Genomic DNA, 60,948 nt, shown 5'->3' on the forward strand with positions numbered 1-60,948 from the left:
CGCTTGAGCCCAGTCAAACCACTGCACTTGAGCCTGGGCAATGGCGTAAGACTCTGTCTCAAAATAATAGTAATAAAGTTTGAAATACAATAATAATTACTGAAATGTGACACAAAGACACCAAATGAGCACATGCTGTTGGAAAAACGGCACCAATACACTAGCTCAACACAGGGTTGCCACAATCCTCTATGTTAAGAAATAGGCCAGGCATGGTGACTCATGCCTGTAACTCCAGCACTTTGGGAGGCTGAGATGGGAGGATAGATTGAGGCCAGAAGTTCGAGACCAGCCTGGTCAACGTAGTGAGACTCCATCTCAATTGTTTTAAATATTATTATTATTATTATTATTATTATTATTTTCATTATTTTGAGATGGAGTCTTGTTTTGTCTCCCAGGCTGGAGTGCAGTGGCACAATCTCAGCCATTCTCCTGCCTCAGCCTCCCGAGTAGCTCGGACTACAGGTGCCCACCACCACGCCCGGCTGATTTTTTTTTGTATTTTTAATAGAGACAGGGTTTCACTGTGCTAGCCAGGATGGTCTCGATCTCCTGACCTCATGATCCACCCGCCTTGGCCTCCCAAAGTGCTGGGATTACAGGTTTGAGCCACCGCGCCCAGCCTATTTGTATTTTTCAATTAAAAAAAAAAAAGTTAAGAAATGCAATATATGTGAAGTGCAACAAAGTGAAGTTAAAAAAAAAATGAGGCCAGGCATGGTGGCTCACACCTGTAGTCCCAGCACTCTGGGAGGCCAAGGCGGGTGGATAGGCTGAGGTCAGGAGTTCGAGACCAGCCTGGCCAAACATGGTGAAATCCTGTCTCTACTAAAAATTCAAAAATTAGAAGGGCATGTTGGTGCATGCCTGTAGTCCCAGCTACTCTGGAGGGTAAGGCAGGAGGATCTGTTAAGCCCTGGAGTTTGAGGCTTCAATGAGAGTTCTTACCACGTCACTGTACTCCAGCCTAGCTGACAGAGTGAGACCATGTCTAAGAAAAAAAATTATAAAATGGTGTATTAAGGCTGGGCGCAGTGGCTCATGCCTGTAATCCCAATACTTTGGGAGGCCAAGGCAGGTGGATCACAAGGTCAGGGGTTCGAGACCAGCCTGGCCAACATGGTGAAACCCCATCTCTACTAAAAATACAAAAATTAGCCAGGTGTGGTAGTGCACGCCCTGTCATTGCCACAGCCATCTCAACCTTCAGGAACCACCACCTTGATCAGTCGGCAGCCACCAACATCAAGGCAAGACCCTCCATTAACAAAACTGTAAAGACTTACTGAAAACTCAGATGATCGTTAATATTTTTAAGCAATAAAGTATTTTTAAGTTAAGGTATGTCCTTCTTTTTTTTTTTTTTTTTTTTTGAGGCAGAGTCTTGCTCTGTCGGCCAGGCTGGAGTGCAGTGGCACGATCTTGGCTCACTGCAACCTCTGCCTCCCTGGCTCAAGCAATTCTCATGCCTTAGCCTCCCAAGTAGCTGGGATTACAGGCATGCGCCACCACGCCCAGGTAATTTTTGTATTTTTAGTAGAGATGGGTTTTCTCTGTGTTGGCCAGGCTGGTCTCAAACTCCTGCCCTCAGGTAATCTGCCCGCCTCAGCCTCCCAAAGTGCTGGGATTACAGGCGTGGGCCACCGCGCCTGACCTGTACATTGTTTTTATAGACATAATTTTATTGCATACTTAAGAGACTACAGAGGCGGGCAGATCATTTGAGGTCAAGAGTTCAAGACTAGCCTGACCAACATGGTGAAACCCTGTCTCTACTAAAATATAAAAATTAGCCAGGCAGGGTGGCATGTGCCTGTAATCCCGGCTACTCGGGAGACTGAGGCAGGAGAATCACTTGAACCCAGAAGGTGGAGGTTGCAGTGAGCCAAGATCAGCCAAGATCAAGTGACAGAGCGAGACCCCCTCTCAAAAAATTAATTAATTAATTAATTAAATAATAAAAGACTACAGAAGAGTGTAAACATAATTTTCTTTCTTTTTTTTTTTTTCCAACAGAGTCTCACTCTATCGCCCAGGCTGGAGTGCAGTGACACCATCTCGGCTCACTGCAAGCTCTGCCTCCCAGGTTCACGCCATGATTTCGCCTCAGCCTCCTGAGCAGCTGGAACTACAGGTGCCTGCCACCATGCCCAGCTAATTTTTTTGTATTGTTTAGTAGAGACAGGGTTTCACCGGGCTAGCCAGGATGGTCTCGATCTCCTGACCTCATGATCCACCTACCTCAGCCTCCCAGAGTGCTGGGATTACAGACTTGAGCCACCGTACCCAGCCACAAAATATATTTCTTTTCTTTGAGATGGAGTTTTGCTGTTTCACCCAGACTGCAGTGAAGTGGCATGATCTTGGCTCACTGCAACCTTCACCCCCCAGGTTCAAGTGATTCTCCTGTCTCAGCCTATTGAGTAGCTGGGAATACAGGCACCTGCCACCATGTCTGGCTAATTTTTGTATTTTTAGTAGAGATGGGGTTTCACCATGTTGGCCAGGCTGGTCTCAAACTCCTGACCTCAGGTGATCCACCCACCTTGATCTCCCAAAGTGCTGGGATTATAGGCATGAGCCACCACACCCGGCCCCAACTTCTCTTCTGCAGCTTCCTCACCCCTGTTTGCCTTCATAGAATTCAGGAGAGTTAGGGCCTTCCTCCGGATTAGGCTTTGGCTTAAGGGAATGTTGTGACTGGTTTGATCTTCTATCCAGACCACTCAAACTTTCTCTGTATCAGCAATATGGCTGCTTTGCTTTCTTCTCATTCGTGTGTTCACAGGAGTAGCACTTTTAATTTCCTTCAAGAACTTTTCCTGCCAGGCACGGTGGCTCATGCCAGTAATCCTAGCACTTTGGGAGGCCAAGGCAGGCAGATCATCTAAAGGTCAGGAGTTCAAGACCAGCCTGGCCAACATGGTGAAAGCCCATTTCTACTAAAAAATACAAAACATTAGCTGGTTGTGGTGGCACGTGCCTGTAATCCCAGCTACTTGAGAGGCTGAGGCAGGAGAATCACTGGAACCGTGGCAGCAGTGGTTGCAGGCAGCTGAGATTGCGCCATTGCACTCCAGCCTGGACCACAGAGCAAGACTCCATCTCAAGAGAGAGAAAAAAAAAAAACTTTTCCTTTGTGTTCACAACCTGGTTAACAGGTACAAGAGGCTTTGCTTTTGTTCATCTCAGTTTTCAACATGTCTGCCTCACGATGTTTCCATCTTTTGACATTAAGTGAAATACACAGGACCCTTCCTTTCACTTTAACACTTAGAGACCATTGTAGGGTTATTAATTGACCTAATTTCAATATTGTCCTGTCTCAGGAAATAGGAAGACTCATGAGGGCAAGAGGGCGTGAGACGGAGGCACAGTTGGTCCGAGAGGCAGTCAGAACACACACATTTGTTGATTGAATCACCATCTTATTTGGGTACAGTATATGATGTCCAAAACAACTGCAGTAGTAACATCAAAGACCACTGATCACAGATCACCACAGCAGATAGAGTAATAATGAAAAAGTTTGAAATATTGCAAGAATTAGCGAACCGTGACACAGAGGTATGAAGGGAGTATGTGCTGTTGGAAAAATGCCACTGACAGACTTACTCAACACAGGGTTGCCACAAACCTTCAATTTGTAAAAAATGCAGTTTCTGTGAAGCACGATAAATCAAAGTGCAGTATAACAAGGTGTGCGCGTTATGTGCTGTGTCTGATTTATACTAAGTGTTCAATAAATAATAGTTGCTATGATTAATACATAAGGGCCTAGTGGGTCAAGATAAAGCTGGTTTGAAATAATAACAATTAGGATTGCTATGTTTTTGTTTTTGAGATGGAGTCTCACTCTGTTCCCCAGGTTGGAGTATAGTGGCACAATCTTGGCTGATTGCAACCTCCACCACCCAGGTTCAAGCAATTCTCCTGCCTCGGCCTCCTAAGTAGCTGGGATTACAAGTGTCCATCACTACACCCGGCTAATTTTTTAATTTTTAGTAGAGACAGGGGTTTCACCATGGTGGCCAGGCTTGTCTCGAACTCCTGACCTCAGGTGATCCACCCGCCTTACCCGGAAGTGCCGGGATTACAGATGTGAGCCACCACGCCTGGCCAGGACTGCTATGTTTTCAATGTTTTTTATGTGCAAAGTACTATAAGTGTATACCTGTTGTCTTTTGCTGTGTAAGGAGACATCCCAGGTTGTAAAACAACTGTCACAATTATTACCTCTGATAATTCAGGGGGTTGAATTAGCTAGGAGGTCTTGCTTATGGTTCCTCATATGGTTACAGTACTGGTTGAGATCCTGTCTCAAAAGGAAGTGAGTCATGAAGACCAGACCATGTTTTTATTTTTATTTTTTATTTTATTATTATTATTTTTTGAGATGGAGTCTTGCTCTGTCACCCAGGCTGGAGTGCAGTGGTTTGATCATAGGTCACTGTAACCTCCACCTCCTGGGTTCAAGCAACTCTCCCTCACCTCCCGAGTAGCTGGGATTACAGGTGCGCACCACCACGTGGGGTCATTTCAAAAGCTTCCTCAGTCACGTCTTGTATTTAGACTAGGAAGACTCAAATGACTGAGGGCTAGAACAGACAGGACATCTCACAGTATAACCGTGTGGTCTCTCCATGTAATCCCTCCAGCATGGTGGCGTGGAGGCAGCTGGGCTTCTTATAGGCTGGCTCCATGCTCCAAAGGCCCATATCCCCCAGAGCCAGGTCGGAGCTGCGTTACCTTTTCTGAAGCAGCCTCAGCAGTCATGCAGTCTCTTTGACCACATTCTACCTCTTAGAAGTGAGTCAGGGCCAGACATGGTGGCTCACACTTGTAATCCCAGCACTTTGGGAGGCTGTGGTGGGCAGATCACCTGAGTGAGGTCAGGAGTTCAAGAGCAGCCTGGCCAACGTGGTGAAACCTCATCTCTAGTAAAAACACAAAAATTAGCTGGGTGTGGTGGCACATGCCTGCAGTCCTACCTACTCGGGAGGCTGAGGCAGAAGAATCGCTTGAACCCGGGAGGTAGAGGCTGCAGTGAGCAAAGATCGCACCATTGCACTCCAGCCTGGGAAACAGAGGGAGGCTCCATCTCAAAAAAATAAAAATAAAAATAAAAGAATTAGAAGAAGTGAGTTGGGCCAGGCGCGGTGGCTCAAGCCTGTAATCCCAGCACTTTGGGAGGCCGAGACGGGTGGATCACGAGGTCGGGAGATCGAGACCATCCTGGCTAACACGGTGAAACCCCGTCTCTACTAAAAAAATACAAAAAACTAGCCGGGCGAGGTGGCGGGCGCCTGTAGTCCCAGCTACTCGGGAGGCTGAGGCAGGAGAATGGCGTGAACCCGGGAGGCGGAGCTTGCAGTGAGCCGAGATCCGGCCACTGCACTCCAGCCTGGGCGACAGAGCGAGACTCCGTCTCAAAAAAAAAAAAAAAAAAAAAAAAGAAGAAGTGAGTTGGCCAGGGACAGTAACTCTCGCATATAATCCCAGCACTTTGGGAGGCTGAAATGGGAGAATCACTTGAGCCGAGCACTCTTGCATTCCAGCCTGGGCAACAGAGCAAGACTCCGTCTCAAAAAAAAAAAAGAATTTGCAGACATATTTTAGAACTGCATGTTTATGATCACATTTCATAATTTTAGTGTTACCAAAACAGCAGGGTTCAGCCTAGCTCCAGCTGCTGGCCGCACAAAAAACCAGGCTGTGCAACGGTGGTGAAACTCCAATCTTTACAAAAGAATACAAAAATCAACTGGAAGCAGTGACTCACACCTGTAATCCCAGCACTTTGGAAGGCCGAGGTGGGCGGGTCACCTGAGGTCAGGAGTTTGAGACCAGTCTGGTCAACATGGTGAAACATCATCTCTACTAAAAAATACAAAAATTAGCCAGGTGTGGTGGCAGGCACCTGCAATTCCAGCAACTTGGGACCCTGAGATGGGAAAATCGCTTGAACCCGGGAGGCAGAGGTTGCAGTGAGCTGAGACCGCGCCATTGCACTCTAGCCTGGGCAACAAGAGCATTACTCCATCTCGGAAAAAAAAAAAAAAAAATCAGCTGGGTGTGGTGGTGGGCACCTATGGTCCCAGCTTCTCAGGAGGCTAAGGTGGGCGGATAGCCAGAGCCCAGGAGGTCGAGGCAGCAGTGAGCTGTGATTGCACCACTGCACTCTAGCCTGCGAAACAGAGTGAGATCCTGTTTCAAAAGAAAAGGAGGTGAGTCATGAAGACCAGACCATGTTCAAGGTGGGGAGGAATTAGACTCCACTCCATGAGGGGTGTCAGAGAATTTGCAGACATGGGCTGGGCGCGGTGGCTCACGCCTGTAATCCCAGCACTTGGGAGGCCAAGGCAGGCAGATCACAAGGTCAGGAGTTAGCAACCCGCCTGACCAACATGGTGAAACCCCTGTCTCTACTAAAAATACAAAAATTAGCTGGGTGTGGTGACAGGCAGCTGTTATCCAGGCTACTCAGGAGGCTGAGGCAGGATAATTGCTTGAAACTGGGAGGCGGAGGTTGTGATGAGGTAAGATCACGCCACTGCACTCTTGCATTCCAGCCTGGGCAACAGAGCGAGACTCCGTCTCAAAAAAAAAAAAGAATGTGCAGACATGTTTTAGAACCACTGCATGTTTATGATCACATTTCATAATTTTAGCGTTACCAAAACAGCGAGGTTCAGCCTAGCTCCAGCTGCTGGCCGCACAAAAAGCCAATCATTGAGACAGTGATTATTGCCAAGGAAGATTTTAATTGGGTGCTGCAGCTGAGGAGATTGGGAGATCAGTCTCAAATCCATCTTCCTGACTACTAAAATTAGGGGTTTATACAGCAGGGAAGAAATGCAACTATGTGTGGGAAAACAGGAACTCAGGAGGGGTAAGGAAGCAATCATGATGAATGAGGGGTCTGGAGTCTTATTGTCAGGATGCCATGCTGGTTAGTTTCAGTTCTTTGATAATCTTTGAAAGGTCTGGGGATCCCTTCCTGAGGAAGGAACTCAGGTAAAATAAATATACGTTTCAAGCTTTATTACCAAAAGTGTCCATTTCTTTTTTTTTTTCCCGTTTCTTTTTTTTTTTTTTTGAGACAGAGTCTTACTCTTGTCACCCAGGCTGGAGTGCAGTGGCGCGATCTCAGCTCACTGCAGCCTCTGCTTCCCAGGTTAAAGGGATTCTTATGCCTCTGCCTCCTGCGTAGCTGGGATTACAGATTCCCACCACCACGCCCAGCTAATGTTTGTATTTTTGGTGGAGACAGGGTTTCACCATGTTAGCCAGGCTGGTCTTGAACTCCTGACCTCAGGTGATCTGCCCACCCCAGCCTCCCTTAGTATTGAGATTACAAATGTGAGCCACCCACTCGGCCAGGACTTGTTTTCTTAATCCTTATGCTATAGAAATTATACTAGACAGAAATATAAAGGCGATTTGTTTCTGTGTTTTGTTTAGTTTTGAGACGTAGTGTTGCTCTGTCACCCAGGCTGGAGTGCAGAAGCACAGTCTCGGGTCACTGCAACCTCTGCCTCCCAGGTTCAAGTGATTCTCCTGCCTCAGCCTCCCAAGTAGCTGGGATTATAGGAACCCACCACCACACCCAGCTAACTTTTGTATCTTTAGTAGAGACAGGGTTTCATCATGTTGACCAGGCTGTTCTGAAACTCCTGACCTCAGGTGATCTGCTCGCCCTGGGCTCCCAAAGTGCTAGGATTACAGGAGTGAGCCATTGTGTCCGGCTGGAATTTGTTAATAAGCACTTTTTTTTTTTTTTTTTTTTTGAGACGGAGTTTCGCTCTTGTTGCCCAGGCTGGAGTGCAATGGCACAATCTTGGCTCACTGTAACCTCCACCTCCCGGGTTCAAGCAATTCTCCTGCCTCAGCCTCCCAAGTAGCCGGGATTATAGGCATCTGCCACCACACCCAGCTAATTTTCTGTATTTTTAGTAGAAACGGGGTGTCACCATGTTAGCCAGGCTGGTCTTGAACTCCTGACCTCAGGTGATCCGCCAGCCTCAGCCTCCCAAAGTGCTGGGACTACAGGCATGAATCACCACGTTTGGCCTTCTCTTTTTTTTTTTTTTTTGAGATGTGTCTTGGTCTCCTGGAGTGCAGTGGTGCAATCTCAGCTCACTGCAATCTCCACCTGCCAGGTTCAAGAGATTCTCCTGCCTCAGCCTCCTGAGTAGCTAGGATTACAGGCACGTGCCACCACAACCGACTGATTTTTGTGTTTTTGATACAGACGGGGGTTTCACTATGTTGGTCAGGCTGGTCTCGAACTCCTGACCTCAGGTGATCAACCCACCTCGGCCTTTCAAAGTGCTGGGATTACAGATATGAGGCACTACGCCCAGCCTCTTTTTTTTTTTTTTTTTTTAAGAGACAGCATCTCGGCTGAGCTCAGTGGCTCACGCCTGTAATCCCAGCACTTTGGGAGGCCGAGGCGGGCGGATCATGAGGTCAGGAGATCGAGACCATCCTGGCTAACATGGTGAAACCCTGTCTCTACTAAAAAGATACAAAAAATTAGCCAGTGTGGCGGGCACCTGTAGTCCCAGCTACTTGGAAGGCTGAACCAGGAGAATGGCGTGAACCCAGGAGGCGGAGCTTGCAGTGAGCAGAGATCTGGGCCACTGCACTCCAGCCTGGGTGACAGAACGAGACCCCATCTCAAAAAAAAAAAAAAAAAGAGAGACAGCATCTCACACTGTCGCCCAGACTGGAGTGCAGTGTTGGTCACTGTAACCTCAAACCTTAAGGCTCAAGTGATTCTTCCATCTCAGCCTACTGAGTAGCTGGGACTGCAGGCACATGCCACCCTGCCTGGCTAATTTTTTGTAGAGACATAGTCTCACTGTGTTTTTCCAGCTGGTCTTGTATTCCTGGGCTCAGGCAATCCTCCCACCTTGGCCTCCCAAAGTGCTGGGATGACAGGCATAGGCATGGCCTCTGGCCAATAAGCATTCTTACGCAGCGTTTACTAAGTGCCAAGTGCTATCTCAAGCACTTTTCTGGGGACTGCATATGTTTATGGGAAAAAGCCCATGGCAGAGGCCCCAGGAGACAGGCCTGCCTGGAGGGCTGGGTTGGGAGTGAAGAGCAGGCCCCCTCAGGACCAGGGAGCCTCCAGGAAAGAGTCTCTCCTCCCAAGGGTGCAGAGTTAAGGCTCCTGCTTGGTTGGAAGGTCCAAGGGGCAATCCTGAGTGGAACACTGTGACTGTCACTCTGATTGTCTCCCTACAAGGCCCCACGGACTCCAGCAGGCAGAGAATGAAAATACTAATAAATTAAAGCAGCTCAAGGCATCTGCAGACACGGTGTCAGGCAGGAGGCCATGCCTCAGGGCACAGGAATAACAGCAGCCTGGCCTGCTGCAGCAAGGTAGCAGCCCCTACTGCAGAGGCCAGTGGCAGCCACCATTGGGGGCACAGACTCTGGGGGTGCTCGTGCATGCGTGTGTGTGTGTGTATGTGTGTGTGCGCGGGTGCGCATATGACATTTTGAGACACCTGGATCTATCTAGGAAGTATCTGAGGGGTAGTCGGCTTCCTGCAGAAAACGTAGGGACAAACCTGGAGAAGTAGCATTTTGTAACTTTGGACCCTGAGTAAGCAGGAGACAGTCTGCACAGAACAACAGATGTGTATGGGAATATACTGATTTTCTCTTACTGCAGTAACATACTACTGCACAAAACCCCACAAATTTATTGTTTTAAAATTCTATAGGTTAGAACAAGGGTCCCCAAACCTTGGACCACAGACCAGTACCAGTCTGTGGCCTGCTAGGAACCACGTCGCACAGCAAGAGGTGAGTGGTAGGCGAGTGAGAGGAGCTTCTTCTGTATTTATAGCAGCTCCCCATTGGTTGCATTCCCACCTAAGGTCTGCCTTCTGTCAGATCAGTGGCAGCATTAGATTCCATTAGATTATCATAGGAGCATAAACGCACATGCGTGGGATCTAGGTTGCACGCTCCTTATGAGAATCTAATGCCTGATGATCTGTCACTGTCTTTCATCACCCCCAGATGGGACTGTCTAGTTGCAGGAAAACAAGTTCGGGGCTCCCACTGATTCTACATGATGGTGAGTTGTATAAATATTTCATTATCTATTACAAGGCAATAATAATAGGAATAAAGTACACACTTAATGTAATGTGCTTAAACCATCCCGAAACCTCCCTGTCTCCCAGTCCAGAAGACAGTGGAAAAACCGTCTTCTACAAAACAGGTTCCTGGTGCCAAAAAGGATGGGGACCACTGGATTAGGAGCTGATATGGTTTGGATCTGTGTCCCCACACAAATCTCACGAAGATTGTAATCTCCAGTGTTGGAGATGGGACCTGGTGGGAGGTCATTGGATCATGGGGGTGAAGTTCTCATGAACGGTATAGCACCATCCCTTTGGTGCTGTTCTTAATAGAGAGTTTTCACGAGATCTAGTTGTTTAAAAGTGTGTAGATCCAGCCCAGCGTGGCAGCTCATGCCTGTAATCCCAGCACTTTGGGAGGCTGAGGTGGGCAGATCACCTGAGGTGAGGAGTTGGAGACCAGCCTGGTCAACATGGAAAAACCCTGTCTCTACTAAAAATACAAAAATTAGCCAAGTGTGGTTGTGTGTGCCTGTAATCCTAGCTAGTCAGGAGGCTGAGGCAGGAGGATTGCTTGAACCCTTGAGTTGGAGGTTGCAGTGAGCCAAGATTGCCCTACTGCACTCCAGCCTGGGCAACAGAGTGAGACTCTGTCTCAAAAAAATAAATAAATAAATAAATTGGCTGGGCGCAGTGGCTCACGCCTGTAATCCCAGCACTTTGGGAGGCCAAGGCAGAGAGATCACAAAGTCAGGACTTTGAGACCAGCGAGTCCAATATGGTGAAACACTGTCTCTACTAAAAATTAGCTGAGTGTGGTGGTGCATGCCTGTAATCCCAGCTACTCAGGAGGCTGAGGCAGGAGGATCGTTTGAACCCCGGAGGTGGAGGTTGCAGTGAGCCAAGATTGTCCCACCGCACTCCAGCCTGGGCGACACAGTGAGACTCTGTCTCAAAAAAAAAATTAAATAAATTGGCTGGGCGCGGTGCCTCATGCCTATAATCCCAGCACTTTTGGAGGCCGAGGTGAGCGGGTCACGAGGTCAGGAGATCGAGACCATCCTGGCTAACACGGTGAAACCCCATCTCTACTAAAAAATATAAAAAATTAGCCAGGTGTGGTGGCGGGCGCCTGAGGTCCCAGCTACTCGGGAGGCTGAGGCAGGAGAATGGTGTGAACCTGGGAGGCAGAGCTTGCAGTGAGCCGAGATCGCACCACTGCACTCCAGCCTGGGTGAGAGAGCAAGACTTCGTCTCAAAAAAAAGAAAAGAAAAAAAAGAAAGAAAGTAGTAATAATAAAAGTGTGTAGCTCCTCCCCTCCTCTCGGTCGTGCTCCCCTTCACCTTCTGTCATGAGTAGAAGACCCCTGAGGCCTCCCCAGAAGATGCTGCCTTACTTCCTCTAGAGCCTGTGGAGCTGTAAGCTGATTAAACCACCTTTCTTTATAAATTATCTAGTCTCAGGTATTCTTTTTCTTTTTTTTTTTTTTGTCTCAGGTATTTCTTTATTTTTTTCTTTTCTTTCTTTTCCTTTTTTTTGAGATGGAGTCTTGCTGTGTTGCCCAGGCTGGAGTACAGTGGAACAATCTCAGCTCACTGCAAACTCTGTCTCCTGGGTGAAGCGATTCTACTGCCTCAGGCTCCCCAGTAGCTGGGATTACACATGTGCGCCACCACACTCGGCTAATATTTTTTGTATTTTTTTAGTAGAGATGGGGTTTCACCACATTGGCAAGGCTGGTCTTAAACTGACCTCATGATCTGCCCACCTCAGCCTCCCAAAGTGCTGGGATTACAGACGTGAGCCACCGTGCCCCGCCTTCAGGTATTTCTTTTTCTTTTTTTTTTTTTGAGACGGAGTCTGGCCCTGTTGCCCAGGCTGAAGTGCAGTGGCCGGATCTCAGCTCACTGCAAGCTCCGCCTCCTGGGTTTATGCCATTCTCCAGCCTCAGCCTCCCGAGTAGCTGGGACTACAGACGCCCGCCACTTCGCCTGGCTAGTTTTTTGTATTTTTAGTAGAGATGGGGTTTCACCATGTTAGTCAGGATGATCTCGATCTCCTGACCTCGTGATCCGCCCGTCTTGGCCTGCCAAAGTGCTAGCATTACAGGCTTGAGCCACCGCGCCCGGCCAGGTATTTCTTTTTTTTTTGAGATAGAGTCTTGCTCTGTGGCCCAGGCTGGAGTGTAGTGGCACCATCTCAGCTCACTGCAACCTCTGCCTCCTGGGTTCAAGTGATTCTCCTGCCTCAGCCTCCCGAGTAGCTGGGATTACAGGCGCCCGCCACCATGCCTGGCTAATTTTTGTACTTTTAGTAGAGATGGGGTTTCGCCATGTTGGCCAGGCTGGTCTCAAACTCCTGACCTCAAGTGATCCACCCGCCTCAGCCTCCCAAAGCGCTGGGATTATAGGCGTGAGCCACCGCACCTGGCCGCCTTCGGGTATTTCTTTATAGAAGTGTGAAAACGGAGTAATACAGAAGTCCTACATGGATCTCACTGGGTTAAGATCAAGGTGTTGGTAGGGCTGCAGTCCTTTGTTTTTGTTTTTTTTTTTTTTTTTGAGTTCGAGTCTCGCTCTGTCACCCAGCCTGGAGTGCAGTGGCACGATTTTGGCTCACCACAACCTACCCCTCCCAGGTTCAAGCGATTCTCCTACCTCAGCCTCCCAAGTTGCTGGGATTACAGGTGCCCGCCACCACACCCAGCTAATTTTTTTTTATTTTTAGTAGAGACAGGGTTTCACCATGTTGGCTAGACTGGTCTTGACCTCCTGACCTCAAGGGATCCACCTGCCTTGGCCTCCCAGTGATGGGATTACAGGTGTGAGCCACTGCACCCAGCCAGGCTGCAGTCCTTTCTGAAAGCTTCAAAGGAGAATCTGTTTTCTTGCCTTTTCCAGCCTCTAGAGGTTCCTTACATTCCTTGGCTCATGGTTCCTTCCTCCATTTTCAAAGGCAGGAACATTGCATCTCTCAGACCATTCTTCCCTAGCCACACCTCTCTTGGGCTCTGACATCAGGGGAGAATGATTCTATGCTTTTAATGACCCATGTGATTACACTGATACCATATACAAAATCCAGGATAATCTTTTCTTTTCATCCCAAGGTCCATACTCTTAATTGTCATGGTGATCAGCGACTGTCCAGGGCCAGAGGTGCAGACAGTAAAAAGAATTTTTACTCAGCTCACTGTAACCTCCGCTTCCCGGGCTCAAGTGGTTCTCTAATCTCAGTCTCCTGAGTAGCTGGGATTACAGGCGCCCGCCACCATGCCTGGCTAATTTTTGTATTTTCAGTAGAGATGAGGTTTCACCATGTTGGCCAGGCTGGTCTTGAACTCTTGGACTCAAGTGATCCACCTGCCTTGGCCTCCCAAAAAGCTGGGATGACAGGCATGAGCCACCATGCCCGGCCTAGTGGGTACCATTTGAACACCCAGCTAACTCCCTACACTAAGTCACACCTGAGCCATTTTATCTTGGGGGCTGTCAGAGGCACTGCTCTTTTCCACTGAAGCCTGTACCCAATTCCTAGATCTTGTGTACTTTTCCCCTCACCCAGTTCAAAGGCCCGTGGCTTTGGGACGCCTCTCCACCTCATTAGTCATTCCCTCCCCTGCCCCATCCCGTCGAAACACAATGCATTGTAGTTATTTATGTCCAGAGCTGGTTCCCCAACTAGGCTGTCAGCTAGCCAGTGCAGAGGGTGTGTATTAGTCACATTTGTATCATCAGCCCCCGATTGGCCATGGCTACATTATTGGTTGAGTGAGTAACACAAGGAGCATCTTTAGCGTTTCTTTGTGGGATCTAGTCTCCTCAATGAAGGTACAGGGAATTTTCCGCACTAACCAGGCCAGCTGGGTCCGGGTGGCATTTTATGTACTTTTTTTGTTGTTATTTTGTGATAGAGTCTCGCTCTTTCGCCGAGGCTGGAGTGCAGTGGCGTGATCTGCAACCTCCTCCTCCCGGTTTCAGGCGATTCTCCTGCCTCAGCCTCCTGAGTAGCGGCGATTACAGGCGCGAGCCATCACGCTGGTTAATTTCTATTTTTTTGGTAAAGATGATGTTTCGTCATGTCGCCCAGGCTGGTCTCAGACTGGGCTTAAGGGATCCACCTGCCTTCATCTTCCAAAGTGCTGGGATTATAGGTGTGGGCCACCACACTTAGCCAAGTAAAAAAATGTTTAACAGCTTTATTAATATAAGACTCATATGCTGTACAATTTGCCATTTAAAGTGTACAACTCAATGTTTTCAGTATATTCACAGGGTTGTGCTACCACCATCACCATCTATAATACTTTTTTTTTTTTTTTGAGACGGAGTCTCGCTGTGTCGCCCAGGCTGGGGTGCAGTGGTGCGATCTCGGCTCACTGCAAGCTCCGCCTCCCGGGTTCACGCCATTCTCCTGCCTCAGCCTCTGAGTAGCTGGGACTACAGGCGCCCACCACCACGCCCGGCTAGTTTTTTGTATTTTTAGTAGAGATGGGGTTTCACCGTGTTAGCCAGGATGGTCTCGATCTCCTGACCTCGTGATCCACCTGCCTCGGCCTCCCAAAGTGCTGGGATTACAGGCTTGAGCCACCGCACCTGGCCCATCTATAATACTTTTAGATGATTTTTGTTTCCCAAAGAGAAACTCCCTACTTATTACCAGTCACTTCCCATCCCTGCCCCCAACCTAGCCTTTTGTCTGTATCCATAGATTGGCCTCTTCTTGCACATTCCATATAAAGTGAATCATACTATATGTATTCTTTTTTTGTGGGGGGGGGGGGACAGAGTCTCGCTCTGTCACCCAGGCTGGAGTGCAGTGGCGCAATCTTCGCTCACTGCAGGCTCCACCTCCTGGGTTCACGCCATTCTCCTGCCTCAGCCTGCCAAGTAGCTGGGACCACAGGCGCCCGCCACCATGTCTAGCTAATTTTTTTGTTTGTTTGTTTTGTATTTTTAGTAGAGACAGGGTTTCACCGTGTTAGCTAGGATGGTCTTGATCTCCTGACCTCATGATCCGCCTGCCTGGGCCTCCCAAAGTGCTGGGATTACAGGCGTGAGCCACTGCGCCCGGCCTTTTGTTTTGAGAAGCAGTCTCACTCTGTCACCCAGGCTTGAGTGCAGTGGTGTGATCTTGGCTCACCGCAACCTCCACCTCCTGGGTTCAAGCAATTTTCCTGCCTCAGCTTCCCGAGTAGCTGGGATTAGAGGTGCCCACCACCACGCCTGGTGATTTTTGTATTTTTAGTAGAGACAGGGTTTCACCATGTTGGCCAGATTGGTCTTGAACTCCTGACCTCAGATGATCCGCCCACCTCGGCCTCCCAAAGTGCTGGGATTACAGGCATGAGCCACCCGGGCAGGTGATATGTATTATTTTGTGTCTGGCTTCTTTCACTTATTAATAGCACCATGTTTTGGGAGGTTGTCCATCTCACAGCATTTATCTATCTATCTATATATTTTTTTGCAACAAGGTCTCTCACTCTGTAGGCTGGAGTGCAGTGGTGTGATCATAGCTCCCTGCAGCCCCGACCTGCCGGCTCAAGCGATTCTCCCACCTCAGCCTCCCCAGTAGCTGGGACTACAGGTGCTCACCACCACACACCTGGCTAACTTTTCGTAGATGGGGGTCTGGTTATGTTGTCCAGGCTGGTCTGGAACTCCTGGTCTCAATCAATCCTCCTGCCTCCGCTTCCCAAAGTGTTGAGACCAAGCCTGGCCTCATTTTTATTTTTATTTTTATTTTTTTTTTGAGACGGAGTCTTGCCCTGTCGCCCAGGCTGGAGTGCAGTGGCACGATATCGCTCACTGCAAGTTCCGCCTCCTGGGTTCACATCATTCTCCTGCCTCAGCCTCCCGAGTAGCTGGGACTACAGGCGCCCCCCACTACACCCAGCCAATTTTGTTTTGTATTGTTAGTAGAGATGCGGTTTCACTGTGTTAGCCAGGATGGTCTCAATCTCCTGACCTTGTGATCCGCCTGCCTCGGCCTCCCAAAGTGCTGGGATTACAGGCATGAGCCACTGCGCCCGGCGGGCCTCCTTTTTAGGTAGTTTTCCATTGTACAAATGTAGCACATTTTATTCATCCACTCATCAGTCTCTAGTTAATGCATCCCTAGTATTTGTTCAGATTGACGGGTTCAATACCCACTGGACAAGTTCCTAGATGAGTGACTTTTGGTAAATCATAATCTCCCCAAGTCTGCCTCAGTTACTTCGATTATAAAATGTCAGTAATAATGGAATCTACTTCATAGAGAGTCATGGTTGTATTGCCACAGTAATTAATAAAGTGCCAGACACTTTATAAGGATTGTGTAACACATTTGGCTATTGCAGTGGCTCACACCTGTAATTCCAGTACTTTGGGAGGTGGAGATGGGAGGATCACTTGAGGCCAGGAGTTCAAGACCAGCCTGGACAACATAGTGAGACTCCCATCTCTACAAAAAAAATTTAAAAATTTTCTAGCTGACCCTTTGGACAATAAAGAATTTTATTTTAGAAAATTAGTCAGGTGGCTGGATGCGGTGGCTCACGCCTGTAATCTCAACACTTTGGGAGGCTGATGCGGGTGGATCACAAGGTCAGGAGTTCAAGACCAGCCTGGCCAAGATGGTGAAACCCCGTCTCTACTAAAAAATACAAAAATTAGCTGGGCGTTATGGCGGGTGCCTGTAATCCCAGCTACTCAGGAGGCTGAGGCAGGGAATTGCTTGAACCCGGGAGGCAGAGGTTGCAATGAGCCAAGATGGTGACACTGCACTCCAGCCTGGGCAACAGAGTAAGACTCATCTCAAAAAAAAAAAAAAAAGAAAAAGAAAATTAGGCCGGGCGTGGTGGCTCAAGCCTGTAATCCCAGCACTTTGGGAGGCCAAGACGGGCGGATCACGAGGTCAGGAAATCGAGACCATCCTGGCTAACACGGTGAAACCCCATCTCTACTAAAAAATACAAAAAACTAGCCGGGCGAGGTGGCGGTCGCCTGTAGTCCCAGCTACTCGGGAGGCTGAGGCAGGAGAATGGCGTAAACCTGGGAGGTGGAGCTTGCAGTGAGCTGAGATCCGGCCACTGCACTCCAGTCTGGGTGACAGAGCGAGAGTCCGTCTCAAAAGAAAAAAAAAAGAAAAAAAAAAAAATTAACCAGGTGTAGTGGAGCGCACCTGTGGCCCCAGCTATTCTGGCAGGCTGAGATGGGAGGATTGCTTGAGCCCAGGAGTTCAAGGCTGCAGTGAGCTCTGACTGCACCAGTGCATTCCAGCCTGGGCAACAGAGGAAGACCCTGTCTCTTAAAAAAAAAAAAAAACTACAGTGTTTCTGGCAGCCCAGATGCCAGCAGCCTCACTACTCTCTGAGGGGTGGGATTTTAACATGCAAAGGCCCACTAACCCGATCACATCTTGCAACTTGAGCTGATTAATACTTTGTTAAAACCTGGACCACGAAAACAGAGATAGGCCGGCGAGGTGGCTCACGCCTGTAATCCCAACACTTTGGGAGGCCGAGGCGGGTGGATCACGAGGTCAGGAGTTCAAGACTAGTCTGGCCAAGATGGTGAAACCCCGTCTCTACTAAAAAATATAAAAATTAGCTAGGTATTATGGCGGGCGCCAGTAATCCCAGCTACTCAGGAGGCTGAGGCAGGGAATTGCTTGAACACCGGAGGTAGAGGTTACAGTGAGCCGAGATCGCGCCACTGCACTCCAGCCTGAGCGACAGAGCGAGACTCTGTCTCAAAAAAGAAACGACAGAGCGAGACTCTGTTTCAAAAAAGAAAAAAAGAGGCTGGGCGCGGTGGCTCACGACTGTAATCCCAGCACTTTGGGAGGCCAAGGCGGGCGGATCACGAGGTCAGGAAATCGAGACCATCCTGGCTAACACGGTGAAACACCGTCTCTACTAAAAATACAAAACATTAGCCGGGCTTGGTGGCAAGCGCCTGTAGTCCCAGCAACTTGGGAGGCTGAGGCAGGAGGAGAATCGCTTGAACCCAGGAGGCGAAGGTTCCAATGAGTCGAGATCGCGCCACTGCACTCCAGCCTGGGCGACAGAGCGAGACTCCGTCTCAAAAAAAAAAAAAAAAAAAAAAGAAAAGAAAACACGAGATAATCCTGTCCGCAAACGCTTAGCAGTCTTACGTAGGCCTGGTGAAAGGATGCAGCAACACTCCCCCACCCGCGCCCCCGAGAAAGGCGAACGCGCAGCGCGAGGTTCCGGGTCCGCCAGGCTCCCGGCATGCAGCGCTGCAATCCCGGCGAGCACCTTGGCGCGCGGAGCTGGCACCCTGGCGCGGTCGGCGGCGGCGGGGACAGCTGTGACGTGTGAGGTTCTTGGTCTGCTGGCAGCTAGGGGCGACGAGGCGGAACGTCATGGAAGTGTAAGTCTCCCCGGGCGCGTCCCTTTTCGGCCGAGGAGCCCATCGGTTTGACAGCTGAGAGCCGAGATCCGTGGGAACTTGGCGACCCTCGTACGGAAGTGAGGGCAGCGGGCCGGCCCTGTCCGGGAGGGCCGCGGGGTGGGGACGGGGACGAATGGGACTCTCGCTTTGCCCCTTCGAACCTTCGCTTCCCCTCCACACCCTGTGTCTGGGGTGCGCGGCCAAACACCTCCCGGTCTGGTTGCCTTTCAGTGTGCGCCCTCCTTCTCTCATTCATTTACCAGCGTTTTTGGGTCACAGTGCGGGGGTGGAGCCCAGCCTGGTATCCGAGCCAGGACTTAGAAGGCTATAAAGGCCTGAGTCTGTTCGCCCTGAAAGTACCTGGAGGAAAGATGAATCAGGGCCGGGTAGAGCTCTGCTTGCAGCACTGGGCCCCTGGGGAGCTCTCACTCGGAAGAGCTGCTCTCAGAGTTTGATGGGAGCAGTCAACACTGTGAGGGAAGGGGCTGGTTTTTGTGGGGAGAAGGGAAGGATGTGAGCCAGGACTGGGACCGGAGAAACAGCACGGGGTTGTGGGTGTGTACAAGGTGAGGTAAAAGATTTTCTGACAATTTAACTCCACGTGGTCTTTTCCATGCTTGCTCGTTGCACGTCGTGCAAATGGAAGTTTTTGCATCTACTCCGAATGTGGGCTTTATATGGTTGATATTAACTTGTAGGTATTTACCTATCTTGTGTTCTCTGTGCACTGATTATTTGATTCAGTTTCCTTTATGTTCTTTTGCCTCGTGTTTAATGGTTATATGTACGATGGCATTTCAGATTTTTACATTCTTAATTGTTTTTTCTTAAGAAACAGGGTCTTGCTCTGTCCCCCAGGCGGGAGTGCAATGGTGTAATCATGGTTCACTGCAGCCTCACCTTCCGGACTCAAGCAATCCTGCTTCAGCCCCTCCAGTAGCTGGGACTACAGGCCCACACCATCACTCACGGCTAATTTTTTAAAAAAGTTTTGTAGATACAGGATCTCACTACAGCCCAGGCTGGTCTCCAGCTCCTAAGCTCAAGTGATCCTCCTGCCTTGTACTCCCAAAATGCTGGGATTGCAGGCGTGAGCCACCTCACCTGGTCCCTTCCCATTTTTTTTTTTTTTAACTTAACACAATATATCTGTGTAACTGAAATGAAAGGATCATGAAACAATAATGTATGGAGTACACTCTCATATTGTCTATTTTTTATTAAGATGAATGGGGCCAAGCATGGTGGCTCATGTCAGTAATCCCAGCACTTTGGGAAGCTTAGGCAGGAGGATCACTTGAGCCTGGGAGGTGGAGACCAGCCTGGGCAACATAGGGAGACCCTGTCTCTACAAAAAATTAAAAAGCTAGTTGGGTGTGGTAGTGCATGCCTGTAGTCTCAGCTACTTATGAGGCAGAGATGGGAGGACCGCTTGAGACCAGGAGGCTGCAGTGAGCTGAGATGGAGCCACTGCACTCCTGACAGAGTGACAGAGCAAGGCTCTGTCTAAAACAAAACAAAACAGAACAAAAAAGGTTGACCCACTGAATTCATTTTGCAACCCACTGATCGGATTTCATCTGCAACCTGAAAAACTATTCATATAATTTACTCTAGTCCAAGCCATCATTACTAATTTTTCCCTCTTTACTGGAGCATTTCCTGTGAGCATACAACCCTGCTTTAATGTATTCATCTTAGAAAATCCCCTGTCCCCACATACATGTCCACCTCTTACTCCATTTCTGCTTACCATCCCAACAAAACTTCTTGAAAGTGCTGATTAGCCCCTCTTTCTCTCAACCATTCTGTTGGGCTTTCATCCTCACTGGTCTATAGAAATGACTGTTAAGATTACCTGATCCAGCAGGGCGCGGTGGCTCACGCCTGTAATCCCAGCACTTTAGGAGGCCAAGGTGGGCGAATCGCCTGAGGTCAGGAGTTTGAGACCAACCTGGCCAACATGGCAAAACCTTGTCTCTACTAAAAATAAAAAAATTAGCCAGGTGTGGTTTTGGGTGCCTGTAATCCCAGCTACTCAGGAGGCTGAGGCAGGAGAATCACTTGAATTCAGGAGGCAGAGGTTACAGTGAACCAGATTGTGCCACTGCGCTCCAGCCTGGGCGACAGAGCAAGACTGCATCTCCAAAACAACAACAACAACAACAAAAAAAACCCTGATCCCTCCATCCCTCCGTCTTGTCAAATCCAGAGGTTGATTTTCTGGCCTCAACTTTTTTGATCTCTCAGCAGTGGTTAATACAGAAACTCTAGAAACTTTCCTTTCTTCATGTTATATGTTCCTTTGTGATATTTCCTCCTACATCAAGGATTACTTCACAGTGTCCTTCCCTGGGTCCCATTCCTCCCTTGCTGGATGTTTAAGTGTTGAGGTATCTTAGGTCTCAGTCCTGGGACCCTTTCTCTCCACGCTCTGTCATTTAACCCATCTGTGTGCTGATGGTTCCCAAAGGTGTGTTTCTAACCTCTTCTCATCATCTATCCAATTGCATAGACCAAAAATCTAGCCCTCTCTCCTCACTCCGTAAATCCAGTCCGTCAGTGGTCCTGTTGTCTCTACCCTAGAATGTATTTTGAATGCAGCTACTTTTCACCGTCTCCACTGTTAGCTTTATAGTCCATCACCTCTGGGCTGGATTAAGCAATAGCCTTTGAGTGTTCACTCTTCCCCAGCCTCCATTCTGTTCTCCACATGGCAACTGGAGTGATCTTAAGTAACGAATGGAACATGTCACCCCCTGGGTAAAACCCTTCATTGACTTTCCATTGCACGTAGAGGAAATCTTCATCTCTTACCAGGACCTGCAAGACCCTGTAAAACCTCACCTACTCCCCAGCCTGACCACTTGCCACTCTCCCAACCTCCCAGACGCACACTTTCCACTGACAGGTATTTCCTTCTCCTCTAACCTTCTAAGCACTTTCTGAGGATAATTGCATTGCCATACCCTCTGTCTGGTATACTTTCCTCCTCGCCCTCACCCTGTTCTCTTCTTTTTATTGTATTTTTTTTTAAAGTTTGTTTTTGAGATGGAGTCTCGCTCTGTTACCCAGGCTGGAGTACAATGGCGCAGTCTCGGCTCACTGCAACCTGTGCCACCAGGGTTCAAGATTCTCGTGCCTCAGCCTACCAAGTAGCTGGGATTACAGGTGTGTGCCACCATGCCCAGCTAATTTATGTATTTTTAGTAGAGACAGGGTTTCCATGTTGGCCAGACTGGTCCAGACTGGTATTGAATTCCTGACCTCAGGTGATGTGCCTGCCTTAGCCTCCCAGAGTGTTGGGGTTACAGACGTGAGCCACCACACCTGGCCACCTGTTCTCATCTTGAAGGTTGTGTCCCTTTTCAAAGTTGCCTTTCCTCTTCAGTAAGTCTAACATAAGTTCTTTTTGTCTCTCATATCGACTTGATTTACTTTCCCTTAAATAATTACAAGTTGCAATAATAAATGTATGTTTACTTGTTTGGAGGGTGGGGACCAGTGTGTGTTCACCTAGTGCTTAGCATTGCATCTGGCACACAGTAGGCATTCAGCAAATACTTGTTCAATAAAGTAATATAATAATACTTTATTACCTTCATAAATATAGTCATCGCTCAGTGTCTTTGAGGGACTGGTTCTGGGACCCCCTGCGTATACCAAAATTCACAGATGCTCAAGTCCCTTATGTAAAATGGTGTGGTATTTGCATATAACCTATGCACATTCTCCCATATACTTTAAATTGTCTCTAGATTACTTATTGTGATTTCATGACACATAATACCAGTTTTTGTCCATGGTTCCTGGCTCACAACTGCCATAGTCCTTGTTACTTCCTGAGTGACTAAAATAGTAAGCATAACTTTTGTTAAAGTATTTGTCCTTTGTCCATGGTTCCTGAAGCGGCCTTGGAACAGCTTCAGAGCAGTAAAGGTAAAAGACAGTCTTTTGTTAGAATGTTGGGATGCTCTGACCAGGCATGGTGGTTCACGCCTGTAATCCCAGCACTTTGGGAGGCCGAGGCAGGCGGATCATGAAGTCAGGAGATCAAGACCATCCTAACACAGTGAAACCCCGTCTCTACTAAAACTGCAAAAAATTAGTCGGGCGTGGTGGCAGGCGCCTGCAGTCCCAGCTACAGGAGAATGGCATGAACCGGGAGGCGGAGCTTGCAGTGAGCCAAGATCGTGCCACTGCACTCCAGCCTGGGTGACAGAGTGAGACTGTCTCAAAAAAAAAAAAAAAAAGAATGTTGGGGTGTTGTAAGCCTCAGAAGCAGGCCTCAGAAAACAGAAGCTCTGTCCGTCTCTTGCTCTCTAATCATCCGCTGCCTTTCTGTCTTAGAGCTGGCGATAAAGAAAATCTCTGACCTGTCTTGTCTGATTGTTTCAGAGGGGGTCCTGCCCCTTACCCAGGAGGAAGGAATACCGCACAGAGAGGCCAAGGAGAATCTGGACGGGCCTTGCTGGGTTTCTGCACTCAGTCTGCTAGTATTAGATCACACTCTTTGTCCAATCAATTACTATGAGGTTGGCCATGCTTCAATCATCTCTCTCCAATGAAATCTCTACAAAACGCCCAAGAGAACTTCTAGATAGCCTAATAGGTAGATGTTTCTGGAGGGTGGTACGCCTGGGAAGGGCATAGAGCTCTGCGTCCCCTCTCCATCTCACCCTGTGCACCACTTCATCTGTATCCTTGGTAATATCCTTTATAATAAACCAGTAAACCTAAGTAAGTGTTTTGTGAGCCATTCTAGCAAATTAATGAAACCCGAAAAGGAGGTCCTGGGAACTGCAGCTTGAAGCCCGTCATTGAGAAGTTCTGGAGGCCCTGACTTGTGTGGCTGGTGTCTGAAGTAGGGGTAGTCTTCTGGGACTGAGCCCTCAGCCCGTGGAATCTGACACTGTTTCCAGGTAGTTAGTGTCCGGATTGAATTGGATGGGAAGATACCCAGCTGGTGTTGGCTGCAGAGTTGATTGCCTGCTTATTGGTAGAGAGAAATCCCCACGCGTCTGATCACAGAAGTCTTCTGTATAGATTGTTGTCAGGTGAGAGCAGAGGAAAGACTGTTTGATTCTCAACCAACTTGTCATACCTGATGCAATGTAATGGCTGTGTAAATAGTTGTACTGTGTTGTCTAGGGAATAATGACAAAAAGTATCTGTCCATGTTTAGTACAGAGGCAGCCATCCTAGGCCTAACTACATAGTACATGTCAGCAACAGTGTAGCATTTTCTTAAAATTTTTTTTTGCATGTTTTTCATTTGAAGTTGGTTGAATCTAAGGATGTGGAACCTGAGGCTAAGGAGGACCAACTGTATAGGAATTCATTAGCTAGCATCCTAGTTGCTAGGCGTGTATATTTTCTGACTTTCCTAAGTGAAATGGTTTGAATCAAGGGTTTTTGTTCTTGTAACAGCCTGTCCACTTCTGCCAAGTAGTCAGTGATTTCTGGTAACCAATCTAGAATTTTGTGGCTAGTAATTCATGGGAAAATGAGATTTCCTGATATAGACATGTGATTTGGGAGTGGAAGGGCCCTGGAGTGGAAAGGTCTGGAAGCCTAACTTCTGGTCCTTACCTGGTCATCAACAGGAGGTGTGGCATTTGGAAGTCTGCTCCGTGGGATCTTTAGCAGAACCTTGAGTTGCAGATACAGTTGACCCTTGAACAACACGAGCTTGAACTTCATGTATCTCCTTATACGCAAATGTTAAAAAATAAATGCAGTTGGCCCTCCTTATCTGCAGGTTCCAAATCTGCAACCCAATGCAGAGAATGAAAATAACGATATTTGAGGGTTGAGAATATACCGCGTATGTGGAGAACTGACTTCCTAGCTGCTGGTTCTGCAAGGCTCTCTGGGAGACAAGCATGTTCGGATTGTGGTATATGTGGGGGTCCTGGGACCAATCTCCAATGAATACCAGGGGATGACTGTATATTGTACCTCATCAGACACTCCCAGAACCTGAAGTGAGGAGGCACAATGAACGACTCCCCTAAGTTTTTGCTACTTTAAAAATTCTTATTGAGTAAATACCTACTAAGTAAATAGTATAGAATAATAATAATAGTACCAATAATAATAATAATACCTGAAATTTCTTCTTTTTTTTGAAAGAGTTTCGCTCTTGTCACCCAGGCTGGAGTGCAATGGCGCAATCTTGGCTCACTGCAACCTCCGCCTCCCGGGTTCAAGCAATTCTCCTGCTTCAGCCTCCGGAGTAACTGCCTGGGTAATTTTTGTATTTTTAGTAGAGATGGGGTTTCATCATGTTGACCAGGCTGGTCTTGAACTCCTGACCTCAGGTGATCCACACGCCTCTGCCTCCCAAAGTGCTGGGATTACAGGTATGAGCCACTGCGCCCGGCCCAGAAATCTATTAAAGGGGAGGAATATTTATGCTTTATTTGATTGACAATTTAAAAATAAAAACTTCTTGACCATTACTTGGAAATGTATTTTCCTCAAGTAAAAGGTTACAATTTTTTTTTTTTTTTTTTTTTTTTTTTTAATATGGAGTCTCGCTGCATCACCTAGGCTGGAGTGCATGGTGCGACGTCAGCTCACTGCAACCTCCACCTCCTGGGTTCAAGCGATTCTCCTGCCTCAGCCTCCTCACTAGCTGGGACTACAGGCATGCGCCACCATGCAAAATATTTATATAGCAAAGTTAGGTATGTCTATATATAAGGTATTTGCTGTTGGCTTTGTCTATAAATGATCACTGATATGCTAGAAAGGTTTGTATCCACTCTTTTATTCTTGAACATAATATGTATAATTGGCAAAGTGGACACTATCCTCTGTACCATTTTTTTGAGGTAGTGTCAGGATTTCTTTCCTTTTACAGCCGAAAATACTGATATTTATAAAAGGTAGGTAATAGGTACTATAACAACCCAGTAACAGGACTGAAAAGAGGATACCCATGTGCTAGATCCCAAGAGAATGCTACAGGTTAATTTGTTCATTGATTTCAGAGGCTGCCCAGTTTGCTTGTACCAGAGTTTAGTTTTTCAGAGCATGACTTGATAGCATAGGTTGGGCATAGGAGAATTTGAACAATTCTTTTAATCATTGCCTGCATAAGAGTTAACTGTGTGGCAGTTAATAGGAACTGTTTGGCCGGGCTCGGTGGCTCACGCCTGTAATCCCAACACTTTGGGAGGCCCACGCAGGCGGATCACGAGGTCAGGAGACTGAGACTATCCTGGCTAACACAGTGAAACCCCGTCTCTACTAAAAATACAAACAATTAGCCAGGCGTGGTGGCGGGCGCCTGTAGTCCCAGCTACTCTGGAGGCTGAGGCAGGAGAATGGCGTGAACCGGTGAGGCGGAGCTTGCAGTGAGCCAAGATCGTGCCACTGCACTCCAGCCTGGGTAACAGAGTGGGACTCCGTCTCAAATATAAATAAATAAATAATAGGCACTGTTTGCATGGGCCATTTGTGTATGTGTTTGCTTCTAAGGAAAGTTCACTGAGAGATCTTTTTGTTCTGTTTATTTGGAATTCAGTTTCCCCAACTAGTTGTTTACATCCATTTAATTGACTCACCATTTTAAGCAAATTTTACAAGTTAAGTGTCAAATAGAACGTCAGCTTCAGTCATCTAATTCATTACTTGAGGAAATTAAGTAACTGCCTGCCTGTGGTATTGATTTAGACAGTTGTTTTTGTTTTGTTTTTTTACTCAAGCATTGCCATGTTAATTTGCCAGGGCTGATTTTAGAAAGCACCACACAGTGGGTGGCTTTGACTGCAAAAGCTTATTTTCTGACAGTTCTGGAGACTGGAAGTTGAAGATCAAGGTGTAGCAGGTTTGGTTTCTTTTGAGGCCTCTTGCCTTAGCTTGCAGATTGCATACGTCTTGCTGTGTTCTCACATGGTCTCTCCTCTGTGAGCACAAGTCCCTGAACTTTTTTCTAGACAGTCTTGAAAATGCATTTGGAGTATTTGCTTTAAACACATGTAAATAAAATGAGTACTATTTTAAGTCCTACAGGAGAATATGAAGTTTTTGTATAGGTAAGCAGTTTCTGGAAGTCTGATTGCGTGTGAATATATTACATAATACTGAAGTGTTAGCTGTAGAGCAGACAGTTCTGCTTTGTAGAGATCAACAGCTTGTACATTTATAATTGCTAGATGTGTCTAGTAAGTTCTAGTACCTCTAAAAAACTTTTAGAGGCCCGGTGTGTTGGCTCACACCTGTAATCTCACTTCTTTGGGAGGCCAAGGCGGTCAGATTATCTGAGGTGGAGTTCGAGACCAGCCTGACTAACATGGAGAAACCCTGTCTCTATTAAAAATACAAAATTAGCCGGGTGTGGTGGCTCATGCCTGTAATACCAGCTACTTGGGAGGCTGAGGCAGGAGAATCGCTTGAACCCGGGAAGTGGAGGTTGTGGTAAGCTGAGATCATGCCATTGCACTCCAGCCTGGGCAACAAGAGCGAAACTCTGTCTCAAAAAAAACAAAAAAAACAAAACAACTTTGGGGGAAAATGTATTTTACATCCTCAATTATAAGTTACAGTTGTTTTTTTTTTTAACCTTATGGCATTCTTTATTTTAGCTTTACATTTTCTTTTTTTTTTATTTTTTATTTTTATTGAGACGGACTCTTGCTCTGTTGCCCAGGCTAGAGTGCAGTGGCGCAGTCTTGGCTTATTGCAAGCTCTTCCTCCCGGGTTCACACCATTCTCCTGCCTCAGCCTCCCGAGTAGCTGGGACTACAGGTGCCCGCCACCACGCCTGGCTAATTTTTTGTATTTTTAGTAGAGACGGGGTTTCACCGTGTTAGCCAGGATGGTCTCGATCTCCTGACCTCATGATCCGCCCACCTTGTCCTCCCAAAGTGCTGGGATTACAGGCGTGAGCCACCGCACCTGGCCATAGTTTCACATTTTCATATTCCTTAACTTCTTAGCATGAAAAATTTTAAACCTATGAAACAGCTGCAAAAAGAGTGCCACAAATACTTGTATACTCGTTACCTAGAGTCACCACTTGTTAACTTTTTTTTTTTTTTTTTTGAAACGGAGTCTCGCTCTGTCTCCCAGGCTGGAGTGCAGTGGCCGGATCTCAGCTCACTGCAAGCTCCGCCTCCCGGGTCCACGCCATTCTCCTGCCTCAGCCTCCCTAGTAGCTGGGACTACAGGCGCCCGCCACCTCACCTGGCTAGTTTTTTTTTTTTTTGGAATTTTTTAGTAGAGACGGGGTTTCACCGTGTTAGCCAGGATGGTCTCGATCTCCTGACCTCATGATCCACCCGTCTCGGCCTCCCAAAGTGCTGGGATTACAGGCTTGAGCCACCGCGCCCGGCCTTCTTGTTAACATTTTGATTCGGATATTTGCTGCCTTTTTCTTTTTCTCTTTTCTTTTTTCTTTTCCCTCCCTCTCTCTTTCCCTCCCTACCTCCTTCCCTCCCTTCCTTCCTTTCTTTCTTCCTTTCTTTGTTTTTGATTAGAGACACTTGAGCCCAGGCTGGACCTAAACTCCAGGCTGAAGCTTCCTCCTGTCTCAGCCTCCGGAATAGCTGGGATAACAGGTGTGAGTCCCCATGCCTGGCATTCCCTTATTTCTTTTGCACAGGCATAAGCTTTCTCTCCATACACAGGTGCACACACTTACTTAACTGAACCGTTAGAGAGTTGTAGATATCAGATCATTTCACCCCTTCTTGAAAAAACAGGGCGTTCTGTGTAGCTCTAATTGCCTTATCACACTCAGGAAACTTAGCGCTAATTTATCTACTATTACTAAGACAAACAATGTAAACTCATATTTTTTCAGTTGTCCTAATAGTGTTCTTTTTCCTCCCAATTCAGGATCCAGTGAAGAACTGCACATTGCATTTAGTTGTCATGTTTCTTTAATTTTCTTTTCTCTGGAAATTTCCTTAGCTTCTTTTTGTGACATTGGCATTCTGACAGATGACATTGATATTTGAAGAGTCTGAATCTAACCCAGTTGTTTTGAAGACTGTTCCTCAGTTTGGAATTCTCTGACTGTATCCCCATGGATAGATTTGAATGAAACATCTTGGGGCTGGATTACTCTGAGGGATGTGTCTTTCTCATGCGTCACATCATTGGTGCTGTGAAATTGGATAACTTGATTAAGTTGATGTCTGTCTGGTTTCACCGTATCCTGTTGCCAACAATCTGTCATTTAGTGGTGGTTACAGTCACTTCTCAAGAATAAAAACTGCCTTTAAAAAAATTTCCCATACATACAGCTCGTTTAGGACTTCATAAAAGGTAGATAAGGTACCTCTTGACATTTTATTAAATAAAGAAAGGCCTGGCATACATGGGCATTTATACTGTGAGTATTTGGCTGGGTTTAAAAAACAATTTATCTTCCTGATAAAAATCAATGGATAAATCAGCTTCTGTCAGCCAGAGTCTGCAAAATGCAGTACGTGTGTAAACATCGATTGTTCTCTTGATCCCAAAACACAGATTCATTGAAACTTATGTGAAAGAGAGTTTTCCTCCTTTATATTTGTTCTAGAAGAGGCAGAGGCTGTTCTTTGGATTCTTGCATTACAATATTGACTTGTTTAGTGGGTGTAGTAACTTGGAATGGCTAAGGACAAATTTCCCAGAGCGTGGAATGTTCTGAGTGACAGAGAAGGGGCCATGATTTGGAAATGAAGTTGTAACAGTGCACCTGGGATGGATCCATTGGCCCCAAAGATAAATAACATTCATATTTTTTCTCCAGTCAAGTATTCCAGGAAGAGATGTCTTAATGCCTCATATTGTGTAGAGCACAGGGAGTTATAACTCAATTTCAAGCAAAGATAGGAGGAAGCCAGTGGGCTGATTTCCTGATTAAGTAGGCAAAGATGACATGTGGTTTCACTTGTCATTTTCAATTTTAAATGAACTGCATCACATGCACTAATTATGCATTGTCCTTCCTGTGTTAGGTTCCTTTCAAATATGATACTCTGTGACTTGAGTGTGTTTGTGGTCATTTGGGCAAAGCAGCACTTTTGTGAAATCGTAGCTTGTATCACTGGTAGCATTTGGATCACTGGTAGCACAGAGCTGATTTGATTACAGTGCTGATATCACTGTGCTGATGACCTAAGGCCTAGGTCGAGCCTTGTTGGTTTTGCTTTATTTATTGGCTGGGAAATCACCTCTCTGTTTGGTCCGTGCTTTTGAAATCTTGGGTCATCATTTGCATCATCTCGCCACACTCCTGGTTTAAGAAAATACAGGTGTCTCTGTTGCACATTATGTCAAGTGCAGACCCCTCTACCTGATTTTTCAGGATTCTGCATTACGAATTTCCATTCATCCAGTCCAGTCTCATTTCCCACAATTCCATAGTTACCTTCCACTTTGTTTAGACTTCTTACTGTGTGACCTTGAGCAAGTTATTTAATTTCTGAACCTTGGCTTCCTCTCTATACAGTAGGGATCATATGAATAGCTCCTACGTCAGAGGGGTTTTAATGAGAATTAGCTGAGATAACATCTTTTAAAAATAATAGTCTTCCATTATGGAAATGTTAATACAAGTACCAAGAACTATTCTAAACTTTTAAAATTTGTTGTCTCACTTCATCATAACAGTTTGATGAGGTAGGAGGAGCTGGTGGTAGTGGTAGTTGCACAGGTAGTGGTAATGATAACGTTGGTGCTTATTGAGCACTTACTATGTTCCAGGTACTTTACATGTTTCCAGTGAACCCTGTGAACAGTCTTACAAGGCCGATGCTATAATTGCCATTTCATAGATAGGAAATTTAAACATAATGAGATTAAGTAACTTGCCCAGATTCACACAGCCAAAGAATTCAGGAGCTGGATTTAGAATCCAGGCCATACTTTTAGATACTAGTTTCATCCCATTTTTATTGTAGAAGGAAAACTTAGGGGGTAATTAACTTAACTAAAATTCTCACAGCACATAAATGGCAGAGCTAGAATATGAACCCAAGTCTTGATTTCAAAACTATGCTCTTTGTCATACTCCACTGCCTCCAGACTGCTGAAACAATGCTTTCTGTTGTGCTATTGTAGGGTGGATTGATTGTGATTTAATATATGTAACATCGTTGTGTTTCTTCACTCAGGAAAGATGGCATATTGCCTGGATTAACTGTTACACAGGGAACCAGGCTTTTGGCCGCTGCTTGCCACCCTGACTCTGCCTGTTGAGTTGATGTAGGTGGTGAACACCCTTGGAGCGCAGTGGATATTTGGCAGGATACTTGACCACGGCTGGAATTCCCAGTGGTGACATTAGTGTTAAGTGGCCCATTTCTGTTGATTCAGCAGGAGGACGTGGCTAGCCCAGGATGTCAGTAGCTGATGGGAGGCAGACAGTAATGGGGAGAGGACATGGCTGTGTGATGGGACAGCACTTTGATCCCAAGTCTGCTCTGAAATTGCCCACAGCTAGCTAAACCATGTTGGACTTAAGACATTTCTCAATTTCAATTTTAGGTTGTAGGCCCTAAATTCAAAAAGTGGACTACTACATCTTGACAGGAATTCTTTTACAGATATTTGATACCCAGAAAGGGGTGTGAGCGCAGACTGATGATAGCTTACTTTTCTTTTTCAGGAAGGATGCCAGTTCTGCGCTTCTCAGTAACTACGAGGTAAATTGGACTGTTACATTTTCCTCTCTGATAGTTTGCCCTTTGTAACTAAGATTGTTAAATTCATTTTGGTTAGAAATGACTGAATTCAGGCTGGGCGCATTGGCTCATGCCTGTAATCCCAGTACTTTGGGAGGCTGAGGCGAGTGGATCACTTGAAGTCAGGAGTTCAACACCAGCCTGGCCAACATGGTGAAACCTAGTCTCTACTAAAAATACAGAAATTAGCCAGGTGTGGTGGCACATGCCTGTAGTCCCAGCTACTTGGTATCCCAGATGAGGCAGGAGGATCACTTGAACCCAGGAGGCAGGGGTTGCAATGAGCCAAGATGCGCCACTGCACTCCAGCCTGGGCAATAGAGCAAGGCTCCGTCTAAAAAAAAAGAAAAAGAAAAAAGAAATGACTGAATTTATTTGGATTTTCCACTTTAAAACAAGACATATGGCACCATCTGGTGGACCTTGGAATAGTGTAAGCTTGATATGTTATACATAGTACTTCAGGGAAGCTGGGAAGACTCTAATTTAGAGGTGGCAACCTTCTTTAAATCTCAAAGATTCTAGATCATCATTTGGGATGTAGTCATAGTATAGGAGCTATGTCTAATATCTAAAAGTATTTTAAGGCTGTTTCTCTCTGCAAAATTTCACATTACATTTTTTATGCTTTTTCCTAATTATCACCCTTGATATATTTATATATTTATAATGCTTTTATACATTGCAAATAGTCTTATGGGTATTCATATCCTTATTTTGAAAGTGAGTTTAGTTTGAGCGCGGTGGCTCACGCCCATAATCCCAGCACTTGGGAGGCCAAGGCAGGAGGATCACGAGGTCAGAAAATCAAGACCATCCTGGCCAACATGGTGAAACCCTGTCCCTACTTAAAAAAAATAAATAAATAAAAGTGAGTTTAGTTGACTCACCTTTCTGAATAGTAGAAATTAAGAAATGTAGAATTTTTTGGGCTTAGGGTGGGATTGCTGGAGAAAGGAAAAGAAGGAAAAAGGTTGGTAAGAGAGGAGATATTCCAGCATTTTTGCCTCCTATTTGGCACTAGCAAAACCATCTGATAGGCTAACTCTAGGTGTAGAAAGAACCATTTCTACCTTGATTGTGAATTTTCCATGTGCCAGAGTCTAAACTCAGGAAGACTCAGAGGAGGTCTAGAAGGTAGTAGGTTAAATGCAGTGGCTCACGTCTATAATCTCAGCACTTTGGAAGGCCAAGGAGAGAGGATTACTTGAGGCTATGAGTTAGAGATCAGCCTGGGAAACACAGCAAGACCCCATCTTTTTTTTTTTTTCTTTTTTTTTTGAGTCAGAATCTCGCTCTGTCGCCCAGGCTGGGTGCAGTGGCCGGATCTCTGCACTGCAAGCTCCGCCTCCCGGGTTCATGCCATTCTCCTGCCTCAGCCTCCCAAGTAGCTGGGACTACAGGCGCCCGCCACCTCGCCCAGCTAGTTTTTTGTATTTTTTTAGTAGAGACGGGGTTTCACCATGTTAGCCAGGATGGTCTCGATCTCCTGACCTTGTCATCCGCCCGTCTCGGCCTCCCAAAGTGCTGGGATTACAGGCTTGAGTCACCACGCCCAGCCAAGACCCCCATCTCTTTAAAAAGAAAAAAAAATTAGCTGGGCATGGTAGCAAACACCTACTATGGTCCTAGCTACTTGGAAGACAGAGGGGAGGTTCCCTTGAGCCCTGGAGTTTGAGGTTACAGTGATCACCACTGTACTCCAGCCTGGGAGACAGCCTTTGAGACTCCGTCCCCAAAAAAAGCTCCCAGAGTTGAAGACAGCAAAAAGAAAGAAAGAAACCTCCCCCTTGTGCCCCCCACCCCGCCCCACAAATTAGAAGGTAGTAGAATAAACACAGTTGGCCGTATTCTTTCCTCCCTAAAGGCTCAATCGTAAATGGTTGCAGCTTAGAACAGGAAGGAAATGGTTGAATGGTCATTGGCCAAGCCTTTGGCTTTTAGGAGCCTCCTTGTCCAGTTTGGACTTTGCTAGGTGTTTGGGTGTTTTATCCGTTGGGGAAACATTGCATTCATTGATATCATGTCACTATTTCTGAAAGGAACAGCAGACGAAAGGGGTTCCATTGTATCTAGTAATGGTGTGTGAGCCTGCATTTTCTTCACTTCTCTGGTAGAATCTCTAAAACAGGAATGAGATTGAGATTCCCCCCTGCCCCCAGCACTAATGCCTGTATGTTTTATCCTTGTGGGGGAAGTTTACTTCTAAAGATCCATAGCATTTTTTCCTTTCTTTTTTTTGGGGGGGTAAACTCTGTCTTATCACTTGCCTCAAAATTTTTATTTTCCAGAAAGAAATCATTATATTAGATTTTTATACTAGAGAAGCAGAATTCTTTTTTTTTTTTTTTTTTTTCCCAGAGGGAGTCTCGCTCTGTCACCTAGGCTGGAGTGCAGTGGCACCATCCAGGCTCACTGCAACCTCTGCCTCCCAGGTTCAAGTGATTCTCCTGCCTCAGCCTCCCGAGTAGCTGGGATTACAAGCACGTGCCACCACATCCAGCTAATTTTTTGTATTTTTAGTAGAGACAGGGTTTCACCGTGTTAGCCAGGATGGTCTTGATCTCCTGACCTCGTGAACTGCCCGTCTTGGCCTCCCAAAGTGCTGGGATTACAGGCATGAGCCACCGTGCCTGGTCACATAATTCTTTTTTAGCAAAATATTTGTTTTAAGAAAATCTGCTTTCAAATAGTATATTTTTGAGATCAGAGGAGATTAGTGATGTATATATTGATAGGAAATACTTGAAATATTTTAAATAAATTAATGAATTTGGATTATTTGGCTTATATAAGAGCATTTTTTTAAAATGTCATCTGCCTCTAGGACTCATTTGCTCAAATCCAAGAGTTGGAAGCTGCGTAATGGGCGGGTGAAAGGAAGTACTACACTTTCCTGTTTATCCTTCCAAACCACTGACCTTGGATAGATATATTTCTCAAATGTATTCATAAACATCTTTTTTGTATCTCCTTCTAGGTGTTTCAGTTACTAACTGATCTGAAGGAGCAGCGTAAAGAAAGTGGAAAGAATAAACACAGCTCTGGACAACAGAACTTGAACACCATCACCTATGAAGTAAGCCTGGGCTTCTGGCAGACCTACCTAAAGTACCACTGAGGGAGAGGGGTTTATTCTCCCAGTGACTGGCTGCCGAAATCAAGATCACTTTTTATATGATCTGAATAGTTTTACTCTAACCTGATTTTGTTTGTTTGTTTGTTTGTTTTTTGAGACGAAGTCTCCCTGTGTTACCCAGGCTGGATTGCAGTGGCACGATCTCCGCTCACTGTAAGCTCCACCTCCCGGGTTCACACCATTCTCCTGCCTCAGCCTCCCGAGTAGCTGGGATTGCAGGCATGCAGCACCTTGCCCAGCTAATTTTGTATTTTTAGTAGAGACAGGGTTTCTCCATGTTGGTCAGGCTGGTATCGAACTCCTGACCTCAGGTGATCTGCCCACCTCGGGCTCCCAAAATGCTGGGATTACAGGCGTGAGCCACTGCACCTAGCCATTTTTCTCTTACATAAAAGTTGTAGAGACAGTGCTGGGAGTTTTCATGTACCCTTCCCATAGTTTTCTCTGATGTTAACATCTTACATAACCATGTTACAGTGATCAAAACCAAGAAATTAACATTGGTACATACTATTAAATAAACTAAGCTAAAATTTTATTTGAATACCTTGTTTTCCCATTGCTGTCTTCTGGGTTCCAGGATTCAATTCAGGATACCATTTTGTATTTAGTTAACATGTCTCCATCATGTCATTCGATCTGTAGCCTTACTCTTCCTTTGTCTTCCATGACCTTGACACTTCTAAAGGGCTTGTCAAGTATTTTGTAGAATGTCCCTTGATTTCTGATTGTCTGATGTTTTCTTGTGATTACACAGAACCTATGGCTTTTGAGGAAGAGTACCACAGAGATGATCTCCCCTTCTTGTGTCATGATTTCTCGGGGTACATGATGTCGATGTTTCTTATGGCTAATGTTGTTAACTTTGGTCATTTGGTTAAGATGGTATCTGCCCGGTTTCTCCACTGTAAAGCTACTGTTTCTTCATTTCCATATTATGTTAGAAAGGATTCACCAAGTTCCGCCCATATTCAAGGGGAAGGGGGAGATTAAGCTCCACCTCTTGAAGGGAGGAATGTCAAAGAATTTGTGGATGTGTGTTAAAACCACCACAGTAATTAAAAAATATTTTGTGGGAGATGCTTTGAGGCTATGAAAACAGCCTACCCTTCCTTAAGCTTTTAACCATCAATTTTAGCACTCATTGGTGGATCTTTCCTGCAGTAATTATGACTATGGTACAATTGCCTGAGAGTGATTTATAATTTTTCTCATTCTTTCTATGCTTATTAGATACAATTTTTTTTTTTTATTTTAAGAGGCAAGATTTTACTGTGTTGTTCAGGCTGGTCTCAAACTCCTGGGCTCAAGTGATCTTCCCGCCTTGGCCTCCCATAGTGCTGGGATTACAGGTGTGCACCACTGTACCCAGCTCATATGAGTTAGAATTCTTCCATGAGAAAAAGTTGTCTCTTCTGGCTGGGCACAGTGGCTCACGCCTGTAATCCCAGCACTTTGGGAGGCTGAGGCGGGCAGATCACGAGGTCAGGAGATTGAGACCATCCTGGTTAACAAGGTGAAACCCCGGCTCTACTAAAAATACAAAAAAAATTAGCCAGGTGTGGTGACAGGTGCCTGTAGTCCCAGCTACTGGGGAGGCTGAGGCAGGAGAATGGCGTGAACCCGGGAGGTGGAGCTTGCAGTGAGCGGAGATCACACCACTGTACTCCAGCCTGAGCAACAGAGTAAGACTCTGAGACTCTGTCTCAAAAAAAAAAAAAAGTAAAAGTTGTCTCTTCCTACCCATTATTTTATTCACTCATATATATCCATGTGGACTCATGGCAATTTATTTTATTCTTTGGGTTCCCCCTCTTTTAAAAAATTGTTCAAAATATGATAGCACAATTGTCAGATTGAGGTTTTTTTTTTTGAAATCAGAAAAATTTTCTTCTAAAATTTCATTAATTATTCTTCCTGTTCTAGCTACTGATTTTCTCTTTCAGGAATTCCAATTACATGAAGATTGGTTCTCCTGAATGCCTCTTTGTTTTATATAGGATTTTCTTTTCTTTTCTTTCCTTTTTTTTTTTGAGACAGAGTCTCAGACTCTGTTGCCCAGGCTGGAGTGCTATGGTGCAGTCTCAGCTCACTGCAACCTCTGCCTTCCGGGTTCAAGTGTTTCTCCTGCCTCAGCCTCCCTAGTAGCTGGGATTACAGGCATGCACCACCACACCCAGCTAATTTTTTGTATTTTTGGTAGAGATGGGGTTTCACCATGGTGGCCAGGCTGGTCTCGAACTTCTGACTTCAGGTGATTTGGCCACCTCGGCCTCCCAAAGTGCTGGGGTTACAGGTGTGAGCCACCGTGCCCAACCTCTACAGGATTTTTAAAAACAAAATTTTAGAATTTTAATTACAGCCATTTCCTTCGTTTTTTCTCATTCAGGGTTGTCTTATGCTTGGCTTTTTTCTTTTTTTCCAGACGTTAAAATACATATCAAAAACACCATGCAGGCACCAGAGTCCTGAGATTGTCAGAGAATTTCTCACAGCAATGAAAAGCCACAAGTTGACCAAGTAAGTAAATCTCTTTAAGTAGGAAGAGAGTGACACATGGTGAAATGATGGCTGAGGAAAGCCATTCGAAGCTATGGTGTATTGATACTCAGCTGGGTTTGGATTTAAAGTAGGATTATAGTATTGTAGATGAAACAACTGAAAGTTAGACATAGGGACTAGAGTAAGGAACAAATCTTTTTTTTTTTTTTTTAATCAATGAAGAAAGTTCATTTCTCCTAGTGATACTGTATTAGTGTGCCTGCTTATTCGGCAAAATTAGCAGAGATAATTTACATTCTCAAAAAAGATGGGTGAGGGGAAATGGAAATGCCTCATGGAAAAGAAGGCAAATTTAGGTCATGGGTAGAGATCTCAATCAAATGGGCCAAAATACAGTTTATTTATATCTTGTAACTCCCAACTGCTAGCATCTGACCACAGCATGACAAGATTGGAATCGGGGAACCTGGGCTCTAGTCCATTTTCTGCCCCTTACTAGCACCATGACCTTGGAAAAGGTATTTGACCTCTCTGAGTTTCATTATCCTCACCACTGAGATAAGGATCATCTGCTAAACTCACAAGGCTGGGGCAAGGGTGAAGGGTGGTGTCTTCGTGGAAATAATATGTGTAGATGTCCTTTTTGGACTCCAGAAGCCATAAATGATGCAACCTTATTTATTAATCATTACTGTGAACAGGGCCAAACATTTCTGTATTATTAACACTGCCTCTACCGTAACGATTCAATTCAGATAAACTTTACAGAGCACTTCACTCCAAGAGCTGAGGATCAGGGCCACTTGGTTCTTACCTACACAGTGCCTCGAAACCAAAATTGGTAGAACCAATAGTTCTACTCTTAAAGCGGGACCCATCTAGCCTTCCATTATCTAGATGAAAATGAGCTTACTAATTTAGAAACACAAGTGAGTGTATTCTAGGCTAACGAAATTAATTCTTCTCTAATTATTGAGAACATTAAATGTCACGAGCTGATCTCAAAATGTTAGTAAAATAAGTTAAATTGTTTTGAAAGGAAGGAAATGTGATAATGTGATAGAAATGGGGAAAAAACAAGACAGAATTCAAATATTATATTAATCAAGTACTAACTCTGGTTTGACTGGGAAAATGCAGGAGAAGACCTTCCTTCCTTCCTTATTTATTTATTTATTTATTTTTATTAACTTTAAGTTCTAGGGTACATGTGCACAGCGTGCAGGTTTGTTACATATGTGTACATGTGCCATGAGGAACACATCTTAATGGGGTGTAAAAATCTTTTCTTGGCCGGGCGCAGTGGCTCATGCCTGTAATCCCAGCACTTTGGGAGGCCGAGGCGGGCGGGTCACCTGAGGTCGGGAGTTCGAGACCAGCCTGACCAGCATGGAGAAACCCTGTCTCTACTAAAAATACAAAATTAGCTGGGCGTGGTGGCACATGCCTGTAATCCAAGCTACTAGGGAGGCTGAGGCAGGAGAATTGCTTGAACCTGGGAGGCAGAGGTTGTGGTGAGCCAGTGAGTTGGCGGTGAGCCAAGATCACGCCATTGCACTCCAGCTTGGGCAACAAGAGCAAAATTCCATCTCAAAAAATAAATAAATAATCTTTTCTTGGAGTCCCAGTTTGTATGACCTATCACATTACCCCTACTCCCAGAATTCAGACCAAATTGAATAAAAAGTAGGGTTTACAAGTTAAAAGTATTTTTTATAAAGTTGATCAATGAAGTCCTTCGATGTTTGTGTTTGCTTGAGGCAAAAGTGGCTTGATCGTATTCTGTGAGTTCTTGTAGTGTCCAGTTCCTTTTCTTGGTCTGGAATGAGTTAATCTATTAAAATAAAAAACGTCATAGACCAAGGGTTTACATGAGAAGAAAACTAGCCCAGTTTTTTTTGTTTTGTTTTGTCTGTTTTTTTGAGATGGAGTTTCGCTCTTGTGAGTTCATGCTGGAGTGCAATGGCGCGATCTCAGCTCACTGCAACCTCCACCTTCAGGTTCAAGTGATTCCTCCTGCCTCAGCCTCCACAGTAGCAGGGATTACAGGCATGCGCCACCACGCTTGGCTAATTTTGTATTTTTAGTGGAGACGTGGTTTCTCCATGTTGGTCAGATTTTTCTCAAACTCCCAACCTCAGATGATCCGTCCACCTCGACCTCTCAAAGTGCTGGGATTACAGGCATGAGCCACTGTGCCTGGCCAATTTTGTGTTTTTATTTTTTTTAATTAATTAATTTTTTTTTTTTTTTTGAGATGGAATCTTGCTGTCGCCCAGGCTGGAGTGCTGTGGTGCGATCTCGGCTCACTGCAAGCTCTGCCTCCTGGGTTCACGCCATTCTCCTGCCTCAGCCTTCCAAGTAGCTGGGACCACAGGTGCCCACCACCAAGCCTGGCTAATTTTTTGTGTTTTTAGTAGAGATGGGGTTTCACCATGTTAGCCAGGATGGTCTCGATCTCCTGACCTTGTGATCCGCCTGCCTTGGCCTCCCAAAGTGCTGGGGTTACAGACGTGAGCCACCACCCCCAGGCCCAATTTTGTATTTTTAGTAGAGATGGGGTTTCACTGTATTGGCCAGGCTGGTCTTGAACTCCTGACCTCAAGTGATCCTCCTGCTTCAGCCGCCCAAAGTGCTAGCATTTCAGGTGTAAGCTACCGTGCCTGGCCTATGTATGCATTTTTGAATTGACTTGTTGATATCTGGAACAAATCCTGCTGAGATTCTGATTGGGATTGTATTACATCTATAGGTCAGTTTTGGGGGAGAATTGACATTTTGACAATATTAATAATTTAAGATCGGCCAGGCGCAGTGTCTCACGCCTGTAATCCCAGCACTTTGGGAGGCCAAGGCAGGTGGATCACAAGGTCAAGAGATCAAGACCATCCTGGCCAACATGGTGAAACCCTGTCTCTACTAAAAATACAAAAACTTAGCCAGGAGTGTTGGCGGGGGCGCCTGTAGTCCCAGCTACTCGGGCGTCTGAGGCAGGAGAATCACTTGAACCCGAGAGATGGGGGTTGCAGTGAGCTGAGATCGCACCACTGCACTCCAGCCTGGTGACACAGCGAGACTCTGTCTCAAAACAAACAAACAAAAAAAACTCATAATAATTTAAGATCAGTCAAAGGTAAAAAAACAACCCACCAATACTGAACCTTCTAGTCCATGAAAACAGTGTAGCATACAGGTTCTGCACAAATTTTTTTAGATTTATACCTATTTCATAATTTTGCATGCTATTGTAAGTGGTGTTCATTTCCAGTTGTTGATTGCTAATGTAGAAATACAGCTGACTTTATATTGATCTTATGCCCTCAAGCCTTGAAAAATCCACTTATTAGTTCCAGGAACTTTTTTAGTGTATTCTTTAGGATTTTCTATGCAGACAGTCATGGTGTTTGCAAACAGAGTTTTACTTCTTTCTCATCTGTATGCCTTTTCCTTCTTTTTCTTATTTCATTGCCCCAGCTCAGGCCTCCAGGACGATGTTGAGTAGGAGTGGTGAGAGCAGACATCCTCAGCTTGTCCCTGATATTAAGGGAATACAGTTTGGCCTTCACCATTAAGTATGATGCTAGTTTAGGTTTTCCATGGATGTCTTTTACCAGGTTTAGGAAGTTCAAATTGCTGAGATTGGATGTTGAATGTTGTCACTTGCTTTTTCTATATCTATAAAGCTAAAAAGATTTGTAGCCTTTTGGCTGTATCTTTTTATTTACTTTCTAGTAGTTACTCTAGGGATCCCTACTGGGTTACTAGTAGGGTTAATAATATGCATGCCTGACCATTTATAGTCCGGAGTTAATGTTTTACCGATTAGTGTATATAGGTCTCTTTACCTTCTTTTTGTGTTATGGTTATATTTATAACATATAAACTACATACATTGAAACATATAATCTACATACTATTAGTGGTGTTTTAACATTTACTTTCTTTTTTTTTTACTTCGTTTTATTATTATTATTATTATACTTTAAGTTCTAGGGTACATTTACTTTCTATATTCTTACATACTTTAAAGAACTTAAGAGAACAAAAATGTCTTTTATGTCTACCCAAAATGTCATCGTTTCTTTTGCTGTCTATTTCTTTTTTTTTTTTTTTTCTGAGACGGAGTCTCGCTCTGTCGCCCAGGCTGGAGTGCAGTGGCGCGATGTTGGCTCACTGCAAGCTCCGCCTCCTGGGTTCCCGCCATTCTCCTGCCTCAGCCTCCTGAGTAGCTGGGACTACAGGCACCCGCCACCTCGCCCGGCTAGTTTTTTGTATTTTTCAGTAGAGACGGGATTTCCCCGTGTTAGCCAGGATGGTCTCGATCTCCTGACCTCGTGATCCACCCGTCTTGGCCTCCCAAAGTGCTGGGATTACAGGCTTGAGCCACCGCTCCCGGCCTGCTGTCTATTTCTGAAGTGCCCTGTGTCCTGTTTATCATTTACTTCACCAGGAAGAACTTCCTTTGGCACTTTTCTGAGAACAGGTCTGCTGGCTACAAATTCTCTTATTTTCATTTAGCCGAGAATGTCATTATTTTCTTTCATTCCTGAAGGATAATTTCCCTGGATTGATTGATCTTTTCCTTCAGAACTTTAAAGATGTCATTTCAGTGACTTCTGGCTGTCACAGTTTTTGGTTAGAAATCTGTGATCAGGCTAGATGCAGTAGATCACGCCTGTAATCTCAGCCCTTTGGGAGGCTCAGACAGGAAGATCACTTGAGGCCAGGAGTTTGAGACCAGCCTGGTCTTCATTGTGAGACTATCTCTATATTTTGAAAAATAATTAATTAAAAAAAAATTTTAAATCTGCTATCACCCTAACCCTAATGTGTCATTTTCCTCTGGCTGCTTTCAAGACTTTTTTTTATCCCCTCTGTACTCTCACTGCTTCACTTCACTAGCCTAAAAAATTTTTTAGGCCGGGTGCGATGTCTCACACCTGTAATCCCAGCACTTTGGGAGGCCGAGGCAGGCGGATCACAAGGTCAGGAGATCGAGACCATCCTGGCTAACACGGTGAAACCCCGTCTCTACTAAAAAAATACAAAAAAAGAAATGAGCCGGGCGTGGTGCTGGTTGCCTGTAGTCCCAGCTACTCGGGAGGCTGAAGCAGGAGAATGGCGTGAACCCGGGAGGCGGAGCTTGCAGTGAGCCGAGATCACGCCACTGCACTCCCACCTGGATGACAGAGCGAGACTCCATCTCAAAAAAAAAAAAATTAAAATTAAATTTAAAAAAGATTCTTTAAGTCTTTGGTCTTCAATAATTTGATAATGATATGTTTCAGCTTTTTTTCCCCAGTTTGTCTTTGCTGAGCTTCTTGATTATGTAGATTTATGTTTCTTACTACATTTGTAAAGTTTTCACCTATTTTTGAAATATTTTTTCTGTCCCAATCTCTTTCTCCTCCTTTTCTTCAGCTTCCAAAAATACAACTGGTAAACCTCTGATACTGCTGTACAGATCTTTGAGGCTCTGTTCCTTTTCTAAAAAATTGTAGTTCAAATGGAGTAATTTCTCTTTTTTTTTCCTTTCTCTTTTTTTAATAGAGACAGGGTTTCACTCTGTTGCCCAAGCTGAAGTGCGGTGGCGCCATCAGGCTCACTGCAGCCTCAAAGTCTAATGAGATGATTTCTGTTGATCTGTTTGTATACGCACAGATTGTTCTGGCATCTTCCGTTATCAAGCCTACCAGTGAATTTTTCATTTCGGGTATTTTTCAGTTCTAAAGTTTCCATTTGGTTGTTATAACTCTGCTCTTTTCTGAGAACTTGTATTATTCCATTCATTTCAGGAATGTTTACCTTTCCCCCCAGTTGTTACAATAGTTAGAATCTTGATAATTTTAACATCTGGGGTATCATGGGCTTGGCACCTGTTGATTATCTTTTCCCTGGAGAATGAGTCATATTTTCCTGATCTGGGTAATTGTAGATTGTATCCTGGGCATTTGAGTATTATATTGTTTAGACTCTGGGTCCTGTTAAACTCTGGTTTGTGTTTTAGGAGGCTGTCAATCCAATTAGGTTCAGACTTCAAGTCAGTCTTGCCTTCCGGGGCAAGGATTTCAGTGTTATTTGGTTTTGAAACCGTTGCCCTGCCACTCTGGGTGTTTGCATGTGGGGCTGGACTGGTGGCGTAACTCTCTCCCTTCTCATTCGGGGTCTTTGCTCTTCTGGGTCTGCTCCATGCTTGCTGTTTTGGTGCTGTTCTGCACATAAATAGCTCAGGTGAATCTAGAATTTGTGTTGGTTGATATTCAAATTTGGAGGAGTCCCCTTCTGTAGCTCTTCTCTCTGGAACTTCCCTACTCTCTGGCCCACATGATACCCCTCTTTGGGTCCTCTAGCCACAAGTTCCCGATTGTCTCTCAAAGGTTTGCCTGCCGGCTTGTGTATGGTTGTTACTAGAGCTGTCCTTGGAGCACAGCAGGGAAAGTAGAAAAGGGAAAAGGAAAAAGGACTCTTCGGCACTGTGGACAGCGAGGGCTTCCAGGCTACGCCTGCTGCTGGTCCCCGCCTGGGGGGCTGCCCTTGAGTTGTGAGCTCCTCCTGGGTCTCCAGCCTTTCTCAGTCTCCTGGCCGGAAAGATTGGATTTCTCCTGGAGTTGGAGCTGCCTGTGGGGCCACCACAGCTGCACCAGGATTGAGGCCCTGAGACAAAAGAGGGGAAAAAACCCCAAGAAACTCACATCCATCCTCCACTCCAGATGGTTCTCAGGTTTTGTTTCCCTCCCAGACCACCTGCTTTTGTTTGCTTTTCAGAGTCCTCAGGTATTTTTGTGTTTTTTGTCTGGGGATTCTTTTTTTTTTTTTTTGAGATGGAGTCTCACTCTTGTCACCCAGGCTGGATGGAGTGCAGTGGCACAGTCTCGGCTCACTGCAACTGCTGCCTCCTGGGTTCAAGCGATTCTCCTGTCTCGGCCTCCTGAGTAGCTGGGATTACAGGCGCATGCCACCACGCCCGGCTAATTTTGTATTTTTAGTAGAGACAAGGTTTCTCCATGTTGGCCAGGCTGGTCTCCAACTCCTGACCTCAGGTGATCCGTCACCTCAGCCTCCCAAAGTGCTGCGATTACAGGCATGAGTCACCGCGCCCAGCTGTCTGGAAGTTTTTCATTGTAATATGTGGAGAGAGAAAAGCTTTTGTGGGCTTCCTTCATCTTCTCCTGTAGCAGCAGTGCTAACAGTTGATTTGTAAGGCCTCTTTTCAGCTCTTTGTCTGGGCTGATGTATTGCTTCCTAAGTCTAACATCTTTTCTACTATAAGTATGGACAAATACTGTTCAAAAAACCTACAAATATATAGGCATTGTCTTGCAAGCCGATTCATGATTGGCCGTGATCTATATAAATTTAAAGCAGACTGTAGAATTCAAGAAAGATTAATTTTAATTCCCTTTTTTCCATTAGTGATCCTAAAATCAAGGATTTTAAAAAATCTTTTAAAAAGACTTTCTAAACCTTTTAACTTCAACCCTGTGATTAATCGCTTGGTTCCATGACTCTGCCAAGAGCAAACGCTACAGGCAGTGTTGTTGTCCAACAGCCAGTAGAGGGAGCGGCAGGCTTCTTCACTGCGGCTGGGCCTGGCTCCTCCTCTGGGAACTTGCAGCCCTTGTTATATTTGTGAGCACAACACATCCAGTTATACTCTTGTAGTTATTTTTAAATGTACAATTAAATTATTGTTGACTCTAGTCACCCTGTTGGACTATCAAATACTGGATCTTATTGATTCTTTCTATTTTTTCATAGTCATTAACCACATGCACTTCCCCCTGCCTCGCCCACCCCACTGCCCGTCCCCGCCTCTGGTCTGCTACTCTCTGGTCCTTCTCCTCTGTCTGTCTCCAGAAAGCACGGACTTCTTGGTTACAGCCTGTAGTGGTAGCTGAGATTTTGAGGCCTGGGTGAAGACGTCAGTAGGAGGGTCAGAGGATGAAAGTCAGCACCATGAGAGTGCCTAAACCTTGCTGAAGAAGAGAAAATCCAGGAGATGAAGAAGGGAGAGTTGGAAGGATCAGAAAAGAATTGAGAAAGGTGTCATGGAAGCCCTGAAGGCAGGCAGTTTCAAGGAGGGAATGATCAGCAGTGTCACATGTCACCAACAGGATGGAGTGGGACTGAGGAGCAGCCACTATGTGTGGAGGACACCAGGCCCTTGAAGCAAGAACAGTTTTGGTGATCACTGGGGCAAGAGCTAGGGTGTGGGGAGTTGAGAAGCAAGGGGAGAAAGTAGACACAATGAAAGAGGCTTGGTTCTGAAGCCAGCGGGGAATGTTTGTGTCCCAACCCCCTTAACTCCCCCAATACCCCAGACTGGAGTGTGCAGTGTGTGGGGGCCTGCCGTGACCACAGCAGTGCTCAGCTCCTTGGATGTAGGACAGGGAACTTGCTTGGTGGTTCGACCTCGAGCTGGAGTTTTTCAGGGAGCGGTTGTGAATGTCGTTGCTGATCTTAATTCTGGTCGTCTCATTACCAGATCCCCTGCAGCTTTTAGTCCTTGCAGTCCCTCTTCTCCCTCTTCACGTGGAGACCTCTCAGATGGGAACTCATCTCCTTTCTAATTGGCTGCTGCTTTCCCCTCACCATGGTCTCGGTGGAACATGAGACCCTTTGCTGGAGATTTGGGCAGCAGTTTCTGAGGTTCTTTACTCTTCCCTCCTGGAATTTCAGCCTCTCCACATGTTTGTCTCCCCAGCTGGTGGCCATTCTCTACTTTCCTTCCAGACCCTCCCTACTTCGGCTGGAGTTGGTTTTTTACTTCTGTGTTATCAAGAGGCTGTTTCCTCCACAGTCATTCCTCAGTCCCGAGAGTCCAGTTGTCAGCACAGCTGTCATTCCACTGAACTGCACAGGCCACTGATGACCTCTTGGTTGGCAAATCCAGTGACTTCTACGTTGACACAGTCTACCTATCTTTCTCGCTCTGTCGCCCAGGCTGGAGTGCAGTGGTGTGATCATAGCTCACTGCAGCCTCAGACTCCTGGGCTCAAGCAATCCTGCCTCAGCCTCCTGAGTGGCTAGGACTACAGGTGTATGCCACCATGCTTGACTAATTGTTTTATTTTTATTTTTTGTAGAGACAGAGTCTCAGTTTGTTGCCCAGGCTGTTTTTGAACTCGTAGCCTCAACTGATCCTCCTACTTTAGCCTCCCAAAGTGTTGGGATTACAGATGTGAGCCACCGCGTCTGGCTTCTGGCCCCTTAAATGGAGGCGCTTTATGGTGTTCTGTCCTGGTTCACTCGTTCCACAGTTGGTCTCTGGAGCATAATATCCACTCCATGGTTTCATGTAACTCCTTGCAAATAAAGCTAGTGCTGGTTTTTTTCCTTTAGTTCTAGACCAAACTAGACACACTTTTTGACAGAAGCCTCTTCAGAGTTATAAAGGTACTACAAACTCAAATTTCATTTTAAATAATGTATTTTTTTTCTAAACAACCTAACCTTGACTCTCTCTATTCCCTCACTCCTCCTCCCCCACCCCACCCAATCTAGGCAGTTGTAAAGTACTGTTGACTTTACCTAAGGGTGATGGGAAGCATTTCACATGTGCTTACTGGCATGCCTGTTGCTGCTGGCCAACTTTATAACTGCACTGTCTACCTCCATTTTTTGTGGGTCTTCCAGAATCACTGGCAGCACCAGCCAGAGCATGCCCCTCTTCCTTGGTTGCTCTCCTGTACTGACCAAGTCACACCCAGCTTTTTGATAGAGCCCTTTTTGATCTTATCCCAAATGACTCTTTCACCCCATGTCTCACCCCTCTTTAGCTGTTTCCTAAAACTCCGGGAGCTTTCTTTCCTGTGGGCATGTCCTTGTGTTGTTCCTGCCCTGGCTGGCTGTCCCTCCCATCCCTTTTGTGTTGAAAAGCCATCAGGGGCCAGGCGCGGTGGCTCAAGCCTGTAATCCCAGCACTTTGGGAGGCCGAGGCGGGTGGATCACGAGGTCAGGAGATTGAGACCATCCTGGCTAACATGGTGAAACCCCGTCTCTACTAAAAAAAAATACAAAAAACTAGCCGGGCGTGGTGGTGGGCGCCTGTAGTCCCAGCTACTCGGAGGCTGAGGCAGGAGAATGGCGTGAACCTGGGAGGCGGAGCTTGCAGTGAGCCGAGATCGCGCCACTGCACTCCAGCCTGGGTGACACAGCGCGAGACTCCGTCTCAAAAAAAAAAAAGAAAAGCCATCAGGGTCTAGTGCAAGTGTCATCTCTGTGGAGTCTCCCTTCTTGAGTCTAGAGTAAATGTTTGGGGGATTACAAGCAGTAGAACTTGACTAGAGCTGTCCTAACAATGACTGCCATTTATGGAGAAATTATTGTGGGACAGATTGCATTATGACGCTTTCCATCCATTATCACATGTACACTAGAAGCAGATGGCCAAGAACAGGAGCTTTTCTGCCATTTACTAGCTTTGCAACTGTGGACAAGTTAATTACTATCTCAGTGTCAGTGAAATCTGAGGATTCAATGTACTTCCACATGGAAAACAAGCAATAAATGGTAGCGGTGGCCTCTGGGAAGATCATCCCTCTTCATCCTCTCATAAGATAGTAAGTACTGTTATCGTTCCTATTTCATAGATGAGGAAACTGAGGCTCAGGGAGAGTGGGTAATTGTTCTGCTTCCCCCAACACATGGCTGCAGGAGTCGTGGCTTCTTCATGTTTTCACTCCAGAAGGTCTTTAACGCAATAAATACTTACTGAGCTGATTGGAAAGATGGATCTGCAGCCCCAGAGTCAAATTGAGAGAGAAATATAGAAGTTGTCACCTGCAGGGGGGTGGTCATTGCAGTTGTTTGATCTCCTCGAAGTTCTGTAGTCTTTCAGCATCCACACAATTCAGCCCCCCTTTCAGCAATGAGCTGTGTCTTTCTTTGAGGCAGATGATCACTATATCTAACTGTCACTCAGATCTTTTGTTGTGAAAATTTGCATGTATTTGCCTTCTTTCTCCAGCTGGGTTAAGTGCTTTCAGGGCAGAGGGATTGTACCTTGTATTTCTGTGTATTAACTCCCACCTCTTTTTTTTTTTTTTTGAGACGGAGTCTCGCTCTGTCGCCCAGGCTGGAGTGCAGTGGCAGGATCTCAGCTCACTGCAAGCTCCGCTTTCCGGGTTCACGCCATTTTCCTGCCTCAGCCTCCTGAGTAGCTGGGACTACAGGCGCCCGCCACCTCGCCCGGCTAGTTTTTTGTATTTTTTAGTAGAGACGGGGTTTCACCGTGTTAGCCAGGATGGTCTCCATCTCCTGACCTCGTGATCCACCCGTCTCGGCCTCCCAAAGTGCTGGGATTACAGGCTTGAGCCACCGCGCCCGGCCAACTCCCACGTCTTTTAGTCCCTCTTTACTAAGATAATAGGTCAAATCTGGGAAATATTAATCTCAAAAAGGAATTCACCCATTTCTAAGAGATGACCACACAAGATGATTTTGTGTGTTTCAATTTTTTAGTTTTAGAGATAGGGTGTGGCTCTGGGACCCAGGCTGGAGTACAGGCTAAAGCGATCCTCCTGCCTCACCCCCTTGTCCTCTGCCTTCCGTAGCTGGGACTGCAGGTAGCTGGGACTACAGGCACAACCCACCATGCCCAGCTAATTTATTTTAATTTTTTGGTAAGGTCTTTTAATGTTGCCCAGGCTGATCGGAAATGCCTGGCCTCAAGGGATCCTCCCACTTGGCCTCCCAAAGTGCTGGGATTATAGGCATGAGCCACCACACCTGGCCCAAGGTGATTTTGTTAGTTGGTACTTTCTGTAATTTGGATGAAGAAAGCATTATTTTCTTCACATTTTCCAGATAGAAATTACCATCCTGGGCCGGGCGCGGTGGCTCATGCCTGTAATCCTACCACTTTGGGAGGTCAAGGTGAGTGGATCACTTGAGATCGGGAGTTCGAGACCAGCCTGGCCAACATGATGAAACCCCGTCTCTACTAAAAACATACAAAAAATTAACTGGGCATGGTTGTGGGCACCTGTGATCCCAGTTACTTGGGAGGCTGAGGCAGGAGAATCGCCTGAACCCTGGAAGTGGAGGCTACAGTGAGTCAAGATCGTGCCACTGCAAACCAGCCTGGGCAATAAGAGCGAAACTCCATCTCAAAAAAAAAAAGGAAAAAGAAAATGACCCTCCTGTTTTTAAAATGGTACATGCACTGCTGCTTTGTTTCCTACAATCACACCTCTGATACCCATTCGTACCCTGAGCTGGGAGTCACTCACACACACGTTCCTATTCCCATTCTCGGTTTACAGTTGAAGGAACTGAGAGCCACACTCCAGTGGTTTTCCCATTTTTTATCTGACAAAGTATTCTCTGTGCAGCTCAGTCAGGACTCAGGACTTAGGGCTATGCGAGTTCTCAACGCTGTACTTTCCCTCCACAGAGCTGAGAAGCTCCAGCTGCTGAACCACCGGCCTGTGACCGCCGTGGAGATCCAGCTGGTGAGCCAAGGGCGCCTGCGCTGGGGAGGCTGCTGTGGGTCTGAGATGTAGAAAGGCTGTGGTGGACAAGCTAGGAACTGTTGTTTTTTTTTGAAGAAGCTGCCCAACCACCCCATTTTTTAAGGAAAAGGAGACCTTGCCAGTTTGATCCTAGTTAATGTGGACTTAGGGACCGTAAAACACTGGAGGAGATTTCATTCCTCCCCTAGGATTTTGGCTGATGACTTGGCGGCTCTCTGTCTCCCCTGATGTCCAGGCCATTCTGGCCGTTGCTTCCCTGTAGGGGTTGTTGCCAACCAGATGTTGCATAAAAACATGAAACTCAGCATGTCTCTGGTGAACATTCTCTGCCCCCACGCCCACCCTTCACCCCACTCTTGCTTCCTCTCCTTCTGGGTGAGGGGAGCATGTGTGCGCTGTCCCACCGGCTCCCTTCCTTGCTCATCTCCTGGCCTAGCCTCCCATGCTGGAAACCTGCAAGCCATTCTCTTCCTTTCATCTCATAGTCACAGAGTCCCCAAGTTCTGTTGCTTTTGTCTTCTGTTCTTGCTTCTCTCCGTCCTGTACTGCGTTGATTTCTTTTTTTTTTTTTTGAGACGGAGTCTCGCTCTGTCACCCAGGCTGGAGTACAGTGGCCGGATCTCAGCTCACTGCAAGCTCTGTCTCCCAGGTTTATGCCATTCTCCTGCCTCAGCCTCCCGAGTAGCTGGGACTACAGGCGCCCGCCACCTCACCCGGCTAGTTTTGTTTTGTATTTTTAGTAGAGACGGGGTTTCACCGTGTTAGCCAGGATGGTCTCGATCTCCTGACCTCGTGATCCGCCCGTCTCGGCCTCCCAAAGTGCTGGGATTACAGGCTTGAGCCACCGCGCCCGGCCTGTACTGCGTTGATTTCTGCATTATTTCTCTACACGGCTCTTGTGGTTGTCCTCTCCCCATTCTCCCTGGCTCCCCAAGTCCATCTCCCACATCACCGTCAGAGATCACATCTAAAATGATGAATGTGATCCCGTTTCCCTGCATGAAACCATTTATTTAGTGCACCCTCATCACTTACGGAGTCCGCTTTGCACTGAGAGCATAGGCTTTGGAACAGGAGGAGGCAGCCAGAGTAGAGGGCCTGCGATGGGGTATTGGGCCTGGGAAATGATCCAAGGAGATACCCAGGCCACCACTGGGCACATTGTAGCCACTGCCTTCTTATTACAGGGCAGAGAGCATCAGTACGTGACAAGTGTCAAGCAGGCCATCTAACTGCCAGTTTAAAAAAAAAAAAAAAAGAAACTGTTCATTGTCTTTCTAGGATTGTTTTTGTCCTTCAGAATGTACCCAAAATTAAATTAGAACAGTTCCTTCCATGAAGGGTGCCTTTCTCTGGGAACCCGCCTGTAGCCTAAATAGAAACCCCTTTCTCATGTGTCCTGATTATTTTCATGCTTTACGCTGTGTTGGAGTTTCAACTTAGAGCTTAGAGGAGAGAAAAAACAAACAGAACAGCAAGAAACAAATCCCTGTCCCTCTGGGTTAAAGATCACATGTCATGTCTCCTCCAGCTTTAATCAGCAACATATGTTACCCATGGCTTAATGACAGGCAGAGAGAAGAGATGAGGATTAGCGTGACCTCAGCCAGAGCCTGTGGAAAGTGCTGTCATTACTTGGGGGAAAATTCGCTGCTATTGAGAATGCCTGGGGTGGGCTGGGCGCAGTGGCTCATGCCTGTAATGCCAGCACTTTGGGAGGCCAAGGTGGGCGGGTCACCTGAGGTCAGGAGTTCAAAACCAGCCTGGCTCAAGTGGTGAAACCCCATCTCTCCTAAAAGTACAAAAATTAGCTGGGCATGGTGGCACACACCTGTAATCCCAGCTACTCGGGAGACTGAGGCAGAATCACTTGAACCCGGGAGGCCAAGGTTGCAGTGAGCTGAGATCGCACCACTGTACTCCAGCCTGGGTGACAGAGTGAGACTCCATCTCAAAAAAAAGAGTTCGTGGGGTGTGCCAGACCTTGGTCCTGGCGCCAGTGATTGTCTGTCACTTTGAATGCCCTCCCCACAGTCTTGGAAGGGGGCAAGTGTCCTCTCCATTTTAGCCCAGAGGGCTGGTGAGTGGCTGATTGAGACCTTCTGATTCAGAAGCTTTACTTTGCTCCTCCAAGCTAGGTACTCGTGCTTGATAAGACGAAAGATGTGTGTGACATCTCCTAAGATGGTTTCCTTCTCCTTTCTACAAAGTATGTAGGCCTTGGTAGAAAGTGCTGTTTCTCAGCAGTTGAACCATTTTACACCCAGATTCTTCCCACTCTGGAATTTGGCTACAAAAGGTAGCAAATTGTTTACCAAGGTTTGTAGCAGTATCTCTTCTCACCAGAGAGTGAATAAGAAATGAAAGCTTTGACTGAACATGGTGGCTCACGCCTGTAATCCCAGCACTTTGGGAGGCCAAGGTGGGAGGATTGCTTGAGACCAGGAATTCAAAACCAGCCTGGGCAACATAGTAAGGCCCCATCTCTACGAAAAGTTAAAAAAAATTAGCCAGGTGTGGTGGCGCACACCTGTGGTCCCAGCTATTCAGGAGACTAAGGTGAGAGGATTGCTTGAGCCCAGAATTTCAAGGCTGCAATTAGCTATGATAGTGCCACTGTACTCCAGCCTGGGTGACCGAGCAAGACCCTGTCTTTAAAAAAAAAAAAAAAAAAAGCAAATGGCCAGGCACAGTGGCTCACACCTGTAATCCCAGTACTTTGGGAGGCTGAGGTGGGTGGATCACCTGAGGTCAGGAGTTTGTGACCAGCTTGGCCAACATGGCCCCGTCTCTACTAAATACACAAAAATTAACTGGGTGTGGTGGCATGAGCCTGTAATCCCAGCTACTCGGGAGGCTGAGGCAGAGAATCGCTTGAACCTGGGAGGTGGCAGTTGTAGTGAGCCGAGATTGCGCTACTGCGCTCCAACCTGGGTGACAAGAGCGAAACTCCATCTCAAGGAAACAAAAAGAAATAAAGGTTTCACTTACAGTGGAAAGCGCAAAGGACTTGAGTGAGAAGTTCCCTGTATCAACACTAGAGCCATTTTTTCTCCCTGGGTCCAGAAAACAGTCCCAGTGTTCGACATTTATTACCATTCACTTGGGAGCCAGGTGTCTTTTGGAGGCTGAAACCTCACCTCTTCAGTTACGCCTGAGCCGTGATTTGCCGTGGCCCTCTGATGACTGCCTGCTGACTCAGAGACTCAGGAAATGAGGTGGCCACCCGGCTTAGGACTTGTCGTGCCCAGTTGTGTATTGATTTGGAATGATTTGTGAGCCCTCTGGGCTGAGGTCAGTGAATCCTGTGACCTCACAGGCCACTGTCCTGAACAGCACTACCATCTAGGCCTGTTAGTAATTTCGTGATTATGAAGTCTGGACTCATATAGAGTGTTATTGCTTGTAAAACACTGTTACATATGTTCTCCTTTTGTCCTTGCTGTAGGCGTTACTTTCATTTTACATTAGAGAAAATTGAAATTTAGAAAGCCAGGTTTAGTAAACTGTTCTGGATCAAATATTTAATAGTGTACGTTGTTGCTCTCAGATCTTTGACTCATTTTGAGGAAAGTAGGACATTAGGTTTGGCAACTTCGAGTTGCCATTTTTGGAGATCAGCAACCCAGTTTGATGCTCCTGGGACTGAGATAATGAAAGTTTATCATTTGTGTTAACTCAGCTGTCGATACTTCAGACTTTTACATTTATTTGTCCTTATGTTCTGAACTACCTGAAATGATTGGTATCTGAGAACCTTGAGATGGTGCTTTGAACTTTACTCTTGGAATGTTTCTCCTCTGTTGGAAAGAAAAGGTGAAGGGTCAGGCACAGTGATTCATGCCTGTAATCCCAGCACTTTGGCAGGCTAATGTGGGAGGATCGCTTGAGCCCAGGAGTTCAAGACCAGCCTGGGCAACCCCATCTCTACAAAAAATAATAAAAAATAATTAGCTGGACATGGTGCCACATAGCTATAGTCCCAGCTACTCAGGAGGCTGAGGCAGGAGGATTGCTTGAGCCCAGGAGTTTGAGGCTGCAGTGACGATTGCGCCAGTATGCTACAGCCTGAGTGACAGTGTAAGACCCACTCTCTTTGGGAAAAGAAAAGGCGGGGGTGAGGGATAATGTAGGCATTGTCATTTACGCTAGTGATCCAAGAGGTGCTAGTGTTTTATTTCTGAAAGTTTCTTTTTGTTTATATTTCATTTAGTTTAATGCAGTGTAGGGTTTCTTCCTGTGACTGGGAACCTTAGGTTGAAAAACAAAAGGTCCTGACTATAATTAACCCTGAGGATTGGATGTTGATAAAAGGTTCGGCTGTTAGTGAATTTAGCAAAGTTTTTTTCTGCTCATTCTTTCCTCAAACGGAGATCATCTTTTCTCTGGGTTAAATAACCAAATCTTGGCTATTTTCCTCCTTTCTCTGCTTTATTCTTTGGGGGCAGTACATGTTAGATTACTGCTTTGTATAGACTGTAACTTTGCATGTCTAATTTTAAACATGGCTTTTTGGCCGGGCATGGTGTCTAACTCCTATAATCCCAGCACTTTGGGAGGCCGAGGCTAGTGGATCGCCTGAGGTCAGGAGTTCAAGACCAGACTAACCAACATGGAGAAACCCTGTCTCTACTAAAAATACAAAACTATCTGGGCGTGGTGGTGCATGCCTGTAATTCCAGCTACTAGGGAGCTGAGATCACCCCATTGCACTCCAGCCTGGGCAACAAGAGTTAAACTGTCTCAAAAAAAAAAGGGGGGCGGGGGTTGAAGATTGTTTCTTTCTCCCAAGAGAATTTACATTTTCCTGAGCCATGGAATCTTTAGAAAATGGTCATTTTATTTCACAGCGTCATAGGGAGTAGCCCCCATTGATTCGCTCAGGATCCCCCCGCCCCATCCTGGGACACCAGAATTATTATCTAGTTGCAGAAACACTTTTGGGCTGAAGTGAGTGGAGAGACCAGGGTTTTGCCAGGAGTTCGTGGTGTGACCTTGGGCATGTCACATGACTTCCTGAACTGTGCTGTTGTCTGTAAAGTGAGGTGGTCAGACTGGGATCCTCTCCAGGATTGCAGGCCTGTCCTATTACCTTGTTTTACTTCAGTCTGCCAGGATTTCTTTCTGGAACTCCCTGTGGTTCCATTTGCCGAATTTCAGAGATTGCTGTGGGGAATGCTGTGGAATAGGACCTGGCCACCTTGAGCTGAGAAAGGTGTTTGTGATCGATGGTTGATGCCACCAAGCAAACAGGGTTAAGTAACTTGACTGCCTGCATGCTGCTTTTAAAAAGGCAGCTGACGACCTAATTCTGCTTAGAATTAGGGGCTCAGGCTGTGGGTATCATCTCTAGATTCAGATTTCTGGGACCACATCAGAAACCAGGTTTTGCGTGGACCTTTGATGGGCAGTGTGGTGTGGAGTGTGGGAGACTGTGGGTTTTAGACTGGGCAGGCCTGGCTGGGGATTCCAGTTCTACCTCTTGGCAGCATTGCTGAGAGGATGAAAGGAAATGCTGGACGGGAAGTGCAAGATGCAGCTCCAGGCACACGGGAGGCCTCCCCGCAGGGCTGTTGCTAGTGGGAGTGAGGATTAGAAGAAGGCTCCAGCCGGGCGCGGTGGCTCAAGCCTGTAATCCCAGCACTTTGGGAGGCCGAGACGGGCGGATCACGAGATCAGGAGATCGAGACCATCCTGGCTAACACAGTGAAACCCTGTCTCTACTAAAAAAATACAAAAAACTAGCCGGGCGTGGCGGCGGACGCTTGTAGTCCCAGCTACTCCAGAGGCTGAGGCAGGAGAATGGTGTGAACCCGGGAGGCGGAGCTTGCAGTGAGCTGAGATCCGGCCACTGCACTCCAGCCTGGGCGACAAAGCGAGACTCTGTCTCAAAAAAAAAAAAAAAAAAAAAGAAGGCTCCAAACCATTTGGCACACAGTGGGCATCATCAACGATGTTGATGTTCATTAAATTACAGCTGTGTGCCGGGCACGGTGGCTCACACTGTAATCCCAGCATTTTGGGAGGCCAAGGCGGGTGGATCACGAGGTCAAGATATTGAGACCATCCTGGCTAACATGGTGAAACCCCGTCTCTACTAAAAATACAAACAGTTAACTGGGTGTGGTGGCTCGCGCCTGTAGTCCCAGCTACTCGGGAGACTGAGGCTGGAGAATTGCTGGAACCCGAGAGGCGGAGGTTGCAGTGAGCCAAGATCGCGCCACTGCACTCCAGCCTGGCATAGAGCAAGACTCCATCCCAAAAAAAAAAAAAAAAAATTACAGATGTGCTTGTGAAATATAAAAGTACATAAAGTGCCATATAACTTCTCAGAGATGCATATGCAACCTGTTGACTTCTCTCTGTGCGTGTGGTTGTATAACTGTTAGCGTTTTCCTTTTTTTTTTTTTTTTTTTGAGAGTTGATCTTGCTCTGTCACCCAGGTTGGAGTGCTTGGCTCAACCTGGGCTCAAGTGATCCTCCTACTTCAGACCCCCGAGTAGCTGGGACTACTGGCACACACCACCATGCCTGGCTGATTATTATTATTATTTTTTTTAAGAGATGGGGTTCCTCTATGCTGCCCAGGCCGGGAGTTTTCCTTTTCTTTAAAGAAAAATGCTATCCTACAACTCAGTTTTTACTGACCCATTTTGATCAGTCGCATTGGCTCAGTCCAGGATGTGAGTTGGCTCCACCCCTTCCATCTGGAAGATGGAGAGGACTCACGAGGACCCAGGCCCTGAGATCTGTGTGCCAGGAGGCCGGGCTGAGACTGTGAGCACAGTGGGCAGGGCTGCCCAGGACTGTGAGTTTCATTTGTAACCCTGGAGGATTTTCTTTCCTTCTGCAGATGGTGGAAGAGAGTGAAGAGCGGCTCACGGAGGAGCAGATTGAAGCTCTTCTCCACACCGTCACCAGCATTCTGCCTGCAGGGCCAGAGGCTGAGCAGAAGAAGAAGACCAACAGCGACGTGGCAATGGACGAAGAGGACCCAGCGTAGAAGAGCACAACTGGCCCTGGCATTTCATGAAGTCAGAAGGCCCAGCAGCCGTTTCCTGGATGTTGAGAGGATTGTTTATTTGATTATACCCTCTATCCCGGCAGGCCTGGCTGGCTTCGTGGTTAGTTGGGTACATCACAAAAATAAGCTAAAAAGAAATATTTGTGCCTTGGGGAGAAAAAACATGGTGAAGACAGGCTGAGGTTGTCAGGGCAGAGAGCTGAAGGTGGGGACAGTGACCGTGGACCCCTCTGTGCTTGAAAGATTTCCTCCACAGCCTTTGCCCCAGTTGTGGGGAGGTCTCTATACACAGTGGGGAAAATGCTTGTGTCTTCTTTGGTGGGCCATGTCCTAATTAGTTTCATCTGCTTCCCTGGGAACTTACTAAACAGGGGCTCAGAGCACTGTTGGGAATCTGGTTAGAACCCCAGAGAGTTACTCTAAGTTAAAATGAGTCACTGACCTTGGCTCACCTTAGAGGAATTTCCTCGAGAACAACAGAGATAAGAAAAGAACCGGCCTGGCCAATCCTTCAACAGCTCTAGAGCCCCTTTTCTCTGCTGGCAGGGGCTTTGTTTACCAGCTCACTGTTTAGGCTAAATGTTAGGGACCAGATCACTGCAGTTGAAAACAGGCACTCCAGGCTTAGTGACAGTGGCAGCAGAAACAGTGTTGGCTGCCTTCCTGACCACCCCACTTTCCTGCCCTGAGACAGCAGCCCAGGGCAGGTGCTTCATATTGAGACCAGGTGAGCCTCATTTGCACAACAGTCAAATTGTTTGCTCCTTTAAAAAGGACACAATTAGCCTGGCCCGGTGGCTTATGCTTATAATCCCAGCACTTTGGGAGGCCAAGGCAGGAGGATCACCTGAGGTCAGGAGTTTGAGACCAGCCTGACCAACATGGAGAAACCCTATCTCTACTAAAAAAAAATACAAACTTAGCCGGGCATGATGGTGCATGCCTGTAATCGCAGCTATTCGGGAGGCAGAGGCAGGAGAATCACTTGAACCCGGGAGGCGGAGGTTGCAGTGAGCTGAGATTGCACTATTGCACTCCAGCCTGGGCAACAAGAGGGAAACTTCATCTCAAAAAAAAATAAGTAAGATTATTACCATGTGAAAGCCTTTTTAATATTCAGGAATTCAGGATTTGGAAAGTGTAGTTGCCCCAGGCATGTGGTTGTTGCCTTAGGTCCTGCGAATATTGCTGAAAATTGGATTTTCCACATTCACTGTCTTCCCTGTTTTAGGGAAGAAAATGATCGTAGACATTCGATTTTCCAAATTGGTAGTCTTTCATTTTCAATGCTAATGGGATTACTTCTCTTCCAACCCTCCTGCCCATCCATCCATCCCACTCCCCAGGCAATTGATTGCAGTTCCGTGCATCTTAACCTTACCATCTGAGATTCAGCTGAAATCTGTTTATAGGCAACATTGAAAGTACCAGATTAGGGTCAGGTGTGGTGGCCCACACCTGTAATCCCCAGCACTTTGGGAGGTGGAGGCGGGAGGATCATGAGGTCAGGAGTTCAAGACCAGCCTGGCCAACATAGTGAAACCCCTTTGCTACTAAAGATATAAAAAAATTAGCCGAGTGTGGTGGTGCATGCCTGTGATCCCAGCTACTCAGGAGGCTGAGGCAGGGGAATCGCTTGAACCCGGGAGGCAGAGGTTGCAGTGAGCCAAGATCGCACATTGTACTCCAGCCTGGCCAACAGGGCGAGACTCCATCTCAAAAAAATGAAAGTACCAGATTGTACTTGTAAATCTATCTAGGGTATTGGGAATTTTACTGGGAGCTGTTGATTTATTTCTCAGGGCATATGTGTGCTGTGTGCCGATCTGTCTCATTATTGTCTTTTTTTTTTTTTTTTGAGACAGTCTCGCTGTATCGCCCAGGAGTGCAGTGGCACGATCTCAGCTCACTGCAACCTCTCCCTCCCAGATTCAAGCGATTCTGGTGCCTCAGCCTCCTGAGTAGCTGGGACTACAGGCATGCGCCACTATACCCTGCTAATATCTATATTTTTTAGTAGAGATAGGGTTTTGCCATATTGGTCAGGCTGGTTGTAATGTCTCTTTTTAACACTGAATATGTTAGGTGGTTTTTCTTGATGGATTTAGGGTTAACCTAGTTAATAATAAATTGTTTCCAGGTAATTAACAAGTTTTGTCATCTTATAAATCTGAAGAGTTAATATTGTCATGGATACAAATAAAGTGAAATCTGACTGAAGCTAAAATGTGTGATTTTTTTCTTAAAAAACTGACTTTATTTAGATCTACATTTTTAATTGGATTTCAAGAAAAGTTTAAGTTTCTATATTTGAGACCTGAATTTAGCCTCAGTTTTTTGTTAAACCAGGTTCTGGAAGACTTAATTTTATAAGAAATGCACATATATTCCGTGTAATTTTCCTACCACATTAATAGTAAATGTTTCAGAAATAAAAATTGACCAGGCTCAGTGGCTCACGCCTGTAATCCCAGCACTTTGGGAGGCCAAGAGGGGTGGATCACGAGGTCAGGAATTCAAGACCAGCGTGGCCAACATGGCGAAACCCCGTCTCTACTAAAAATGCAAAAATTAGCCGGGCGTGGTGGCAGGTGCCTCTAATCCCAGCTACTTGGGAGGTTGAGGCAGGAGAATTGCTTGAATCAGGGAGGCGGAGGTTTCAGTGAGCCAAGATCGTGCCACTGTACTCCAGCCTGGGTAGCACAGTGAGACTCCGTCTCAAAAAAAAAAATTAAAACAACTGAATTCATGGAGGTAGAGATTTGAAGAATGGTTATCAGAGGCTAGGAAGGGTAGTGGGGGTTGGGAGGGATGGCTAATGGATACAACAATATAATTAGAAGGAATAAGATCTAGTATTTGATAGCACAACAGGGTGACTACAATCAACAATGATTTATTGTACTTTGTTTTTGTTTGTTTTTGAGACGATTTCATTCTGTCACCCAGGTTGGAGTGCAGTGGCAAAGTCTCAGCTCATGGCAGCCTCCTTCTGGGCTCAAGCAATCCTCCCACCTCAGCCTCCTGAGTAGCTGGGACCACAGGTGTGCGCCACCACACCAGGCTAATTTTTTGTATTTTTAGTAGAGACGGGGTTTTATCTCATTGCCCAAGCTGGTCTCAAACTCCTGAGCACAAGCAATACGCTTGCCTTGGCCACCCAAAGTGCTGGGATTACATGCGTGAGCTACTGTGCCCAGCCTCAAATTTAAAAATAAAGAGCCTAATTGCATTGTTTGTAACACAAAGAATAAATGCTTGAGGGGATGGATACCCCCTTTACTCTGTGATTACTATGCATTGCATGCCTGTATCAAAGTATCCCGTAAATATATACACCTACTATCTACCCACAAAAATTTAAAAAAAAAAATGGCCAGGCATGGTTGCTGATGCCTGTAATCCCAGAACTTTGGGAGGATGAGCTGGGTGGATCACCTGAGGTCAGGAGTTCGAGACCAGCCAGGCGAGCATGGTGAAACCCCATCTCTGCTAAAAATACAAAAATTATCCAGGTGCGGTGGTGGGCGCCTGTAGTCCCAGCTACTCAGAAGGCTGAGGCGCGAGAATCACTTGAACCCGGGTGGCGGAGGTTGCAGTGAATTGAAATAGCGCAACTGCACTCCAGCCTGGGTGACAAAGCGAGACTGTGTCTCAAAATATTAAAATTTAAAAATTTAAAAGTAAGAATAACTTAAAGTATAATTAGATTTTTTCGTTTATTTGTTTTTGTTTTTGAGACCGAGTCTCGCTCTGTCACCCAGGCTGGACTGTAGTGGTACCATCTCAGCTCACTGCAACCTCTGCTCCCAGGTTCTAAGCAACTCTTCCGCCTCAGCTCCAGAGTAGCTGGGATTACAGACATGCGCCATCATACCTGGCTTTTTTTTTTTTTTTTTTAAGTAGAGATGGGGTTTCACCATGTTGGCCAGGCTGGTCTTGAACTCCTGACCTAAGGTGATTCACCTGCCTCGGCCTGCCAAAGTGCTGGGATTATAGGTATGAGCCACCGCACCCACCCTACATTGCTTGTAACACAAAGGATAAGTGCTTGAAGGGATGGATACCCCATTTTCTATGATGTGATTATTACACATTGCATGACTATCAAAGCATCTCATGTAACCCATAAATAATACACCTACTATGTACCCACAAAAATTAAAAAACAAAAAACCCCACACCACTACCTCACTGATGCCATAATGTTTAACCATGCTTTTCACTTAAAGAATTCCAGGAGGCCGGGCGCGGTGGCTCAAGCCTGTAATCCCAGCACTTTGGGAGGCCGAGATGGGCGGATCACGAGGTCAGGAGATCGAGACCATCCGGGCTGACACGGTGAAACCCCGTCTCTACTAAAAAATACAAAAAAAACTAGCCGGGTGAGGTGGCGGGCGCCTGTAGTCCCAGCTACTCGGGAGGCTGAGGCAGGAGAATGGCATGAACCCGGGAGGCGGAGCTTGCAGTGAGCCAAGATCACGCCACTGCACTCCAGCCTGGGCGGCAGAGCCAGACTCTGTCTCAAAAAAAAAAAAAAAAAAAGAATTCCAGGAAATAGGCCAGGCGTGTGGCTCATGCCTGTAATTCCAGCACTTTGGGAGGCCAA

General features: G+C 46.2%; 1 protein-coding gene across 6 annotated transcripts; it reads left to right on the forward strand.

The window, feature by feature from the left end:
* Nucleotides 1-18,317: 18,317 nt before the first annotated feature.
* Nucleotides 18,318-58,566, forward strand: CRCP (CGRP receptor component). 6 transcript variants are annotated; one of them, XM_025378581.1, is made up of 6 exons: nucleotides 18,318-18,491; nucleotides 31,123-31,159; nucleotides 34,179-34,277; nucleotides 36,763-36,857; nucleotides 49,237-49,294; nucleotides 56,169-58,566. In XM_025378581.1, the coding sequence occupies exons 1-6, from the start codon at nucleotides 18,484-18,486 to the stop codon at nucleotides 56,316-56,318; spliced, it is 447 nt and encodes a 148-aa protein (XP_025234366.1). In that variant the 5' UTR covers nucleotides 18,318-18,483; the 3' UTR covers nucleotides 56,319-58,566. The 6 variants fall into 6 exon arrangements, with proteins under 6 accessions (XP_025234366.1, XP_025234369.1, XP_025234371.1 ...); XM_025378582.1 differs by lacking the exon at nucleotides 18,318-18,491 and adding an exon at nucleotides 30,053-30,060; XM_025378584.1 differs by lacking the exon at nucleotides 34,179-34,277 and having other exon boundaries at nucleotides 18,341-18,491.
* Nucleotides 58,567-60,948: the final 2,382 nt, after the last annotated feature.

This window comes from Theropithecus gelada, chromosome 3, assembly GCF_003255815.1.
Source record: "Theropithecus gelada isolate Dixy chromosome 3, Tgel_1.0, whole genome shotgun sequence".
NCBI lineage: Eukaryota > Metazoa > Chordata > Mammalia > Primates > Cercopithecidae > Theropithecus > Theropithecus gelada.

Coding starts and splice junctions, on each gene's coding strand:
- CRCP (XM_025378581.1), top strand. Junction 31,160..34,178: donor CGCTTCTCAGTAACTACGAG/GTAAATTGGACT, acceptor ATCTCCTTCTAG/GTGTTTCAGTTACTAACTGA. Junction 49,295..56,168: donor CCGCCGTGGAGATCCAGCTG/GTGAGCCAAGGG, acceptor TTCCTTCTGCAG/ATGGTGGAAGAGAGTGAAGA.